Below are 72,089 nucleotides of genomic sequence, written 5' to 3' on the forward strand. Positions count from 1 at the left end.
CCCAGAGGAGCTGGTAATTTGTGTGTTCATTTTTGTTGAATAGCAGGAACATTTGAATTTCCTTTCTAATCTCTTCCATGACCCACTCATGATTCAGCAGTGTGTTGTTCAGCCTCCATGTGATACCGGACTTTCTTTGGTGGCTTTTGGTGTTGAGTTCTAATTTTATTCCCTTGTGGTCAGAGAGAATGCAAGGTATAACTTCAATGTTTCTGAATTTAGACAAGTTTGCTTTGTGGCCTAAAATGTGGTCTATTTTAGAAAACATTCCATGTGCTGCTGAGAAGAACGTGTATTCTGATGCTGCTGGGTGAAATGTTCGGTAAATGTCTGTTGTCTAGTTGATCTTTGCAGCTGTTTAGATCTGTGGTTTCTGTGTTGAGTTTTTGCCGAGTTGATCTATCTAGTGGGGAGAGTGGTGTGTTAAAATCCCCAACAATTAATGTCTTTGGATCTATATGGGATTTGAGGGAAAGTAGTGTTTCTTTGATAAATTTGGGTGCTCCATTGTTTGGCGAATAGATAATTAGAATTGTAATATCCTCCTGAAGGAGAGATCCTTTAATTAGTATGTAGCGACTTTCTTTATCTCTTCTCACGAATTGTAATTTGAAGTCTATTTTTTCTGATATTAGGATTGCAACTCTCGCCTGTTTATGAGGGCTGTTTGCTTGGTAGATTTTGTTCCAGCCTTTAACATTGAAAATGTGTTTGTTTTTATGGGCAAGATGTGACTCCTGCAGGCAGCAGATAGAAGGGTCTTGTTTTTTAATCCAACTAGACAGTCTATGTCGCTTAATTGGAGAGTTCAGTCCGTTAACGTTAAGAGATAGGACTGAGAGGTATTTGGGAGTTCCTGCCATGTTATCCACCTTCTTGGGGGCTGCAAAAACTGGGTTCTTCCTAAGGTTCTTGGATTCTCATTTTGGGTGCAGTTTCTTGGCCTTTGTTGCGGTCTTGTTGGTTTTCTATGTGTAGGACATCGTTAAGAATCTTTTGTAGGGCTGGTTTGGTGGAGATGTATTGTTTCAATTTTTCTTTGCTATGGAAGGTTTTTATTTGGCCTTCAGTTATGAAGGAGAGTTTAGCTGGGTACAGTATTCTTGGTTGATAGTTGTTTGTTTTTAGGGCATGGCATAAGTCATTCCAGGTTCTTCTTGCTTTGATTGTCTCTGCTGAGAAATCTGAGGTAATTCTAATTGGTTTCACTTTATAGGTGATTAACTTTTTCTCCTTGACTGCTTTAAGGATCTTTTCCTTGGTCTGGGTTGATCCTGTGTGGATTATAATGTGATGGTGGGATGTCCTATTCTGGTCTGGTCTATTTGGGGTTCTAAAAGCTTCTTGTATCTGAATAGGCCTATCTTTTTGTATGTTTGGGAAGTTCTCTGCTAGGATCCTCTTAAACAAATTTCCTAGACCATTAACTTCTGTTTCTAGGTGATCCTCTATACCCATTATCCTTACATTGGGCCTTCTGATGGTGTCTTCCAGGTGTAGGATAGACCTATCATATTTCTTGGACTTGTCTTGGATGGTTGTATGTTCTTTCTCTATAATATCTAGGCTGTCTTCAATCCCTGAGATTTGATCTTCTGCATGGTCTAACCTGCTCTCAAGACTCTCTACTTTGTTTTTTATCTCTTTTCCTTCTAATTGGTCAGCTTTGATAGCTTCAAGTTCTTTGTTGAAGCACTGTTTTAGGTCTTGAATGAATTTCTTTACTTCCTTAATTTGGTTTTCAGTGTTTGTTCTCAAATCACTTAGTTGATTGGTTATGGTTTCTTTGGACTCCCATTCCTTCTGTTGGGTTCCATTCAGCATTCCCTTTGTGGTCTCCCTGACTTCCTTCAGCTCTTTGTTAATGGATTCCATGAATGCCTTTAGTGATCTTTGTGTATTCTCTACCTGGTTTCTCAATTCCTGAATTACTCTTTGATTAGCTTCCTCCCGTCTGTGGGATTCCTGCAGTTCTCTTTCTTCCCGTTCATGGGATTCCTGCAGTTCTCTTTGAGTGTTCTCAGCCTGTTCACACCATTCCTCCCTTTCTCTTTGAGTATTCTCAAGTTTCTCATGCAAATCCTTTATCAGTTTTTGAGTAGCTTCCTCACGCTTATCATATTCCTGTATAAACTTCTGGGATGCCTCCTCTCTCTCCCTATCACGCTCATACAGAGTCCTTTGTACATTGTCAAACTTCTCATTTATCATGTTTGCTAGTAGTGATTGTAGAGCTATTTGGGAACTCTGCTCTGGATTATTCTTTATCTGTTCTAATCCCTGATTATCAAGATTGGGAATTGAGATACCCGAATTTGCCATTTTTCTTGTGTTTTTCCGGCTTACTCTGCCCATTTTAGATGAAGATAGCACCAGTTTTGTGCTAGAACACTATCTTAAGGCAACCATCAACCAAAGTTTGTGTTTGTACAGTCAATAGTCTACAGATACAATCTATTTCAACAGATACATCTATTCAACATCAAACAACTATATGTTAAAGGACTTTGAACCGCAGAAAAGAATTTGGAAAACCAGAAATTATTAGGATTAAGGAGAGATGTGGGTAAAAAATAGGAATAGATTGGTGTGGGGAGGCACAGGGAGAGTTAACTATGTCCTAATCACAATGCAGGAAATGGGTTGTGTAGGATGCAAGTAGAGAGAGAGAGAAAAAGAAGAGACGGAAAGGGGAATGAAAAGAGACCAGAAAAAAAAATAGAAATGTAAAAGTTAATGTTATTATAGAGATTAAAAGACCGTCTATTTAGAGAGGAATGTGAATATGTTGAGAGAAAGGAAGGGACATAGAGGAGATGTGAAAAACTTTAAGGATGGGAAAGGGAGAAGAAAAGATCAGAAGTTCAGTAGAGCTTGACAAAAAACAAAAAGATAATTAAGAAAGAAAGAAAAAGAGAAAGAAGACAAGAAAAGAAAGGAAAACGTTCATTCACATATTCCTAAAATAAAAATTATAAGAGGAGAAAAAAAAAAGTTACTGGAAAACAATTATTTTTTCAGAAGAGGCAAAATTAAAGATTAATAAAAGTTTTAGAAGAGAAAAAAAATTTTTATATATATAAGGTAACAAAAAACAAAAAAAAAGAAAAGAAGAAGAAGAAAAAAAAAGAAAAAAAAGGCTTTTGATTTTTTTGGGGGGGGAGGGGTGGGAAGAATCCTGTATCTCCCTTTTGTCTGTAACCAGTCTCTTGTTGGAGTCTCTGGTCAGCTTGAGGTCCTGTGGCTTGATTGGTTTCTTAAGTCGATTTGTTGGAAGAGGCAGAAAAATGCTCTGCTTTACCCAAGATTTTGAGATCCCCCTCCCAGGTTAGTTTTCTGGGAGGGTGATCTGCTTTGAGAATCACAAAAGAGGGGGATGTGGTGATGAGGCTAGGTTCTGGGTAGAGTTGAGGCCTTTCAACAAACAATAGCTTTTCCCTGGGGCTGTTTTGTGATAAAGCTCACAGGGCCCAGCCTGGAGCAATTCTCAGGGTTTCTGTTTTTCAATTGATTGTGGTGGCTGCTAGAGGGAGGGGCAGCCTCTGGCTCTGGTTACCCAGTGAGGCAAGCCACTCCAATGGCTGGCGCCTGAGCTGGGTGACTTTTCCCTGGATGGAGCTGAGTCTGGCAGGTCACTTTGCCGTTAAGTTCTTGTGACCTGCTAAATGACTCGTTTTATTCCAAGGCCTGAGCTGGAGCTAGCAGCTCCTCTGAGCTTTGTCGGTATCCAAGATGGAGATCACCTGTGCTGGCGGAGTAGGGGTGGCCTTCCCTCCTCTGCTCCCTGAGAAGGAGTAAGGACGTCGGGCTTGTACTCATGCGGAGTCTTGGATCCTGGGTCGTCTCTGGTCTGCGAACTGCAGGATGAAGATGTCTGCTCCTTGTCGGTTCTTGTTGGTGTTGAGTAGAATCTGCTTGTCAGCTGCATCTGGCTCCTTCGTCCCGGACTCTCTGTGTCTCAGGTATGACCCCGCGGTGGTGGTCGCGGCCCCGACCCTGCAGCTGCAGAGGCAGCTGCTGGCAGGCGCTCAGATGTGTCTCCTTGGCTTCCCCTCTCTTGACTAACTCTCTGTCCTGTGATGGCACACTTGGTGTGATTCTCTGGCTTAGGACTGTTCACTGGAACTCTAAAACTGCTTTCTATGTGAGAGCTTGTTCAGATTCCAGCTTCTCCTCCGCCATCTTCCCGGAACTCCCGCAAACTTTCTCGTATCTCATCCTTCAATTTGTTCCATTGTCTATGTTTCACTTGCATTGGTCTTCCCATGTTTCCTTAGTTACTGTCTTTTCCCAGTACAAGGATGTATCTTCTTTATACTACTCCCCTGGTTAGAAAAATCAGTCCCATACCAATCTTCCCACCAACTTAAGTTCTATTTGTCTTTTGATGCTCAGATCAAGCACCGCTGCTTCTGGGTATGGAAGAAAATTCAGGCTAATGCTCTGGAGAATATTTCTCAGTTCTTACCACCTAAACTGGCAATACTTTTGGAAAAATTATTTACTGCTTTAGTCTCTTCATCTAGGAAATGGAGAATGCATTCTTTCTCCCTTACAAAATATCTGTGCTTATTTAAATAATTAATATTTAATTAGAGATTCAAGTATAACATATAAGGCAAAGAGAAGACAATGTTCCCGTGCTAATTACTATAAAAATATTACTAAAAATATTCTTTTAACATGCACTTAAACCTAACAGAGGAATAATTTTGTACATACTTATGTCTCCTGTCATACTAGAAATAAAATATTACCAAGGTAGCAACTATGTCCATTTTTCATTCTCCCAAATACTGAAAAAGGACATGACATATCCGAGGTATTCAATAAACACTGCTGAGTGAAGGGATGGATGGATAGTGAACCTGTCTGCCTTATATTTCTATACCTAACAAGCATTCACCTTGATTTACAATTTCATGTGTTGCTCAATCCCTGCCTTCCCTATCAACAACAGTCTTTCCGATGAATAAACATAGGACAGAAGGCCCTCTGATTTGCAGTTTCATGTTCTGTAGTTCAAGTAACCTAAAATCACTTGTGGTTCAGAAATATTAAATGGAAAGTTCTGGAAAGGATTCATCCATTTTTAAATTGCGTGTCATTCTCTGTAATGTGATGAAATGTCATGCTGTCCTGCTTCATTCCACCTGGTTCATGAATTAATCATTTAAAAAGTATTATCTTTGAAGAGTTGTACAAAAAGGTTTCAGTTCAACATGTCAGGTTCTGGGTACAATGCATCTCAGTTGTGTCACCCTTTCATCATCAACCCCCATCTCTCCCAAAGCCATCCGTTCCTTACATTTTCCTTACTTGCATTTTCACATTTGTACATTGAAAAGTATGACTGCATGTGCCTACTCTTTCAGTCTCCATTCGTCTTCCTCCCATTTATTTTAATCCTTCCCCACTCTACAACACAAGTTTCATCTATGTTGTATTAAACTTTTTTGTTGTTGTTCATGGGGCTTGAACCTAGGGTCTGGGCACTGACTCTGAACTTTATCGTTCAAGGCTAGTGCTCTACCACTTTGAGCCACAGCACCATTTCTAGTTTTCAGGGTATTAATTGGAGATAGGAGTCTCATAGACTTTCCTGACCAGACTGGCTTTGAACTGGGATCCTCAGATCCTTCAGCCTCTTGAATAACTAAGATTACAGGCCTGAACCTGTCATTGGGCTTTGTTAACATCTTAATTGTTCAAAGGAGTTAACCTTTGAAAATCTTTGTGTATACCATGCTTTAGTTAATATGTTTGCATATGTATGTATATATATAGCATAGCATAATATATGTACAAATAAAACATATACATACACATATAACATGTGTATGTGTGTGTGTGTGTATATATATATTAGATCCTTTACATAATGAGAAAACATGCATCTACTGTCCCTGAGCCTGACTTACTTCCCTTAACATCATTTTTTTCCAGGTTTATTGATTTCACTGCTCATAAGAGTACTATCATTCTCCCAAACTCATGAGGAAAATTATATTGCATAAATACCACTTTGAATTCATTTGACCACCGTTGAAAGTGTGGCTGTTTATATATGTTGACTATAATGAATAGTGGAGAATGAACAGGGTTGTGCAAGTATGTTTACTGAATTTGATTTATAAACTTTTTGATATATGCCGAAGAGTGATACCACTGCATCATAGGGTATTTTTTTTTAATTTTCATTTATTTTTATTGTGTAAATACTGTACAGAGGGGCAAGATAATGAGTACATTTCTTATCAAGCATTGTAGCCTTCTCCTTTGTTTACCCTTCCCATCCCTTCCCAGCCTCCCCCCCACCCCCCCACCCAATCCTCCCCCCCCCACCAAAGTTGTAAAGTTCTTTTTCGACATGACAACTTGTACTTCTCATTGTTGCAATGGGTCCACCTGTATTCTTATTTAAACGACTTGTTTTTCCCCTTCCCCTCCACAAATTATACCGACATCAAATACAGTGAAAGCAGAGGTTATACTGTGGGGGTGGGACATACAAAGCATCAAAGGAATAATCTTATAAATGTGTTAGAAACAAATGCATGAAAGAAAAAAAAAACATTTGAATACATATCTTAGGGTTCATTTCACCTAACATCACCTTATCTGACCTTTTCTGTGTTTAGTTATCGAGGAAACTCCAATATGCCTTCCACAGGAATGCAAAGGCACCAGTTTTCTAAATCATGCTTTTGTCTAATATATTTATACTATATATGCTGCTCATCTGCTACTCACCTATAAGCCTTCTTAGTTAGATTGACTAGCATGTCATCACAGCACACACAGCAGGCTGGTGCTACTTCACAATGTTATTCATCTCCCTTCATTTGATCAGGTGGACTTGTGCCATCTCAGTGTATCACAAAAGAAAAGTGAATAGAGTGTGATCAAATATTTTAGCACAGAGAGACCTGAGCCACGGAATTTTTATTTCAGTGTGTTGTTATAATTGTCTTATGTCATTAGTCATTGTTGTTCATTAATGACTGTGGCTAATGGATAAATTAAACTTTACTATAGTCATATACGAATAGGAAAACAATAGTGTTTCTGGGGTTTAGTCCTGTTTGTGGCTGCCAAAGTCCACTGTCATGTTGGAAATGCATCCTCTGTGGGTAACAGTGAATTGTTAGGACTGAAGATGGAGCTTGGTCATAGATCATTTCCTAGCATTCCTTAGGTTTTTGATTCAGTCTACAGCATTGTGAAAAATGAAATAAAATATGTAGAAGAATTACTATATCTCATAACCTCATATTTTCTCCATGACACCTTATTTTCCATTTCTACATGAAAACATTGCATTTCCCACTTTAGGCACACTAATTAAGGTGATTCATTCTCCTATTGACCCTCAAATGTTCTATGCATTTCATTGCTTCTTTGATGGCTATAGACCTGTTCACATTGACTATTTTTGCAGTGCCTCCTATATTAAAGCTCTGAACATATCAATCTTGTTAGTTTACATTTTTAAAGATGTCCAAAATTTATGTCATACACATAGGTATATGTGTAAGTATATGCATGTAACATGATTGTAACTGTGGTACTTTGTGGACAGATGACAGGTGATAAGAGAAAGAAGCTTTGGAGGAAAAATAGTGTCAAACTAAATGTAGTTTATATGAAGATTGCATAAGGAAATGTACTGATGGATAGTGAAACAAAGTGGATTTATCTGAATATATCGTAATTTCGCATTTGTGAAAATTATGGTGACACTCTTTTGTACAATTAATATACAATAAAAATGGAAAATATGTTGAAAGTAAAGCAAGCTCTCTCTGAGCATACACCAGCAAGTGAGGGTATGGAGAAGAAAAGGGGAAAGGAGGGTGAATATGGCCAAAGTACAATATAAGAAGGCATGCACAAAAAAGAACAATAGAATCTGTTAAAATGGGTCTAAAGAAAGGTAAAAGGAGGGGATAGTGCAAGATAGAAGTGTGAGTTTGATCAGTGTACATTTTATGAAAATGTCACAGTGAGATTGCCTTTCTACAACTAGTATGTTTTGATAACTTTGAAAAGCATAAAACATATACTATTTATGACAAATAAGGGAAACCATAAGACCTATGTTTCATTGAGCATAATTTCTCAATAGCTATATACATATGACCATATACGATGATGCTAAGCCAAATAAACTCCAAGACATTAACACATGAGGTTTGTCTTTGTTGTTGTTGTTAATGTACCATGTGATTTCTTTTTTCTTTTGTGTTTTTTCCCTATGGTTTTCCCCCTGATTTTGGTACCCCCAGTATTGAATATACATTTATCTGAATTAGGGAAGGGAAGGGAAGGGGAACAAAAAATCGTGAGATAAAGGACAAAGGGAGAATCAATGCAACAGTGATACTCACAAGACAGTATTTTGGAAATGACCTATACAACTTGGTGGGGGTCTTGGGGCAAAGGGAAAGTGGGAGAAAAATAATGGAGGGGGTAACAAGTTTGACAAGAAATTTACTCACTACCTTACTTATATAACTGTATCCCTTATGTACATCATCTTTACAACAAATTAAACTTTAAATTTAAAAGAAAGCAAAATAACATTTTTTGTTTACTGAATATTACACTTTGTTTCTTTAACTTTTGTATATTTGTTTTTGTTTATTAGGATAAGACAACTGAACATGAATCCTACCCTCTTAATGAATATTTAAGTATGCAATACAGAATTGTTGAGTAAAGAAAAATGGTACACTTATTAATCTCATATAAATGAAATTATATATTCAAAGCCTGGCAAATCCTACTTTTCCCTCTCTATTGGCCCCTTTAACTGCCTTCCTATTCTATACTTCTATGAACTGATCATATTTGAAAATTCATCAAAATGGAGGAAAGAAAATCTGAAAAAAGTGTCAATATGGCCAAAAGTTGAGGACACTCTACATAAAAGCCAGTCACAGAAGGACAACTACCATTCCACACTATTCCTGAAGGCTTTTGCTTGACTATTTATTCAACATAAGAATCTGGCTGAGTTCCTGGAACTGAAACCACATAAAGTGTAGCGGCTCCTTTAAAATGTGGTTCCAAAAAAATAATCAGCCTAATGGTGACCCATTTCTAGTCTCTAGAAAATCATCACAATGAATGTTTAAGAGTTTGTACTTGGTCATAGATTTTGATCTGTTCAAAGTTTGTCTTTTACAGACTCTACTGTAGAATTTTGCCTGGCAACATCACCTCTCTAATAAATCCAAGAAAAGTTTTTGGTTTTACATGTCTATACAGTGGAACTTAGGTTTGATATTAGCACTTTGGAAGATGTTGCAAGATGATCCAATTTTAATGTCAGTCTGAGCTATATAGGGAAATACTATCTCTAAACAATTGGGAAACAAACAACAAAACAAAAGCATACAAGGACAGAAAGAAAACATACTTTTCATGATAATATTGAATATAAAAGATTTCTTTATATTAGCATATTTCTATTCTGTTTTGAATTGGTAGTGTTTTCACTGTTTCTGATTTAATTGACTTTGCAGACTTTTAAATTCATAAGGCTTCTTTGGCATTCAAAGCATAGTTGTTCAATTTATTTTCACATTTTTATATGATACTTTTAATTTTTGTTATCTGGGCCTAATATCATTAAAGAAAATATGTCCATATTTTAATTTTGTGAATCATGAAACAGCACTGATTTTTACAGAATGTTCTTAGCATAAGTCATAATAATATTTATTTCAAGGGATCTTTATTGCATATAAATCTTATATAAAAGTAAAAATATAAAATCTTTGCAAGCAACATATAATTGCACAGATGGAAGAAGAGCATATATGGAGAAAGTGGTATTTTCATGTAATTATATTCATTAAAGCAACATAAGGAAAAAGATACATTTATATTCTGAATTTTGATTCCCTGAGTATAATTTTGTGTCTGCAGTACCATCAGACTTGACTACTCCACATGAATTTACACAAAAATGTGTGTTTATTGGAAACCTTAACGTTTTTAAAGTTTTATTTTTAATTTACACTGAAAGTCAATGAAAATATATTAAAATCTATTACTTAAATGATAACACATCAATTTTACTTTCATTCATATGATGATGTATTTCTTTGTTACAGCCATTATATTTCTGAAGAATGAAAAAATGAGATTACTGGCCAGGAACCAGTGGCTTATGCCAGTAATCTTAGCTGCCTTTAGGAGGGTGATGTCATAGATTAAACTCTCACAGGCAGAAAAGTCAAAAGCTTACAAAACTCCAATTAGTTTACAAAAGAAGCTAGATTGAAGACATGACTAAAGTGGTAGCATACTTACCAGCCACAAGGAAACAAGGCAATTCAGTGTGGGCCCAAGGACTGGTAATACAAAAAGTGAGAGAAAGAGAGAAAAAGAAAGGAAGGAAGAAAGGGAGAAAGGAAGGAAGGAAAGAAGAAGAGAAGGAAGGAAAAAAGGAAAGAAAAAGAAACCACAGAAGTAATTATATTTTTTTTACTTTTTGTTGTTATTTTAAATGTGATGTACAGAAAGGTAACACTATATACGTAGACGAAGAATACATTTCTTTTTGTACAATGTCCCTCACTCTCTCCTAGTTTTTCCCTCCTGTCTGTGCTCACAAGTTATATAGTTCATTTCAACCTAGTGTCTAATCAGTAACACTGCTGCATTTGTTGACCCATTGAACCCCCTTGCCTTCCAAAAGACAGATAAATGAACAAAAAGAAAAAAGGAAAAGAAAACGAGCAACAAAACAAAAACTTCATGTTTCAATTTTCTGGAGGTAATTTCAATACATAATATTTTATATGATTAGATGCACATAAGTACTTCACCTTTGTGTTCTTCTCCTAAAAATATCTTCGTTTGGTCTCAATGTGTGTGAATACACAAAGACCTGTATATTTATAATGTCCCATTGTGTGTGTGTGTGTGTGTGTGTGTGTGTGTGTGTGTGTGTGTGTTTGTAGGTCATGGGTCTTGAACTCTGGGCCTGGGTGCTGTCCCTGGCGCAATTCAGCTCAAGGCTAATGCTCTACCACTTGAGCCACAGCGCCAGTTACAGTTTTCTGTTGGTTAATTGGAGATAAGAGTCTCACAGACTTTCCTGCCTGGGAAAGTTTTGAACCTCGATACTCAGATCAGTCTCTTGAGTAGCTAGGATTACAAGTGTAAACCACTGGCATCCCGCTCCAGTGTATTTCTTTTAAGCATCCAGTGTGTTTGGTTATAGATTTATAGGTACATTCTATTTACCAAAAATGAGGGAGCCATAAAATCTATGTTTCTTTGGGTCTGGCTTACTTCACTTAATAAGTTTTTTTTTCTGTCTCTCCATTTCCCTATGAATAGTACAATGTCATTCTTTCTGATGAATGCATAAAATTCCATTGTGTATACACACCACATTGATCCATTTGTTCAGTGAGGGGCACCTGGGTTGATTTTATATATTGCCTATCGTTTTAAAAAAATGCTACAATGAACATTTTTGTGCTAGTAGCTTTAGTGAGGCCTGGTTTGTGGTCAATTAGATAAATGCCCAGGAGTGGAATTGTTGGATCATAGGGGGACTCTATATTTAGTCTTTTCAGGAATCTCCATACTGCTTTCCAGAGTTGGTGAACAATTTTACATTCCCATCAACAGTGTAGTAGCATTCCCTTTTGGCTACATCCATGCAAGTATTATTTATTCCTATTAAATTAAGAAATATAGTGAGCTTTTATTTGTCCTTTTAGTGCCTTAAAATATAACAAAAGACTAATTCATTATATTGAAGAAATCATATTTTGAGAGACTTTTTGCCACTAATAAAGAACACCAGAGAAAATGAGGTGTAAGCATCAATCATCAGGTAAAGAATGGGTAATACTGGTATATAACAAATAAAAATATGTGCCTACTGCTGAAAGATGGTTAGTAAAATGCTAGAGATGTTTGTCGGTAAGAAGCAGAGAAGGTAATTGTCTTAATATACCTAAATTTAAGAGCAAGATATTTGACTATCATGTACAAGAACAGTATAGGTATAAGAAACAGTATAGGAATAAGAAATGTAAAAATGCATAGTTTTTGAGATAAGAATGCAACTTGTGTGTTTTAAGAGAGTTTGTTCAGAGGATAAGTTTGGTAGATGTCAAATATGTTAATGTTCATGAAAGTAAAGTGCAATTGAATGAATAATAGACACATTTATGTCAGTGTAACTGTTGACCCCAATCGTTAAAGTGTCCTTTAAGTGCAATTAATGCTCCACCAATTTCAGAGCAAGAAAATTTCTTTGTTACTATCAATTCATTGCACAAGCTTTGCTCTCCATTAGAATTCTTTCTCAATACACCATGCCAACTGCATATTAAATGAATTTCTCTTTTGATGTCAAATCACAATTAAAGAATTAATCTTGTAATGCAAAAACCAAAGTGGAAAAAAATCGGTAATGAAATTAAAAAAGCAGACAAAAAATTCAGAATTGGTACTGCTCAAAATTATATGAATTACAAATACATATATGAAAATATGTTAAATCATCAGTCATGAAGACAATACAAATCAAAAGTACCCTGACATTTCATCTCGCCTCATCTGAATGCCTTTCCACACATAAACAAGCAAATAAGGCGGATAACAGCAAAGATGTGGAAACAAAGGGGCCCTCACACACTGTTTATAGAAATAGAAATGAGTAGATCTCTTGTAAGGACATGATGAATGTTCCTCAAAAACCATCCATATCCATATATATGGTTATATATGCTCTATGTTTGTCTTATCACGCAGATACTTTATATGTTCTGAATATAAGTCAAATTGATATTTGTCATATATCCAACATTGAAGGTGATCAGAAACTTACATTCTTTAAGCATGTATAACAAATTCTTTGTTTATGAACACTTGGCCTCTCAGAATATTAAATCAAGGAAAGGAAAACAGTTTTTGTCTTTTTGTGTGGCTGTTTTGCTTTTGCTTTTCTTTTTTTTTATGTACTGTTTGCAGTTATTTCTTTTGTCTTTGGTTTTGTTTCTCCTCTGGTTAATTCCCTGTGGTCACTTTTTTATTGCAATACCCTTTGTCTTGTATTTAGGTTTATCTGATTTGGAGATGGGAAGGGGAGTCACAGAAAAGTGGGACAAAGGGTAAACCAATGCATCAGTGATATGCATTAGACACTATGTTGGAAATGAACTTTACAACTTAGTGGGGAGGGGTTTGATGGAGGCTGAATGCAGAAGAAAACCATGGAAGGGGTAACACTGCTAGAAAGTAATGTACTCATTACCTGACTTGTGTAACTGTAACCCTTCTGTGCATCACCTTTACAATAACATTTTTTAAAAAGGAATGTGAAACTTTATTTAAAAAAATCCCATGGGGCAAGAAGCTGTTGTGCTAATTTATTTTTTATTGTGAAAATACTGTACAGAGGGGTTAAAATTACATGGGCAAGATAATGAGTACATTTCTCATCAAGCATTGTAGCCTCCTCCTTTGTTTCCCCTTCCCATCCCTTCCCTTCCCCCCCCCCCACCAAAGTTGTAAAGTTCATTTTCGACATAACAACTTGTACATCTCATTGTTGCAATGGGTCCACCTGTATCCCTATTTAAATTATTTGTTTTTTTTACCCTCTTGTTTTATCCAGTTTTAGAATCTGGCAAATACCATGAGAAAGACAAAGGAAAAGAAAAAAGTTCCTTGATTCATAAGTGAACATGGATGTTCTGCACTATTCTTTCCCTCATAGCACCTTCCTAAAACCTAAATTAGAACCTGGATCCTTAGGTTTTTGGAGATTGCCAGACATTCCCAGGGAAAAGTTTACGAGAGACTAGCAGTTTGTGTACACATATTTCTAACTGATTTTTTACAGTTTTCTATAGATTGTTTATGATCTATATCCCAAAATGTAACAAAAATTGCCATGTACTTTTTTTCCAACTTGTCCAGTCCTAATGAGACAGAACACGTTCATGCATTAGTTACATTCTGTGAGTTGAATACTTTAAAATAGACAGCAAGGAAGACAGACAGCATGGGCCCAAAGTGAATCAGTACTTAAAGGTTAAGGAAAGCTAGCCACACTGGATACACTGCATGTGATCCAGAAGTATCACTGTTAGCCAAATGCAATCACCTAAAATGCAGCCTTTCCATGGTTTTTAAACTTGGAGGTCTCATGAAAAACTGGGCAAATGCTTACAGGACCTCCTTCTTCTAGGATAGAAAGGAAGATAGCCCTTATTATCCAAGGCAGTTTCTCCCTACTGAAGATGTGAAAATTCCTATGGGGGAGGGGAGGAGGGAAGCAAAACCCAGGTTTGTTTTCAAACACTTTCTTCTTACATTAGAATTTGTATTCCTTGAACATTTTGCACTTGATCTTAAAAACTACAAGCAAGAAAGGGAGAAAGCATGGATCAACATATGGCCACTCCGAATCCACAGAGAGCTCAAGCAAATTTTACTCCTAGCTTAGTAGACTTAACTCTTCAGCTACCTCATCCTGGATGCTAGGGCTTTGCATCACTGTGAGTGCTGTGCAAATACTTTTGCTGCTTTCTGAACAGCAGCAGTAGAACGTTGATTCCAAGTAAGCAGGACAACATCCTTGTGATAGGGTGAATTCTCTGTGTGTGATAAGGACCAAAGAACAAACAAGGATTGTCAGTATCCAGCACAAAGCAAGTAATCATCAACTGAAATCTTTTTCATTGTGAAGGGCTCTCTGTTGTCATCAGATTTGGTCTCTTATTAATTGACTTTTATTTTCTTTGGGTAGTTATATAGAGGATTTGCCATCAACAGAGCTGTTTATGAATACAGTGCTTTTGGATCAAATTACCTCAGTGTATAACAGGTTGCTCAACCTTTTCAACATTACTACTACTCACTCCTCTCACCCCACACCTCTCTCACTTTTCTTAATTTTTAGGTTATATATTGAATTTTATGCCAGTGATACAAGGCAATTTATGCATGCAATGCAGTTTGATCTGTGTCATCCCTTCAACATCTTCATTTCCCCTTCCACCCACCCCTCTTATTTTTCTCAGTTCTGTGGCATATAGAGTGCACTCATTCTGCTTCCCACCCACCCTATATTTCTCCTTATTTTAATTACCAGCAACCCATGGATAGCCTAGGAAGAGACAATCGTGGCTTTAAAATACAACAAATTCTAAACTGTTATACTACCACAACCTTAGACAAGTTAGTTGTTAATTTTTTGTCCTTTTTAAGGGCTTTACTAGATGCATTGTACCAGATATTCTACCCCAAACCATAATTTCTGTGGTCTACTGTCACTGAGATCTTTTACCCCCTGGAAATCATTCACTTTAATATTTTATGATTTAGCTGGTAATAAAGTCCAAAGATGCGAAAATTTTGTAGGTTCTTTGACTTTTTCTTGTATGTCTCAGTATCAAAATCAAAATCAGAATTCCTTATCAAAATTTTAAACTTTTATAGTTTCTTATAGAAAACAACTGTTTTTCTTTTTCAATCATTAAATAATTCCCAATATTTAGTGTGAGATTTTCTAAACATTAACACCTCTTAGAATCTTGGATTATACATAATCTTATCATTGCTGATTAAAATATATATTTAGATATTTTATGAAATTCACATTGTTTAAGATTAAATAGATCTTGAAATATTGAAGTTTTACCACTTTTGTGTAAAATTTTAAGCCTGCATTTCATTTATCATTTCAGAATACTCTTTAATAGAAGGATTTGAAATATTTTGTTGTATAAATTTCATTTTATATACAAGATACCCATAATTTCCAGCAGATCATAATACTTGATATATCAAAAATTTAAAATGACAAGACAGACAGCACCTTGAGAAAAGTATTAATTAAGACATGGGAATTTAATTTGATAGCCTAGCATTATAACTCTGTGGGGATTGAGAAAAATCTATTCCTTGATGGAATATTTGCTATTCCACCAGCATATTTAAGAACAACCAATAATTCCTTTTGAAAATGTTTTTTTCTGAAATAGGTAATTTCTTTGTTCCATATATATTTTTATTGTAAAAATACTGTACATAGGGGTTACAGTTACATGAATAGGGTAATGAGTATATTTCCTATCAAGTATTTTTACCTCCTCCTTTTTGTCCCCTATCATCCCTTCCCTCCCCACCTCCCCAATGAAACAGGTAATTTCTAACTGCTATCACATTTACAATCAAAAATTAGGGTTCAAGATGGTTCATTTTCATAAGAAATGTGCTTAATTTTCAGAATTACATAACACATGATAATATATGAATCATCCAATATTTAAGGAACATTTCATTTTCTAATAAAATGGAGTTTTCCAAATGTCTGGGACCTTTCAAATGACCTCAGTGTATAACATAGTCCACTCTCAATTAATTCATTCCCTTTATACAACTTCACTTGACTCCTGTACTCATTAGACATGGGGGTGGAGATCTGTTGCCCTGACTCCTTAGTCTAGACATTCTGCAATAGAACATTATGCCTTCTCACTCCCAAATCATGACAGAAGCAATCACAAGCTGTCTTCCTGAGGTTAATCCCTTCCCTTTAATGCAATTAGGAATTGAATATGCTTTCCAGAGACAGAACACTGCATGAAAAGAAGCTCGTTTTGGACATTACAACTTGTACTTCTCATTGTTACAACAGGTCCACCTGTATCCTTAAACAACTGTATTTTCCCCATCTCCTCCACAAGTTATACTGACATCAAATATAGTGAAAGCAGGGGTTATACTGTGGGGGAGGGACATACAAAGCAACAAAGAGATAATCTTATAAATGCGTTAGAAACACATGCATGTAAGAAAAAAACATTAAAATACATATCTAAGGGTTCATTTTCCTGACATCACATTATCTGAGCTTTTCCGCTTGACTCATACATATACTAGATATTACAAATAAGGGAAACCATGGGACCTATGTTTCTTTGGGCCTGGCTTACTTCACTTAATTACAACATCTGTGGGGGGGGGGGAAGGAGAAGGATTGGGATTGGTGGGGAGGGGGGAGGCTGGGAAGGGATGTGAAGGGTAAACAAAGGAGGAGTCTGCAATGCTTGATAAGAAATGTACGCATTATCCTGCCCATGTAATTGTAACCCCTCTGTACAGTATGTTCACAAATAAAATAAAATAAAATTAAAAAAAAGTTTCATGTTATTTAGAGATTACAACCAGAAAGAACATAAATATGATCTAGCATTTGTCAGTCTGCCCTTCTATAAATATTCAGTATTAAAAGTTATCTTCTGGCCGGGTATGGTGATGTCTCATACCTTTAATCCTAGCTACTTACAGGGTAGTAATGGGGGAGAATAATGGTTCAAAGCTAGCCCTAGCAAAAAATGTTCAAGATCCTACCTAACGCAATAATCTTTGTATAGGTTGTCATCCTAGCTCTCTTAATGACATAAATAGGAGAATCAAATTCCAGGTCAGTTCCAGGCAAAAATCCAGCACCCTACTCAAAACAATAACCAAATCAAGAAGGGCTAGGAGTGGAGCTTAAGTGGTAGTGAATTTGCTTAACAAGAATAAATCCTTGAGCTTGTATTGTTTAAAACCCTAAATTGTCTGTGTAAAAAAAATTCAGTTTCTTGGATTCTTTTCAGGCTTTTTGTTCATTCTGTGATTTTCTTTTAATTCAATGGCCATTTTCAGTTATGGCATATATCCTGATTATCTTATTTCTATAAGAGTCCCAGTGTCAGGCCTTCACTCTTAATACAGCCACAGTACAATAAGGGTATAAGAAGGCACACAGAAGCATAGTTTGACAATGAATTTGATCTTTATACTTCACTATAATGGAGATAAAGAAGAGACAAGACAAAACACGTAAAAGAATGAGATAGGCTATGAGAAAATTAAAACTTATTATTGTGATACCTGTTTATCTCAAGTAATTTACTGTACTTTTTTTTTGTAAGTGAGGCATTGAGAGAGATAGATAATACTTTATGCACAGGGATGTAGAGTTCCTGCTGTGCCTGTAAACTGATCAGAACTGAATTATTAGTTCTAAAATAGATATGTTCCAGCATGAAATATTTAAAGTGTTTTCTTGGAAATTAATATGCATTTAACTTAGAGATGGAGTTTTAAAAGACTGAGGTGGCCAAAATAAAAATCTCTCTTATTAGGCATTATGCCTCATTTGTCCATCCCAACATAAAATATAATGTAAACTTACACTCATCTCATTTAATATAACCTATGGAATAATCTTCATGGAGATTAAACCACTACTATGATAGATCTTATTTCTTTAAAAAATGAACAAAAATTATCTTAATTTTTTGCATGACACAACAATCTATGATATTCTGGATGAATCATTTTAAACAGTACAGTTTCCATGAACTTACTTACACTAGAAATGTAAATAAAACTAGATGTGGAAAAGTTGCAAATTTACCAACTTAAGTTGGTAAGAAATTAAGTTCCTTTTAAAGAGTCTTAGGGCTCAAAAAAACAACTATCCACTGCCAAGACTATGGACATGCATTTTAAAAGCTATATTAATGATAAATGAAACAGTACTAGGTAAAGTAAGTTTTGACTCCTACTTTTCTGGTAACTCTATTGGACTTTCAAACATGCTTAGTATTCTATTTCCTACACTTTAAAGAATGAGAGTTTGGAATCTTACTTGCTGAATCTTTGATTAAGTCAATCAACAGAGTATGATCAAAATTTCAATAGAATTATAAATTTCTGTAGCTTTATGTAATGCTTATTTAATGGAAACTAGGAAGGTAAGTTTATCAGCATATATATTTTTCTGCAACAAATGATCATAGGAACATTAGAATACTGAGTCTTCTTATTGCTTTTTATATATTTGACAATTTACTATTTCAGTTTTGCATTAAAACAATAGATAAAATGACTTTATTTAATACTTAAATACTTAGATGAAGCTATGAGGTGGACCCAAATGTAATTTACATTTATCATGAGGAGATGAAGGCTGCATTGAAATATTAAATAAATATAGGTCATCGTGTTACTAACTGGCAGAATGCCATTGAAATATGTACACAATTATTATATTGTTATCTACTTGAATACAAGCATGTTTCTTTGAAGAGGGTTTCTTGAAGGATCAAATAAGAAATATGAAATCTCATCTGTAAATGTTGAAGACTAGAAAACTGAAAAGAAATTTCAGTATAAAATAAAGGACCATTTTGTAAAACATTAGGAATATACAATAAAGATATATTTATTATTTCTAGTAGATACTATAAATTACATATAGAGAAGATACAAATAATACTAGTTAAAATATTTAAAGTCTGCTCTTATTAGTTTCATATTTGGTGGTTATAATTGTGAAGAAAAGGTATTATTGTTTCTGTTAGTCTAATAAACAACTATCAAAAAACCGTATCGTCGATGTTGATGATATGTCAGTGTGAAATACCATTTTGTGGAAAATAATTGACCCCATATAATTTGACTCTTTTACTGAAAAGCAAGCACCCTACTACTTTAGCCATAACTCAAACTAATTTCCTCTTGAAGAAATAAGTTAATTTTAAATTTACCCATCTGAAAATTAAGGAATGAAAATTTCTTATAAAGATAATACCCCTTACCACGCGCCCATGGCTCAAGCCTGTAATCCTAGCTATTCAGGAGGCCGAGATCTGAGGATAATGGTTCAAAGCCAGCCCTGGCAGGAAAGACCACGAGACTCCTATCTCCAATAAACCAATAGAAAACTGGAAGTGGTGCTGTGGCTCAAGTGGTAGAGCGCTCACCTTGAGCTCTTCAGATCTTCAGCTGAGGGAGAGTGCCCAGGCCCAGAGTTCAAGCCTCACAACTGACCAAAATAATAATAATACCCCATAAAATATACTTATGTATTTATTCTTCAATTTTTCCCACCAAGCCTGAGACTTGAATTCTGGGCATAGACTCTGTCCCTGAGATTGTTTTGTTCAAGGCCAGAACTCTACCACTTGAGCCACAATGCCACTTGGGTCTTTTCCTATGGACTTTATTGAAGATATCTCATGGACTTTCCTGCCTGAGCTGGCTTTTAACTGTGATCCTGAGATCACAGCCTCTTGAGTAGCTAGGATTACAGGTATGAGTATATCCTTCAATGTTTTAATTATTTTTATGATGTAGGAGACAATATTGATTTGCCATTAATTTGCTATTATTTATTTTTGTTGGTCATGGGGCTTGAAGTCTGGGCCTGGGCCCTGTCTCTCAGCTCTTTAGCTCAAGGTGAACATATTACCACTTGAGCCACAGTGCAACTTCCAGTTTTTTGAGTGGTTTATTGAAGAAAAATATCTCTCTCGTACATTCCTAACCCCAATCCTCAGATTTAAAAGACTGAGGTGACCAAAAGAAAAATCTCTCTTATTAGGCTTTGGACCGCGATCCTCCCACGGATCTCAGCCTCCTGAGTAGCTAGAATTATAGGCATGAGCCACTGGCGCCTGGCATATGAAATTTTAAAGGGAAAACTACTTTATTCAGCCTTAAGTACCAATAACAAGTTCACAAGTTCACAGTCAAAAGGAATGTAATCTCTCTATAACAATTAGAATGCTATAGGTTTTTGATAAAATATTTTAAAACATTACAATATTAAGATGATGCCTTAGAGGTTAATACAATCATTAGGGTACTAATAATGATAAGGATACTATCCTTACATGCTCAGGTAGAAACTCATTATTTATATGATAAAAACAAAATAAACAATTACAGATATCAGTGTTTTTCATTAAATATATTTTTATTATAAAGATAATGTACAGAGAGGTTACTGTTACATGAGTACATTTCCTATGGAGCATTGTTACCCCCTCCTTTGTTTTTCCCCTACATCCCTTCTCTCCCCATCTCCTCAACTCCTTCCCACCCCTGAAGTTGTAAACATAATTTTCAACATAAAATCTTGTACATTTAATTGGTACAATGGGTCAACCTGTACCTTATTTCAGCATTTTGTTAGTTCCCTTACCTTCCCCAAATTAGAAAAATAAATACAAGATTCAGGGTATAGGAACAAATACAGTGTAAACAGGGCTTATACCATGGAAGAAGAGCATACAAAAGAAACAAAAAAATCGCATAGTACATTATAAGTACATTAAAAACAACAGCAAGAAAGATAAAACCTCTTTTGTCCCTATCTTGAGGTTCATTCATCATGTTTCTTTGGGCCTGGCTTACTTCAGTTAATGTAATTTTTTCCAAGTCTTTCCATTTCCTAACATAGAGGGGGGGAAGTCATTCTTTCTGATGGAGGCATGGAATTCTAGTGTGTGTGTGTGTGTGTGTGTGTGTGTGTGTGTGTGTGTGTGTGTGTGTGTGTATAACCACATTTTCTTGATATATTCATCTATTGAGGGGCATTGGGTTCCATATCTTAGCTATGGTGAAAAATGCTGCGATAAACATAGTTGTGCTGGTAGCTTTAGTATGGCCTTGATTGTGATCGTTTGGGTAAATGCCCAAAGTGGGATTGCTGGGTCATAAGGTAGCTCTATGTGTAGTGCTTTGAGGAACCTCCATACTGCTTTCCAGAGTTGTTAAACAAGTTTACACTCCCACCAACAAAGCATTAGGGTTCACTTTTTGCCAGGTCCCCTCCATCATCTATTGTTAGATTTCTTGATTATAGTCATTCTAACTGGAGTGAGGTGGAATCTCAATGTTGTTTTGATTTACATTTCTTTTATGGCTAGAGAAGTTGAACATTTCTTCATGTGCCTATTGGTCATTCTTACTTCCTCTTCTGAGAAGTTTTCTTTAAGTCTTTAGTGCACTTATTGATCAGGCAGTTGTTTCTTTGAGGATTTGTTTTTGGAGGGATCAATGGTCTAAGAAAATCAAACAAGGAGTCAGCAGAATTTTGCTGTGTCCCAACAAAGGTAATTTTGTGTTCATTTTTGTTAAATATCATGAACATTTGAATTTCCTTACTAATCTCTTCCCTGACCCACTGGTGGTTCAATAGTATGCTGCTCATCCCCGATGTGTAACAGGATTTTCTTTGGTGGCTTTTGCTGTTGAATTCTAATTTTATTCCCTTGTGGATTGAGAGATTCAGGGCATAATTTCAATGTTTCTGAATTTGGACAAATTTCTTTGTGACCTAAAATGTGGTCTGTTTTGGAGAATGTTCTATGGGCTTTTCGAAAAACATGTATTCTCATGCTGCTGGGTGAAATATTCGGTAGATGTCTGTTAAGTCTAGTTAGTCTATACAGTTGTTTAGATCTGCAATTTCTCTGTTGTGTTTTTGCCAGGTTGATCTATCCAGCAGGATAGTGGTGTGTTAAAGTCCCCAACAACCAATGTCTTTGGATCTTTGTGAGATCCACTATTTGGTGAATATTTAGAATTGTATTATCTTCCTGAAGGAGAGATCCCTTAACTAGTATGAAATGACCTTCTTCATCTCTTCTTGCTAATTTTAATTTGAAGTCTGTCTTATCTGATATTAGGATTTTAACTCCCATCTGCTTATGGGGGCCATTTGCTTGGCAGATTTTATCACAGACTTACTTTCAGAATATGTTTCTGTTTTTGGGCAAGATGTGTCTTTTGAAGGTAGCAGATAGAAAGATCTTGCTTTTGGATCCAACTAGACAATCCATGTCACTTAATTGGAGAGTTAAGTCGATATTATTGAGAGTTATGTCTGAGAGGTGTTTGGTAGTTCCTGCCATGTTATCCACCGTCTTGGGGCTGTGCCAACAGGGTTCTTCCTATGATTCTTGGATTGTGTTTGGGGGCTTTTTCTTGGCCTTTATCGTGTTCTTGTTGGTTGTCTACGTGTAGGACATCTTTAAGTATCTTTTGTAGGGCTGGTTTGGCGGGGAAATATATTGTTTAAATTTTTCTTTGTTGTGGAAGGATTTTATTTGTCCTTTCATTATGAATGAGAGTTTAGCTGGGTACATTATTCTTGGTTGATAGTTGTTTGTCTTTAAGGTGTGGCATACATCATTCCAGATTCTTCTTACTTTCATTGTCTCTGCTGAGAAATTTGTAGTTATTCTGATTGTTTCCCTTTATAGGTGATTGATCTTTTCTCCCTGACAGCTTTAAGGATCCTTTCCTTGATCTCAATTCATCCAGTGCAGATAATGTGATAATGGGATGTCCTATTCTGGCCTTGTCTATTGGTGGTTCTAAAGGATACTTGTATCTGAATGCTCCTATCTTTTTGCATATTTGGGAAGTTCTCTGTTAGGATCCTGATAAATTTCCTAGACCTTTCACTTATGTCTCTTTGTAGAGCTTCCTCTACACCCATTAGCCTTAAATTAGGCCATCTGATGGTGTCTTCTAAATTTTGAATAGATCTATCATACTTTTTGGATTTGTCTTGAATATTTCTCTGTTCTTTTCCTATTATGTCTAGGCTGCCTTCAATCCCAGAGATTCTATCTGCTGCATGGTCTAACCTACTGTCACTTCCTTCTACTTAGTTTTTTATTTCCTTTCCTTCTAATTGGTCTTTGATGGCTTTGATGGTTTCAAATTCTTTGTTGGAGCTTTGTTTTAGATCTTGTATGGACTTCTTTACTTCCTTAATTTGGTTTTCAGTGCTCATTCTCAAATCCCTTAGTTGATTGGTTATGGTTTCATTGGACTCCTTTTCCTTCTGTTGGGATTCATTCAGCATTCCCTTTGTGGCCTCTTTGGATTCCTCCAGCTTTGTGTTTGTGGATTCCATTAATGCCTCTATTAATCTTTGTTTATTCTCATCCCGCTCACACAATTCCTCAATTAATCTTTGATTAGTCTCCTTATGTTCACCAAATTCCTGTATTAATCTTTGGTTAGCCTCATCAAGCATGGGAACGCATTTGCATTTTCCTATCATGTTCACATAGAGTCCTTTGAAGGCTTTCAATCTTTTCATTCAGCACGTTTACCAGTAGTGTTTGTAGAGCATTTTGGGAAATCTCCTCTGCATTATATATTAACTGCTCTGTTGCCTGATTATCATGAGTGGGAGTTGAGATACCTGGATTTGTCATTTCTCTTGTGTTTCTCTGGCTTGTTCTGCCCATTTGGGTCTGAAAACAAAACCAATTCCACTCTAGAACACTATTTAAAGGCAAGCATCGATCAGAGCCCTGTCACAGATTGTTTGACACAGTCAAAATGAATACAGATACAATGTCGTTCAACAGATACAATCTAGTTCAATAACAAACAACTAGGTATCAATCATCTAAGAACATCAAAGAAGGAATCTGGAGACCAGAAATTAATATATTTAGGGAGAACTGTGAGGAGAATATAAGATTAGAGGATTATGGCGAGGGAAATGGAGAGAGGGAATATAACCAAGACCTAAATGCAGAGAGAAGAAAAGGATAGAAGTAAAGGAGAAGAGAGATAAGAAAAAGGAAAAAAATATTAAAAATAAAACACTTAAAAATTATGAGTATAAAGAAATTATACTAAATTAAAGGAGTTAAGGCTGAGAGATTGTGAACTGAGTAATCGATATCTGAATAAAGAATACACACAATGAATGATAAGTTCTAATAATCAAAGATTAGTATATATCTGAGGATGAACAGAAGAACAATTAAGTAAATTAAAAAACAAAAACAAAAAACAAAAGAGCAGAAGGGAAAAGAGTAAAAAGATATTTTTAAAAAACCTATGATAAAAGTGATGAAAAATAGGAGACAGTTTATTTTTTTAATTAGGTAGATAAAAGAGTTCTTAGATTTTTTTTCGGGGGGTTGGGTGAGAGGAATCTTGTGTCTCCTCTGTGTCTGTAACCAGCCTCTTGGTGGAGTCTCTTGTTTGCTTTTTGTGTTTGGTTTTCTTATGGCTTGACTGGTTTCTTAAATCAGTTTGTTTGAGCAAGCAGAATGAAGTTTTGCCTTACCAGGGACTTCATGACCCTCTTCCCAATCTAGTTAGGGGCTGAGAAGTTGACTCAATGGTACAGTGAGTGCTTGTCTTGCACGGATGAGGCCCTGGGTTCGATTCCTCAGCACCTCATAAGCAAAACTATCTGGAAGTGGTGCTATGGCTCAAGTGGTAGTGCACTAACCTTGAGCTGAAAAGCTGAGGGATAGCACCCAGGCCCAGAGTTCAGACCCCATGACTGAAAAAAAAAATGAGAATGGCTCCAGGCTGGCCTGTGTGAGTGTTTCAGGAGCTAGCCCCTGAGGGTAAAGTTACTGATTGCTGACAGACCTCAACCCTACCCACAACCTAGCCCCATCACAGCAACTCCAAGCTAGAAGAAACAGCATCTCCCTCTTTTGTGAAACTCAAAGCAAATCACCCTCGTTCTTATTTGGCCACCTCTTTTTTAAACACCTAACATAAATGGTGCTGGGAGTTGACTGCCCCTCCTCATCTCACAAGGTAGGCTAGCGCCTCCCCCACCCCACCGACCCAGGCAGGTGGAGCCAGACCTGTCAGAGACTCTCTGCTTGGCTACCGAATAAGAGTGCCCAGGGTGGCTGGCTCCCAACAACCAGACCATCACAATGGCAGATTCCAGGGTATTTTTCTACATAGCCGGTAAGTTAACATCTTTTCTCTTGAATACGGGAGTGACTTATTCGGTGCTATCTCAATATACAGGCAAGACTGTTCCCTCCCAGATCTCGATGGTGGGTGTGCATGGCCTACCTACCTGTCCCCCAACTATGGGGCCACTACATGTAAAATAGAAGACGTTCCCTTTTCACACTCCTTCCTAATCCTACCTGACTGTCCTACCACACTCCTAGGGAGAGACTTGCTCTCTAAATTTCAAGTCTCCCTCTCATTCCATATCCCCAAACAGCCTACACCTCTTCAACTTCATCCTTAGATGAACCTCCACCTGTATCCTCCCAACAAGATCCTTTCCCTTTACCTCCAGATCTTATCAAATCTCTTATCTGGGATATTTCCACTGCTATTATGGCTAGACACAATACTTTGTCCTCATTAAACTTAAAGACCCTACCCATTTCCCTAGCACTTCCCAATACCCCATTTCCCTTAGACACAGGCAAGGTTTAAAACATCGTCTGTTGCCTTCTTAAACGAAGACTTCTCAGACCCACTAATTTCCCCTTTAATACCCCTTTCCTGCCAGTAGTTAAACCTAATGGGACTTATCTCCTAGTCCAGGACCTGTACATTATTAATGCTGCAGTCCTTCCCATTCATCCTGTTGTGCTTAAACCATATACTCTCCTTTCACAGATACTTCCTGGTACCACCCACTTCTCAGAGCTGGACCTCAAGGATGCATTCTCCACAATCCCCTTGCATCCCAACTGCCAAGACTTCTTTGTTTTTACTTGGGTGGACCGGAACATGTCAAGGACACAATAGCTGACCTGGACAGTTCTCCCTCTGCTTGGCTACCGAATAAGAGTGCCCAGGGTGGCTGGCTCCCAACAACCAGACCATCACAATGGCAGAGTCCAGGGTATTTTTCTACATAGCCGGTAAGTTAACATCTTTTCTCTTGAATACGGGAGTGACTTATTCAGTGCTATCTCAATATACAGGCAAGACTGTTCCCTCCCAATATACAGGCAAGACTGTTCCTGGACAGTCCCAATTTTTTTGGACAGGCTTTAGCAAAGGATCTCCTTTCTCTTCAGATGTCTCCTAGTGTCATTCTCCAGTATGTTGATGATCTTTTGCTTTGCAGCCCTTGCTTTGATTTAGCTTGCCAACATACAGCTGACCTCCTCAACTTCTTGTTGACAAAAGGATATAGAGTCTCCCCTTCATGGCCCAGATTACAAAGCCAGAGGTAACATACTTGGGTTTGTTCATAACTCCTACAGAGAGAATTACTCTTGATAGAAAAGCCAACATTAAGTCTCACTCTGTCCCACAGACCAATGAGGACATTCTGTCTTTCCTTGGACTTGCGAGCTTCCTTCATAGTTGAATATCTTGGCCAAACCTCTTTATGAGGCAATCAAATGTTCCTTAACAGAGCTGCCAGCCCCCACAAACCCATTGTCACCCCATTTAAAGTTCTGAAGCAAGTGCTTCTTCAGGCTCCAGCAATAGCTCTACCAAACCTTAACGAACCCTTTATACTCTATGTCATTGAGATGTGGGGAATTGGCCTTGGGGTTCTTGGACAAATGTTAGGCCCTTATTTTAGACCTGTGACCTCCCTCTCAAAGCAACTAGACCCAAAGGTAAAAGGCTGGCAGACTGTCTTCAAGCTCTGGCAGCAGCAGCAGCCACCATAGCACAGGAGAGCACAAAACTCACTTTTGGCCATCCCAGTACTGCTCAATCTCCCCACAGACTAAAGGACGTTTTGGCTCATAAATCCCTGTCTTCCCTTTCCCCTTCCCACCTACAGATGTTTCATGTTACTTTTATTCAAAACCCTGACTTTTCACTGGAAAGCTGCCCCCCTCTAAATCCAGCCACCTTGCTTCCATCCAATTCTAACCCCTTCCCATTTCTTTACTGAGACCTTGGAGGAATTCACATGCCATTTTACAGGTATCTTGGAAACTACTCTTCCTGACCCAGAAGACAGCTGGTACATCGATGGCTGTTCCGCATGTATCTTTTCAGGAAGCTGAGTTGTGGGCTATGCCATCATTAATAACTATACCATTCTTTTTTTTTTTTTTTGAAAACATACTGTACAGAGGGGTTACAATTACATGGGCAGGATAATGCATACATTTCTTACCAAGCATTGCAGCCTCCTCCTTTGTTTACACTTCACCTCCCTTCCCAGCCTCCCCCCTCCCCCCCAGCCAATAATACCCCCATCCCCCCCACACACCGACATTGTAAAGCTGGTTTTGACATGACATTTTGTACTTCTCATTGTTGCAACAGGTCCACCTAAATCCTTAAACGACTTGTTTGTCCCCATCTCCTCCACATGTTATACTGACATCAAATATAGTGAAAGCGGGGGTTACACTGTGGGGGAGGGACATACAAAGCAACAAAGAAATAATCTTATAAATGCGTTAGAAACACATGCATGAAAGAAACGAAAACATTAAAATATATATTTAAGGGTTCATTTTCCTAACATCACATTATCTGACTTTTTCCGCTTGACTCATACCTATACTAGATATTGCAAATAAGGGAAACCATGGGACCTATGTTTCCTTGGGCCTGGCTTACTTCACTTAATATAATTTTTTCCAAACCTTTCCATTTCCTAACAAATGGGGAAATGTCATTCTTTCTGATGGAGGCATAGAATTCCATTGTGTATATATACCACATTTTCATGATCCATTCATCTACTGAGGGGCATCTTGATTGGTTCCATATCTTAGCTATGGTAAATAATGCTGCAATAAACATAGTTGTGCTGGTAGCTTTAGTGTGGTCCTGTTTGTAAACATTTGGGTAAATGCCCAAAAGTGGGATTGCTGGATCATAGGGGAGATCTATGTGAAGTCTTTTGAGGAACCTCCATACTGCTTTCCAAAGTGGTTGAACAAGTTTACATTCCCACCAACAATGAAGTAAGGTTCCTTTCTGTCCACATCCCCTCCAGCATCTGTTGTTTTAGAGTTCTTGATTTTTGCTGTTCTAACTGGAGTGAGGTGATATCTCAATGTTGTTTTGATTTGCATTTCTTTTATGGCTAGGGATGTTGAACATTTCTTCATGTATCGATTGGCCATCCTTCTTTCTTCTTCAGAGAAGCTTCTCTTTAAGTCTTTCGCCCACTTATTTATTGGGCAGTTGTTTCTTTGAGGATTTGTTGTTGGGTGGTTTAATTTTTTGAGTTCCAAGTATATTTTAGATATGAGACCCTTGTCCATTGTATGGCTAGTAAAGATCTTCTCCCAATCGGTGGGCTTTCTATTGATCTTGCTAGCTATGTCATTTGCCCTGCAGAAGCTCTGCAACCTTTTGCAATCCCATTTGTCCAACCTTTCTTTGATTTGTGTTTCCGGGTCTCTATTCAGAAAATTTTGGTCTGAGCCAAGGAGACCTAGGGTTTCTCCTATTCCATCCTGTAATGTTTTCAGAGTGTCTGCTTTGAGTTCAAGGTCTTTGATCCATTTGGAGTTGATTCTGGTGCAGGGTGATATATAAGGATTTAGCTTTAGTTTTCTTCATGTAGTTAACCAATTTTGCCAGCATCATTTACTGAAGAGGTTGTCTTTCTTCCATTCTATTGTTTTAGCTTCCTTATCAAAGATTAGATGGCTATAGGTCTGTTGGTTCATTTCTGGGTTTCAATTCTATTCCATTGGTCCTGAGGTCTGTTCTTATGCCAATACCAAGCTGTTTTGATTACTATGGCTTTATAGTAGAGTTTGAAATTTGGTATTGATATTCCTCCAGCAGTGTTCTTTCCGTTGAGGAGCGTTTTTGCTATTCGGGGTCTTTTATTGTTCCATATGAATTTTTGGATTGCCTCTTCTATTTCCTTGAAAAATGAGGGTGGAATTTTGATAGATATCGCGTTGAATTTGTGGATAGCCTTGGGAAGTATTGTCATTTTCACGATGTTAATCTTGCCAATCCAGGAGCATGGGAGGTTTTGCCATTTTTTAAGTTCTGTGTTGATTTCCTTTTTCAAGATTTTAAAGTTTTCATCATAGAGGTCCTTCACTTCTTTAGTGAAGTTAATTCCTAGCTATTTTATTTTTTGTGGGGCTATTACAAATGGAGTTGCTTTCCTAATTTCAGCCACACTTTTCTCATTGTTGGCATATAGAAAAGCCATTGATTTTTGGGGGTTAATTTTATAACCTGCTACTTTGCCAAAGTTTTGAATCAGCTTGAGTAATTTGGGAGTGGAGTCTATGGGATTCTTTAAATACAAGATCATGTCGTCTGCAAAGAGGGAGAGTTTTATTTCTTCTTTCCCTATTTGGATCCCCTTTATGTCTGCATCTTGTCTTATTGCTGTAGCTAGGCATTCTAATACTAGATTGAAGAGAAGTGGAGAGAGTGGGCATCCTTGTCTTGTTCCTGAGTTAAGAGGAAATGGCTTTAGTTTTTCACCATTGAGTATAATGCTGGCTGTAGGTTTGTCATATACAGCCTTTATTGTATTGAGGAATGTTCCATGGATTCCTAATTTTTCCAAACCTTCATCATGAAAGGGTGTTGGATCTTGTTGAATGCTTTTTCTGCATCTATTGAGATAACCTAGTGGTTCTTATTCTTGCTCCTGTTGATGTGATGAATAATATTAATTGATTTGCATACATTGAACCAGCTTTGCATCCCTGAAATGAATCCTGTTTGATCATGTTGTATGATTTTTTGGATGAATTGTTGAAGTCGATTGGCCAAAATTTTGTTGAGAAGTTTTGCATCAATGTTCATCAAAGAAATGGGTCTATACTTCTCTTTCTTTGATGAGTCCCTGCCTGGTTTTTGGATGAGGGTTATGATGGCTTCATAGAATGTGTTGGGTAGTGAGCTTTCTCTTTCAATTTCATTGAAGAGTTGGAGGAGTATTGGTGTGAGCTCTGTTTTGAAGGCTTTGTAAAATTCCGCTGTAAAACCATCTGGTCCTGGACTTTTCTTAGCTGGGAGGTCTCTTATTGCTGTTTCCATTTCAATGCTTGATATGGGCCTGTTAAGCTGGTTTAACCCATCTTGGTTTAGTTTTGGCATGTCAATATTTGCTAGGAAAAGGTCCATTTCTGTCAAGTTCTCAAACTTATTAGCATAAAGTTTTGAGAAGTATTCCCTTATAGTGTTCTGAATCTTGGTTGTTTCCGTGGTGATGTTTCCATTCTCATCTCTGAGTTTATTAATATGGGTGTGTTCTACCCAAATTAATAAACTCAGAGATGAGAATGGAAACATCACCACGGAAACAACCAAGATTCAGAACATTATAAGGGAATACTTCTCAAAACTTTATGCTAATAAGTTTGAGAACTTGACAGAAATGGACCTTTTCCTAGCAAATATTGACATGCCAAAACTAAACCAAGATGAGTTAAACCAGCTTAACAGGCCCATATCAAGCATTGAAATAGAAACAGCAATAAGAGACCTCCCAGCTAAGAAAAGTCCAGGACCAGATGGTTTTACAGCGGAATTTTACAAGGCCTTCAAAGCAGAGCTCACACCAATACTCCTCCAACTCTTCAATGAAATTGAAAGAGAAAGCTCACTACCAAACACATTCTATGAAGCCATCATAACCCTCATCCCAAAACCAGGCAGGGACTCATCAAAGAAAGAAAACTATAGACCCATTTCTTTGATGAACATTGATGCAAAACTTCTCAACAAAATTTTGGCCAATCGACTTCAACAATTCATCCAAAAAATCATACACCATGATCAAACAGGATTCATTTCAGGGATGCAAAGCTGGTTCAATATACGCAAATCAATTAATATTATTCATCACATCAACAGGAGCAAGAATAAGAACCACATGGTTATCTCAATAGATGCAGAAAAAGCATTTGACAAGATCCAACACCCCTTTATGATGAAGGTTCTGGAAAAATTAGGAATCCATGGAACATTCCTCAATACAATAAAGGCTGTATATGACAAACCTACAGCCAGCATTATACTCAATGGTGAAAAACTAAAGCCATTTCCTCTTAACTCAGGAACAAGACAAGGATGCCCACTCTCTCCACTTCTCTTCAATCTAGTATTAGAATGCCTAGCTACAGCAATAAGGCAAGATGCAGACATAAAGGGGATCCAAATAGGGAAAGAAGAAATAAAACTTTCCCTGTTTGCAGATGACATGATCTTGTATTTAAAGAATCCCATAGACTCCACTCCCAAATTACTCAAGCTGATTCAAAACTTTGGCAAAGTAGCAGGTTATAAAATTAACCCCCAAAAATCAATGGCTTTTCTATATGCCAACAATGAGAAAAGTGTGGCTGAAATTAGGAAAGCAACTCCATTTGTAATAGCCCCACAAAAAATAAAATACCTAGGAATTAACTTAACCAAAGAAGTGAAGGACCTCTATGATGAAAACTTTAAAATCTTGAAAAAGGAAATCAACACAGAACTTAAAAAATGGCAAAACCTCCCATGCTCCTGGATTGGCAAGATTAACATCGTGAAAATGGCAATACTTCCCAAGGCTATCTACAAATTCAACGCGATACCTATCAAAATTCCACCCTCATTCTTCAAGGAAATAGAGGAGGCAATCCAAAAATTCATATGGAACAATAAAAGACCCCGAATAGCAAAAACGCTCCTCAACGGAAAGAACACTGCTGGAGGAATATCAATACCAAATTTCAAACTCTACTATAAAGCCATAGTAATCAAAACAGCTTGGTATTGGCATAAGAACAGACCTCAGGACCAATGGAATAGAATTGAAAACCCAGAAATGAACCTACAGACCTATAGCCATCTAATCTTCGATAAGGAAGCTAAAACAATAGAATGGAAGAAAGACAGCCTCTTCAGTAAATGGTGCTGGCAAAATTGGTTAACTACATGTAGAAAACTAAAGCTAGATCCTTCTATATCACCCTGCACCAGAATCAACTCCAAATGGATCAAAGACCTTGAACTCAAAGCAGACACTCTGAAAACATTACAGGATGGAATAGGAGAAACCCTAGGTCTCCTTGGCTCAGGTCGAAATTTTCTGAATAGAGACCCGGAAGCACAACAAATCAAAGAAAGGTTGGACAAATGGGATTGCATAAGATTGCAGAGCTTCTGCAGGGCAAATGACATAGCTGGCAAGATCAATAGAAAGCCCACCGATTGGGAGAAGATCTTTACTAGCCATACAACGGACAAAGGTCTCATATCAAAAATATACTTGGAACTCAAAAAATTAAACCACCCAACAACAAATCCTCAAAGAAACAACTGCCCAATAAATAAGTGGGCGAAAGACTTAAAGAGAAGCTTCTCTGAAGAAGAAAGAAGGATGGCCAATAGACACATGAAGAAATGTTCAACATCCCTAGCCATAAAAGAAATGCAAATCAAAACAACATTGAGATATCACCTCACTCCAGTTAGAACAGCAAAAATCAAGAACTCTAATAACAACAGATGCTGGAGGGGATGTGGACAGAAAGGAACCTTACTTCATTGTTGGTGGGAATGTAAACTTGTTCAACCACTTTGGAAAGCAGTATGGAGGTTCCTCAAAAGACTTCACATAGATCTCCCCTATGATCCAGCAATCCCACTTTTGGGCATTTACCCAAATGTTTACAAACAAGACCACACTAAAGCTACCAGCACAACTATGTTTATTGCAGCATTATTTACCATAGCTAAGATATGGAACCAACCCAGATGCCCCTCAGTAGATGAATGGATCAAGAAAATGTGGTATATATACACAATGGAATTCTATGCCTCCATCAGAAAGAATGACATTTCCCCATTTGTTAGGAAATGGAAAGGTTTGGAAAAAATTATATTAAGTGAAGTAAGCCAGGCCCAAAGAAGCATAGGTCCCATGGTTTCCCTTATTTGCAATATCTAGTATAGGTATGAGTCAAGCGGAAAAGGCCAGATAATGTGATGTTAGGAAAATGAACCCTTAAATATGTATTTTAATGTTTTCGTTTCTTTCATGCATGTATTTCTAATGCATTTATAAGATTATTCCTTTATTGCTTTGTATGTCCCTCCCCCACAGTGTAACCCCCGCTTTCACTATATTTGATATCAGTATATCATGTGGAGGAGATGGGGACAAACAAATCGTTTAAGGATTCAGGTGGACCTGTTGCAACAATGAGAAGTACAAAATGTCATGTCAAAACCAGCTTTACAATTTCGGTGTGGGGGGGGGGAGGGGGGTATAATTGGGTGGGGGGAGGGGGGTAAAATTGGGTGGGGGGAGGGGGGAGGCAGGGAAGGGAAGTGAAGGGTAAACAAAGGAGGAGGCTGCAATGCTTGGTAAGAAATGTATGCATTATTCTGCCCATGTAATTGTAACCCCTCTGTACAGTATGTTCTCAAATAAAATAAAATACAATTTAAAAAAAAAAAAAAAAAAAAAAAAAAAAAATATGGGTGTGTTCTCTCCTTTTTCTGATAAGGTTTGCTAAGGGTCTGTCAATTTTGTTAAGTTTTTCGAAGAACCAACTCTTTGTTTTGTTGATTCTTACTATAGTTTTTTTGGATTCTAATTCATTTAATTCTGATTTAATTTGGATTATTTCTTTCCATCTACTGGATTGGGGTTTATCTTGCTGCTCTTTTTCAAGGAGGTTTAGATGTGTCATTAAATTGTTAGTTTCCGATCTCTCCAATTTGTTGATGTAGGAGCTCAGAGCTATAAACTTGCCTCTGAGTACTGCCTTTGCTGTGTCCCAGAGGAGCTGGTAATTTGTGTGTTCATTTTTGTTGAATAGCAGGAACATTTGAATTTCCTTTCTAATCTCTTCCATGACCCACTCATGATTCAGCAGTGTGTTGTTCAGCCTCCATGTGATACCGGACTTTCTTTGGTGGCTTTTGGTGTTGAGTTCTAATTTTATTCCCTTGTGGTCAGAGAGAATGCAAGGTATAACTTCAATGTTTCTGAATTTAGACAAGTTTGCTTTGTGACTTAAATGTGGTCTATTTTAGAAAACGTTCCATGTGCTGCTGAGAAGAATGTGTATTCTGATGCTGCTGGGTGAAATGTTCGGTAAATGTCTGTTAAGTCTAGTTGATCTATGCAGCTGTTTAGATCTGCGGTTTCTCTGTTGAGTTTTTGCCGAGTTGATCTATCTAGTGGGGAGAGTGGTGTGTTAAAATCCCCAACAATTAATGTCTTTGGATCTTTATGGGATTTGAGGGAAACTAGTGTTTCTTTGATAAATTTGGGTGCTCCATTGTTTGGCTTTGCGAATAGATATTTAGAATTGTAATATCCTCCTGAAGGAGAGATATTTAATTAGTATGTAGAGATCTTCTTTATCTCTTCTCACGAATTTTAATTTGAAGTCTATATTATCTGATATTAAGATTGCAACTCCCGCCTGTTTATGAGGGCCGTTTGCTTGGTAGATTTTGTTCCAGCCTTTAACTTTGAAAATGTGTTTGTTTTTATGGGCAAGATGTGACTCCTGCAGGCAGCAGATAGAAGGGTCTTGTTTTTTAATCCAACTAGACAGTCTATGTCACTTAATTGGAGAGTTCAGTCCATTAACGTTAAGAGATAGGAGTGGGAGGTATTTGGGAGTTCCTGCCATGTTATCCACCTTCTTGGGGGCTGCGAAATCTGGGTTCTTCCTAAGGTTCTTGGATTCTCATTTTGGGTGCAGTTTCTTGGCCTTTGTTGCGGTCTTGTTGGTTTTCTATGTGTAGGACATCTTTAAGAATCTTTTGTAGGGCTGGTTTGGTGGAGATATATTGTTTCAATTTTTCTTTGCTATGGAAGGTTTTTATTTGGCCTTCAGTTATGAAGGAGAGTTTAGCTGGGTCCAGTATTCTTGGTTGATAGTTGTTTGTTTTTAGGGCATGGCATATGTCATTCCAGGCTCTTCTTGCTTTGATTGTCTCTGCTGAGAAATCTGAGGTAATTCTAATTGGTTTCACTTTATAGGTGATTAACCTTTTCTCCTTGACAGCTTTAAGGATCTTTTCCTTGGTCTGAGTTGATCCTGTGTGAATTATAATGTGATGGTGGGATGTCCTATTCTGGTCTGGTCTATTTGGGGTTCTAAAAGCTTCTTGTATCTGAATAGGCCTATTTTTTTGTATGTTTGGGAAGTTCTCTGCTAGGATCCTCTTAAACAAATTTCCTAGACCATTAACTTCTGTTTCTAGGTGCTCCTCTACACCCATTATCCTTAGATTGGGCCTTCTGATGGTGTCTTCCAGGTGTAGGATAGACCTATCATATTTCTTGGACTTGTCTTGGATGGTTGTATGTTCTTTCTCTATAATATCTAGGCTGTCTTCAATCCCTGAGATTCGATCTTCTGCATGGTCTAACCTGCTGTCAAGACTCTCTACTTTGTTTTTTTATCTCTTTTCCTTCTAATTGGTCAGCTTTGATGGCTTCAAGTTCTTTGTTGAAGCACTGTTTTAGGTCTTGAATGAATTTCTTTACTTCCTTAATTTGGTGTTCAGTGTTTGTTCTCAAATTACTTAGTTGATTGGTTATGGTTTCTTTGGCCTGCCATTCCTTCTGTTGGGTTCCATTCAGCATTCCCTTTGTGGTCTCCCTGACTTCCTTCAGCTCTTTGTTAATGGATTCCATGAATGCCTTTAGTGATCTTTGTGTATTCTCTACCTGGTCTCTCAATTCCTCAATTAATCTTTGATTAGCTTCCTCCCATCTGTGGGATTCCTGCAGTTCTCTTTGAGTGTTCTCAGCCTGCTCACTCCATTCCTCCCTTTCTCTTTGAGTATTCTCAAGTTGTTCACACAAATCCTTATCAGTTTTTGAGTTGCTTCCTCACGCTTATGATGTTCCTGTATAAACTTCTGGGATGCCTCCTCTCTCTCTCTATCACGCTCATACAGAGTCCTTTGTACATTGTCAAACTTCTCATTTATCATGTTTGCTAGTAGTGTTTGTAGAGCTATTTGGTAACTCTGCTCTGGATTATTCTTTATCTGCTCTAATCCCTGATTATCAAGATTGGGAATTGAGATACCTGAATTTGCCATTTTGCTTGTGTTTTTCTGGCTTACTCTGCCCATTTTAGATGAAGATAGCACCAGTTTTGTGCTAGAACACTATCTTAAGGCAACCAAAGGTTGCATTTGTACAGTTAATAGTATACAGATACAATCTAGTTCAACAGATACATCTATTCAACATCAAACAACTGTATGTTAATGCTCTTCGAACCACAGAAAAGAATTTGGAAAACCAGAAATTGTTAGGATTAGGGAGAGATGTGGGTAAAAAATAGGAATAGATTGGTGTGGGGAGGCACAGGGAGAGTTAACTATGTCCTAATCACAATGCAGGAAATGGGTTGGGTAGCATGCAAAGAGAGAGAGAGAGAAAGGAAGAGACGGAAATGGGAATGAAAAGAGACCAGAAAAAAAATAGAAACGTAAAAATTAATGTTATTATAGAGATTAAAAGACCATCTATTTAGAGAGGAATGTGAATATGTTGAGAGAAATGGAGGGACATATAGGAGATGTGAAAAACTTTAAGGATGGGAAAGGGAGAAGAAAGATCAGAAGTTCAGTAGAGCTTGACAAAAAACAAAAAGATAATTAAGAAAGAAAGAAAAAGAGAAAGAAGACAAGAAAAGAAAGGAAAACACTCATTCACATATTCCTAAAATAAAAATTATAAGAGTAGAAAAAAAAGTTACTGGAAAACAATTATTTTTTCAGAAGAGGCAAAAATTAAATATTAATAAAAGTTTTAGAAGAGAAAAAAGTTTTTTATATATATAAGGTAACAAAAAACAAAAAACAAACAAAAAAAGAAAAGAAGAAGAAGAAGAAAAAAAAGTCCTTTGATTTTTTTTTGGGGGGGAGGGGTGGGAAGAATCCTGTATCTCCCTTTTGTCTGTAGCCAGTCTCTTGTTGGAGTCTCTGGTCAGCTTGAGGTCCTGTGGCTTGATTGGTTTCTTAAGTTGGTTTGTTGGAAGAGGCAGAAAAATGCTCTGCTTTACCCAAAATTTTGAGATCCCCCTCCCAGGTTAGTTTTCTGGGAGGGTGATCAGTTTTGAGAATCACAAAAGAGGGGGATGCAGTGATGAGGCTAGGTTCTGGGTAGAGTTGAGGCCTTTCAACAAACAGTAGCTTTTCCCTGGGGCTATTTTGTGATAAAACTCACAGGGCCCAGCCTGGAGCCATTCTCAGGGTTTCTGTTTTTCAATTGATTGTGGAGGCTGCTAGAGGGAGGGGCAGCCTCTGGCTCTGGTCACCCAGTGAGGAAAGCCACTCCAATGGCTGGCGCCTGAGCTGGGTGACTTTTCCCTGGATGGAGCTGAGTCTGGCAGGTCACTTCGCTGTTAAGTTCTTGTGACCTGCTAAATGACTCGTTTTATTCCAAGGCCTGAGCTGGAGCTAGCAGCTCCTCCAAGCTTTTTTGGTATCCAAGATGGAGGTCACCCGTGCTGGGGGGGGGAGGGGTGGCCTTCCCTCCTCTCCTCCCTGAGAAGGAGTGAGGAAGTCGGGCTTGTACTCACGCCGAGTCTTGGATCCTGGTTCGTCTCTGGTCTGCAAACTGCAGGATGAAGATGTTCGCTCCTTATCGGTTCTTGTTGGTGTTGAGTAGAATCTGCTTGTCCGCTGCGTCTGGCTCCTTCGTCCCGGACTCTCTGTGTCTCAGGTATGACCCCGAGGCGGTGTTCGCCACAGCGACCCTGCAGCCGCAGAGGCAGCTGCTGGCAGGCGCTCAGATGTGTCTCCTTGGCTTCCCCTCTCTTGTCTAACTCTCTGTTCTGTGATGGCACACTTGGTGTGATTCTCTGGCTTAGGACTGTTCACTGGAACTCTAAAACTGCTTTCTATGCAAGAGCTTGTTCAGATTCCAGCTTCTCCTCCGCCATCTTCCTGGAATTCCCCTCTAACTATACCATTCTTGAAAGCAGCCTTCTGACCTCTAGCACAGCCTCACAAAAAGCAGAACTTATAGCTTTAACCAGTTGGGAATTCAAAAGCAGACCAGGAGGCAAAGCTAGAGAAAAATCCAGGGACAACTTCCAGCTCCCTTTCTTCTGGTATTGCCTTCAATTCAATCCTCTTATACCTGAGGAAGTTAACCACCTGGGAGTCTCCCAGAAAACACAGGGGTGGTGGTCCCTAGATGGACAAGTTGTTCTTGAGAAACAATTAGACAGCTTTCTTTCCCAGGTTCACCAGTTGCCCCACATTGGATATAAACCTCTTAAACCTTCTTAAACCTTTAATCCATTGTCCTAGCCTAACTACCCTACTAAAGTCTATTACCCAAGCCTGCCCAAAATGTTCTCTTACCTACTCACAGGGTGGTTCCCGACCAGATGCGTTCCCCATACACCAAGCAAAGGGACATACCTGAGAGGAAGACTGGCAGATCGACTTCACTCACATGCCTTGATGCAAGCACCTGAAATACCTTCTAACTATGGTAGATAATTTTTCAGCATGGATTGAGGCCTCTCCTACATCAGAGACTGCTGACACTGTTGCCTCTGTCCTTATTAAAGAAATTATTCTTAGGTTTGGCTTACCCAGGTCACTTCAATCCAACAAGGGACCTGCTTTCATGTCCAAAGTGACCCAACAGGTGGCATCCTCTCTAAACATCCAGTGGAATCTTCACATTCCTTATAGACCTCAGTCTTCTGGAAAGGTTGAAAGAGCTTGTGCCCTCCTCAATACAAAACTTACTAAACTTTCTCTGGAGCTCCAGCAATCCTGGCCAGAACAGTTACCCCTGGCAGTTACACACTTATGTGCCTCTCCCAGCAGCCCTACTTTCCTCAACCCCTTTGAATTAATGTATGGAAGAGCTTTTCTCCTAGGTAATTTCCCTACTGAAAAAAACAAGACTCCACTAATAGACTACCTTTCTTTCCTAACCTTTCTTAGGCACATGTTATGCCAACATGCTGATCAGGGTCTCCCTCAAGCTCATCAAGGCCCCTTTTCCACTCCCCCAATTTTGCCTGGTGATGAAGTGTTTCTCACAACAATCCATCTGGTTTACATCAAGATTCAATTCTATATAAGAAAAAAATCACATAACTTTGGTGCATATAAATCCAATTTATTTTAATTAACAAATTGATAACCAGGTCCAGCCTTTTATCAATGAATGGAAAAATGTTTTTCTTGTTTATAGATGAATGAGTGTATACTTTGTATGTATGCCACATTTTCTATTTTTAAATTTCCTTAAATAATTGAACAAAAGAGTTGATAGTTAACAAACCACTTAATGAATACAAAATAGTCAATATTCTCACAATCTTTCCCCTATGACCCTTCTCTTACTCTTCTTCACTTTGTAAGTTATACATTGGATTCCTGATTATTCACACCCCTTTTCTCCTCTTCAATTCTCCACCAATTTCCCCATAACCCCGCTCCACCCCTCTCATGTACCCACTTCTTGCTGTTTTGCAAATCTAATTTTCAGTTTCCTGTAAGTCCTCTTTGTTTTTCAGTTAGTCCTCCTGTCTACTAGGATGAGAAGTACCATTTAACCCTAAGTTGAGTTGTGATTCTTTGCATTCAAGTGACCAAAACAAGCAGAGATAGCCTCATCAGGAATTGTGCAATTCCTCAAGTTGTGTCAGAGGTAAGGTCTCCAGCACATCTTCCTTACATTCAGTAACAAAATCTGCTCATTCATGGAACAAACATACATGGATTGCCTGAATTTTGTGAAATATCCTAGAGTTTTCAATCATTTTACTTTCTTTGAAATCTTCACATTCATCCCTGCTCACTGTGTAGATTAGTTTCCTCAGACAAGTTGACTGTTTTTGTGACTCACTAACACTGAGGCTCAGGAATATAACAAAACACTTTGGTGTACATTTTGCTTAACATTAACTTATCTGACCATTTCTGCTTGTCTCAGACATATCCTAGTTATTGCAAATAAGGGAAACCATAGAACCTATGTTTCTTTGGGACTGGCTTACTTCACTTAATATGACTTTTTCCAAGTCTTTCCATTTCCTTACAAATGGAGCAGTGTCATTCTCTCTGATGGAAGCCTAGAATTACACACACACACACACACACACACACACACACACACACACACACACACACACACACACACACTTTCTTGATCCTTTCATCTCCTGAGGGGAATCTGGTTAGGTTCTGCCATATCTTAGCTATGCTAAATAATGCTGTAATAAACATAGTTGTGCTGGTAGCTTTAATGTGTCCTTGTTTGTAGTCATTGCCCAGAAGTGAGATTGCTGTGTCATGGGGAACTCAAGTTGTTTTTTTTTTTTTCTTTTTTAAAAATTTTATTTTCTTGCAAAGATGCTGTGTTAGAGAAGGTACAGTTACATCAGTAAGGCAATGAGCACATTTCTTGCTGAGCAATGTTACCCCCTCCTTTGTTTTTCTCCTACTGTCCTCTCCCTCACCCACCTCCTCTACTTCATTTCCAACATAGTGTCTTGTGAGTATCATTGTTGCAATGGGCTATCCTGTGTCCTTGTTTCAGCATCTTTTATTCACCTTGCCCTCACCAAATTAGGTATTTTTTATCAGTAACACTTAAGATATTCCTCCTGCCTCACATGTACCTGGCAAATTGGAGATAAAGTCTTTTCTGCTCTGATTTTGAACCTCAGTCTTCGAGGTCTCACCCTCTTGAGTAGTAAGGATTATAGGTGTGAACCACAAGCATCCAGCTTAGATATTGAATGGTTGTTGAAGACTTTCTTTAGAGTGTTGCTTACTTCTTAATTGAGGTAAGTGTTTATTCTGATGCACAGAGATCTTTTTTAATGCAATGTGTTTGATTAATTTCATTTTTGTTTGTTTGCTGTTGGTACAAGAGTTTGAATTCCATGTTCTTTTGCTCATGGCTGGTGCTCTACTAAAGCCATTCATCCAGTCTGGCAGGTTGTTTTAGTAACTGAATTAGCAATGGGCTGTTTTATAGATCATTCATAAATATTGGAGTATTTCCTGTTTGAGTCTAATGATGCCAGTGTCATCAAAAGCTTTAATATCCTAAGCATTCTTTCTGTTTTCCTAATACAGAATGTTTCTTTTCACAGTGTTATCCTGTTTCATGTTCTTACTCCAAAATATGAAAATAAAATATCAATAATGCCTTCTCTCTTCCTCTACAGTAAACTTGGGATGAAGGTGTATTTGTCTCTGATATCTTCTTGCCTGATGCCTTTGGCTATTTCCTTAAAATTATATTTGATACTGTTATTTTACATGGAGAAGTCATTTAACAGTACCTCAGTTTGTCATAATAGAGTAGAATTTCAGTGTAATAAATTCAAAACTTCTCAAAAACAGCGTTTCATTTTAAAATGTTTTATTTTAACCATATGTAAATTAATGTATATTTGAAAAATCATGTAAATGCACTTAATTATTGAAATTAGGTGGCATCATAATTTCAGTTTAATAATTGTCTTCTAAACAGCCTGCTTCATTTAGTTAATTTGCTTATAATGTGTTCATTTTTTAATTTGATAAGAAGGTACAACCCAAGTTGTAACGAAGTGCTATCCAAGCACTCACTCCTTGAGTTTATCCATGAACTAAATCTAAGAATGCTATGCTATCTCATATTATGTTATCTATCTGTTCATGCATTCATAAATTATTTACTGTTTATCTATTTGTTTATTTGTTTACTGAAATTTAAACTCAAGGCCTCATGCTTATTAAGCAGGTGTTTTAGTACTTGTGCAATGTCCCCAGCTTTTCTTACTTTGGTTATATTTTCACTAGTAACTCATATTTTTTCCAGGAATTATGCAACTCAATCCAATTTAAGCCAGACAAGAATGTTCCAATACATCCTACTAGTTAAGCTGGATTGTCTCACAAATGGACTGAGACTCACCTCAAACCATGACCCTTTTGATTGCTGTCTCCAGGGTAGTTGCAATTACATGGATGAGCCACCTCACCAAACTCATCAAAACACCTGAAATGGTACTGAATTATAGTGATTATCTCTATTAGGAGGAAAACCAAATATATCTGAAATAATATAAATATTATTAATGCTATTTTATTTTGATTCATCTCTCATATCTCTGCTCTCTCTCTCTCTCTCTCTCTCTCTCTCTCTCTCTCTCTCTCTCTCTCTCTCTCTCTCTCTCTCTCTCTCTCTCTCTCTCTTTGGCAGTACTGGGATTTGGATGCAAAAACTCATGTTTATTTGGTAAGATTAGTACTATTTGAGCCACACCTCAGCCTTCTTTGATAAGCAGATCTCTCACTCTTGCTCTGGGGCTGGCCTTTAAACACAATCTCCATCTCTTAGATTACAGGTCTGTGCCACAAAATCTGGTACTTCCAATATTGTAATATTTTTACTACAATTAAGAACTTTAAAATGAATTTCCTATAGGCCATATTATGTAAAAATGAATGTACCCTGTTTTTTACTCTAGATTGAATCTTGGATCTATTTCTACTTCAAATAATATTTTTATAACCTTTGGTTTATGATTTCTTTCAAAGAGGCCCCATTCTTATTACCACCCAGATTTAGAAAGCTCCAGTTTATAAGGTCATTACTTCGATATTTTTCATCCTTCCCAGGATATATACTGTGAAAATTGGCTTATATTTTCACTCAAAAGAGGGATCAGATATGATTATAACAATATCTTTTCAAGAACACTATTTCTTTCGGTAAAATATTCTGTATTGACTCTATCATTGTTTAGTGAACATCATGTTTTAGACCTTAATATTTACAAATATTCATAATATTTAGGCCTTAATATTTACAAATAAGGAATCTATATCTGTTCTTATGTTTCAAATAATTCATTCTTAAAATAATTATATCAATTAGTGCTGTTTAAAGTTATAACTATGTTAGACACCTCCTTAAAGTTAACTATTAATATTTATCAGTTTTTCTGGATAATATTTATTTTTTGGTGGTATTCAGGACCTCACGTTTACTGTATAGGTGCTTTACCACTTTAATTGTGCCTACAGTCATTTTTGTTTTGATTATTCTTCAGATAACAACTTGCTTTTGCCTAAACCAGTCTTAGACTATGATTTCATACCTGTGATTCCCATGGCGCTAGTTTACAGACATAAAAAGGCATCATAAGCTTGTTTATCAAAATGAGAGCTTGCTAAATTTTTGGACAAAACTGACCTCAAGTTGAGCTCCTCCAGATGTCTGCCTCTGGAATAACTTAGAATTTTAAGTGTGAGCCACCATGCCTAGCTTGTATTTCTAAGTATTTTTTTAAGTAAAGTTCTCTTTTTTTATCTTTTTTTTAGCATATTCAGAAGCATATCTACACATCCCAATGTCCATATTTTCCTTTTTATTTCTGTTTAACTCTTTTTCCAAAGTATACATTCTTTCAATTATTTTCTTACTAATGAAAATTTAGGATATTATTATCTTTGTTTCATATTACGAAGACTTGATTAGAATTTCCTTACACATAATCTTGAACCTTTTTACACCTTAGAATGTTGTAGATATGTTTGCACGTACTTTGTTGTATTATCAAGAATTTTCAGCAAAATACACAGAGATGAACAATCAATTGTCCTGTAATGTTCTTTTCTAATACTTTGGTTTTCTCCTTTTCTGATCCTCATTAATCTTTTCTACTTTTTCATCTGTTTAAGAAAATACGGGCCCATTCCAAGATTAATAACTTTAATTTTCAATTATTTATTTCTTAGTGAAAATTTGATCATTAATCACTTACAATGCAGACTATCAAATTTGTTTTGATTTCCTCACATTTTTCTCTGAATAACTTGCTTTGTGTTTGAAATTTAAGCTACAATAACCACACTCTTTTATCTAGTTCCACAGGATTGCTCCTTCAGCAATCACTACTATCTGCCCTAATCCTTCCTTAAATCCAAACTTTTACCTGTTTTTCTTTTCTTTCTCATATAGTTTTTATATACTTTTTTCATATATACTTTTTGAAACAAAAGAACAACTCCACTATCTTTTTTTTTCATGAATAATTGCATGAGGGTATTTTGTTTAACATGTCATTGATAGATACAATGATCTTGATCTGAGTTATCCCTCTTTCTCCTCCTTCCTCCTTCCCTAATCCCCAACTCGTGTCTTGGAGTTTCCTTGTTCAATTTTCATACATGAACATATGTTATTATGGCTATATTCTCCTTCCTTCCTCTTCTTTTCTCCCTCTTTGTCTTTTGCTACTATCCACATACACAGTTCAAATATCTTTCAACTTTATAACAACTTTTTGTTATATTGCCTGTTAACACTGTCCAAAGTGATTTCACCTGGACACTTCACATCTGCAAATACCAAATTTTAATCATGTATACTTATATACATATACATGCATATCTGTTTATGTATGCATACAATCATATGCATGTTTGTCTAGCACCACATAGAAGAGAAAAATGTGACTTTTATTCCTCTGAGATTGTCTTATTTTATTTTATTATATAGGATATTTCCAGGTCATCTGTTTCCCTTCTGATGACAAAATTTCATTGGTCTTTATGACTGAATAATTTCCATATATATATATATGTACCACATTTTTTTAATCCAATGACCAATTGAACAACATATTGCCCATTTAACTTGGCTATTTGAATAGTGCTGCAATGAATATGGAAAAAACAAGTATATAACAAAAGTTCATTCTGACATAATTTTTCGTATTTACCTGAATTAGAGCAATAATTTTCATAGGGAGTCCTTTTTCTTCCCTTTCATTCCTCCACACAGAATATCCTTAAAGCAAAAGTTTTTTAAATCAGCTGTTTATCTAATCTTTTAATAACTCCCACTACAATTTAAAAAAGGCAAAAGCTTTCAAAGATCCCAGGAAATCCATTTTCCTCCAGTTGTGCTAGTGAGTAATATTTCTTCAATTTCTCACTTTGTACCAGCAGTATCAGGGTCTTCCTTGGTCCTCTAGTGCAAAGATTTTGCCCTTGATTGTCTCTTTATACACAGAAATACCAAATACCATCAGGAACTTATTTATTTAGATACTGCAATATTTATAAATAACATTATGAAATGAATTTTTGATACATAGTATTGTAAATTTTGCAAATGTACATCCCTTGTGAAGCAGGAACACAAACATCATTAATACACAAAATCACTTCATATATCTGCCTCATTTTTCTATTTTCAGTAATCTATTATTTTCAGTAATAAAATAGTAATGATTATTTTCAATAATCTGTTATCATATACCTTTTCTTTGAGGAGCACTTGTGGGTAAAGGCAGAATTATATAAGGTATAAACAGCATAAATTTTATCTACTACATGCATAGATTTTAGATGAAATACACAACCAAATAGCTTTCATCATCAAGATAAACCATGTTCAAATCATCTCAAAACTTTAGCCCTATTAACTCACACCCAATTTCTGACAGATATTTTTTAAAAAATCATGTACGATTTTTATTTTATTAGATGTCATATAAATGGGCTAATGCAGCATGCAGACAGTTTGTTTCTTGGTCCTTTCATTTACACATTTTATTGGAATTCATTGATGTCCTTTCATATATCTATATTTTATTTTATAATGGGATAAATTTTCATGTAAATGTGTCAGGATATCTATATTTTATTTTATAATGGGATGAATTTTCATGAAAATATGTCAGGATATATTTATTTACATGCTCATTGATAATTATTTGCCAGCTTCTGATCTCTCAAAGGCCAGCCTCTAGGTTTATAAGAAGTAACATTTTAGGGGCTGGGAAGGTGGCTCAGTGATAGAGTGCTTGCCTTGCATGCATGAGGCCTTGGGTTTGATTCCTCAGCACTACATAAGCAAAAAGAAAAGAGCCGGAATTGGCACTGTGGCTCAAGTGGTAGAGCGCTAGCCTTGAGCTGAAGAGCTGAGGGACAGTGCCCAGGCCCAGAGTTCAGACCCCCAACCAGACATCCCCCCAAAAAAAGAAATAAAATTTTATTAGTTTATAAGTCTCCAACTCTACATTTATTACAGAAGCCTGCATAGATTAAGGCATAGTAACCTTAATAAAAAAAACAGCCTTGCTCCAAAAAAATTTTTTTAATATTATGTGGAAATAAATGAGCAGAGATAGAAATTAGCACATTTAACAACATAGAAATGCACTGGCATTGTTACATAACAAAAAGAAACAAATAAAACATCTCAATGAAAGATTATAGAAACACACAAGCACATGTACACATGTGCATGCATGTGCACACAAACACTTACACTCACTCGTCTAAGGCTCATCTATTCCATTAACTATAAATACATGGCAATGAAGACATTACTGACAAGCTTAATTTGGAAATTGTGTTCTATGGTCTTAATGAAGAAACTAAGTAAAAGCCTGCATGATGAAAGGAAATAAAGAAAGATTTCTGAGGAAGAAATAAATAGCTCTGACCACAGCACAATGTTCTGAGGACTGACAGGAATTAACTACAAAGAAAACAAGCAAAGGTAAACAATGCACTTACAGTGGCTTTTTCTCCATCGTGAATCTGAAATGGCTGTTCCTGGGAGTGAATAGAAGAAAGTCTGGCAGGTAGTCTTTATTTTATAATGGTATTTACATTCCCAGTATTCGTCATTCACCCCAGGCTAGATAAATATCATGAATATATTGCCTCAAAAATGGCAGTTGATACTTTGCCATAAAAGTAATAAAATACTTGAAGCTAGCTAAAATTTGGGAGTTATTGGAATGCAGGTGGCAGTGAGCTAGATAGAAAATATTTCTTACTGAAATGACTAAACTGCTTTCTAGTAGAGAGGGACAAAGAAGGAAAACACCCTTGCAATGATTCATGTAATTTTAGCATGAAGGCTCAAGGTTATGGAATCTGGAGAGTTCATACAAACTTACAGGGTGAAGTCAACATGAAAATGAGATATAAAAATTAGAATGCTTAAACTAAAGAATGAGAAGATTGGGGTATTCAGACTAAACTGTGTGTCTCATGCTTGCGAGGCAAATGACCTATTATTAAGACTCTGACCCATTTTTGCTCAGTATTGATTGATTGATTGCTCAATTGATGATTGGTTGATTTTGTACTTGTTCTAGGGCTTGAACATAGGCCTTGGGCACTTTCCCTGAAATTTTTTGCAAAAGGGTAGTGTTCTACAACTTGAACCATAGCTATACTTCTAGCTTTTTGGTAGTTAACTGGAGATAAGCTGGCTTCGAACCACAAGCCTGAGATCTCAGCCTCATGTGTAAGTAGAATTACAGGCAACAGGCATCTGGAGCGCTGATTTTGTTGTTGTTGTTGTTGTTGTTGTTGTTCATGGGCTTGAACTCTGGACCTGAGTTCTGTCCCTCAGCTTTTCAGCTCAAGGCTAGCACTCTACCACTTGAGCTACAGCACCACTTTCAGTTTTCTGGTGGTTTATTGGAGATAAGAGTTTCACTGACTTTCCTGCCTGGGCTGGCCTTGAACGGTGATCCTCAGATCTCAGCCTCCTGAGTAGCTAGGATTACAGGTATGAGCCACCAGAGCCAGGCTTGTGCTGATTATTTTTGAGGTAGGGTCTCACTTTCTTCCAGAGCATAGACCTAGCATAGAGGTACAATGATCAGTATTTCAGGCTTCCTGTTGTCGCTGAGATAACAGACACATACCACAATGCTCAATCTCTTTAATTAAAATGGAGTGTCATAGACTTTTCTACTGAGGAGTCTAAAAGAGAAATCTCTGCTGTCAACATTTCAAGTATCTGGGAAACTGCTAATTTGATGTACCAGCTGTAGGTTAAGAAGTGGTTTCATCACCTGTAATCCTAGCTACTAAGGAGGCTGAGATCTGAGGATCACAATTCAAAGCCAGCCTGGGCAGGAAAGTCTGTGAGACTCTTATCTCCAATAAATCACCAGAAAACCAGAAATGGCTCTGTGGTCAAGTAATAGAACACTAGCCTAGTGGCAGTGCCCAGGCCCAGAGTTCAAGCCCCACAACCGACAAAAAAAAAGTGTTTTTATGAACTTTTCTGCTTGGGCTGGCCTTGCACCATGAGTATCTAGCTTTCAAAATCCCAAGTAGCTAATATCACAACCATAAATCACATGAGGCCATCTATAGTTAATTAATTTTAATAACTCACATAAATTAAAAGCCAACTCTGGACAAAATGATCATACCATTATTCCTTATATTTCTTCTTCCTTTACCCTCCAAAACTAATGAGCAGGTTATTGGAAATATCACTTGCATATCAATATATTCCTCATTATTCAAGCCTTCAATACAATGCTTTCACAAAAATTTCTAGTGATAATATTAAGGTAGTTTTCATCCTGTTCTCAAACATGGTATTCCTTATTGATTACAGTATGCATTCAAATTCCCAAGTATTCATTGATTTTTCAATAATAATATTCCAGTTTAAATTTCCAGTTTTGAAATTCACCTGCCCACATGTCCAGCTCCCTTAATCTTTATTAGTTCTACAGAAGAACTGCTTTATATTCTGTGAAATTACTATTCACAAATAAAATTTCAAGCACTACTAACCTTAATCAGAATGCTTTTATTTATTTGCTTTACTAGAAATAACTATTAACTCAAATGTCACCTCCCCAGTTAACTTTCTGATACCTAAACTACCACTCCAAAATCTAGTTTAAAAACCTCTCCAATTAGCCTAAATTCTTGAAGAGGTAGGCACAGGAGTTGAGCAAAGCCCAGAATTTCCACTGTTTATTTATGTTGAATAACAAGATATAATCCTAACATTTTTACTATTTCAATATAATAAATTACAAGAGAGGACATATTCTGTTCAAATTTAATGTGAAAAAAATACAAATTGTAACTTCTTGAGCAGACAATTTAGTTCTGTGTATGCACAAGACCCTGAGCTGAATTCTCATGTACATTTATGTACATATGGATAACACACATTGTGTATATTTGTGTGGAAAAAAGGAAATGATAATGATTCTGGCTTGGATATCAATGCTACTTATGGTACACTTTGAGGGGGCTATATCACAACTTCTATAATTTTATCACAAAAAAAACCTGCATAAGAAAAAATAACATCTAACTATATTAACTCTTCCTTCTTTTAGAAAATAACATCTCAAATACTATAAACCATTCTGAATAAGAGCAAGAAATCTTAATGTTCACAGGAAAGTTTGAATAGAGTAAAAGCAGGTAGAATAAAATATGCAAGTTTTGCTTGCTCAAATAATCAGTTCAGATTTTGTAATCTATTGATGCTGCCATATTAACATGACTATAAGAAAATATAATATGACTATAATGATAAAAATTGCTATTATACCTATTTTGTTGCTTTTGTACTTGTTTTCTTTGATCCTATTATAATTACTACTACCAATAATATTAATTTCAAATATTATTTTTATTATTATTACTATCACTATCAGACTAATAGAGATAACTAAACCTACTGGCTGACTTCATTTTGCAACTCCACACTTCACACAGGTATTTCTAAAATTCTAAGTAACAAATAGCTCTAGAGTTACAACTCTGCTTCAAAAGTTTTCTTTGATTGTCCCCTATCATAAGTCGTTGCAAGTTTTGCAATATTTTCAAAGAAAGAAAAATCTTTGAATCTACTTTAAAGGAAATGCTTATTCTTAAAGAATCCAGGCCTTAGCAATAGGCAATTTTTGAAGTAATAAGCCAGCTCCAAAATTAGTATGGGCTTATGTTGTTGAAAAAGAGAAAAGAGGTAAATAAAAACTTTACAGAAGTTTTGCCTTTCATCCAAGATAGTGAATGGAAAGTTAGTGGAAAAGTTTTTCAAAATAGAAAGCTCATATTGGTCAAAGCAAACACAGATACTCTCAAGAATTGTTTACATCTCTGCACAATGTTTGGATGGGTACAGGTTGGAAAAACCTATTTGGTTTCTATTGATGTTTCTTCATTGATATAAGTGAAGACAATTTGAAAGGACTGCAGGATATTACTTTCTTTCTCCAATTTATTGATCCAAGAACATTACATGATGGAGAGTCTTCGTTTATATAAAAAATAAATGAAAATGAAGTTGTACAGAAATGCTAACATTTCAAAAATTGTTTCCTCCCTTTATCCCACACCTCTTAAATTATATAAAGGAAATGATGTGATTGGATCATAATTTTCAGGCACAAGTCCCAAAATATTACCGTTATCTCAAATAGAATAAAAAACACATGCACTATTAAAGTAGTAAACAGAAAATGAGATACTATTCAAGATAACATGACCTTTTGGAATTCTTCATTGATATTTAATGTATTTATACATTATTAAGCTGGAAAAACAAATCATGTGTTATTTATTTCAACAAACATTTATATGTAGTTTACTTTTACCTTTGCAAACTAAATGTTCATTCCTATAGGTGACTAATAATGTCTATTATTTCCCTAAGAAAGCATTATATGTAATAATAGGTAGGGAAAGGAAACTAATGTTAGGACTATGTAATAGACTAAGCTTATATTTTTCCTTATGAATCAAAGTAATTATACTTTACTTTTATAACTGTCAAAGTACTTGTCATGTGGATGAAATTTTTTATGGTAGAACACCAATTTTTTTCTATCACCATTACAATAACCTGTTATTGTTCTCTTCAACCTTTAATAGTAATTCCTCCTTTTCACAGGGCAACAATGAATTTGAATCTCTGCAACTGTATACAGATCAGAAACTCACACATATTTTTCCTATGCCTACATACTTACTGTGTAATTTCTAAATTTAGTACAAAGGTTATAAACAAGTAATAACTATGGAATTAAAGCTGTATTTGGTAATGACTATTATTTTAAAATGCAGAAAATGTTGTATACATTTCTAGTTTTTGGAACTCAGGAAACTGAATCTTTGGAAAACGCAGATAAGGGGAGATTAATGTACACAAACAGAATCCTTCAGTCAAATGAAACTGTCTCATTAAACCAATAGGTATTGGACAATTACTAAACGTAACAGTCTTTGGATACAAACTAAACAAGGAATTATTATCCATTAGAGAGTCAAAATCTAACAGGGACATAGACTTCTATCTGAATTTCAAACCATAATGTCATGAAAATAGATTAAAAAATAGAGAGGAGGTGAAAAGTGAACCCTTCAATGACTTGTACATATTTATGTGAGATTTTATGACCAAGATGTATTTGAACTTTATAGTATATTTTTAGACTAATAGGAAACAATTATAAACATTATTGCTTACAAAGTGAAGTTAACAAATCTGATTTGATCTTCATGCCACTTTTATCAATTTTCATTGATTGTTGAACATTTGGGTAGATATTTTTGGTTCATATATAAGGCTAAGCATTAGAACTGTGGTTATAAATTTGAATTGTTTCACTTAACATATAGAAGTTTATAACGGTTTTCAGGAGAGCTGGGCCAATGGGGAAAAGCCATGTTAATTGAATATGGAGGTGTACACAGCCAGGGGTTTCCTACCTTCAGTGCTGGCCCTGTGATCTTAACATCCTGTGCAGTGCATACCACCTGGATAACCACTCTGTCAGTCCCATAAGGTGTGCACACAGAGTTCTGTGACACAAGCTTTCATCCTCTCTTCTATTTTTATGCTATATCTTCCCCTGAATATGTCTCTGACCCACTCTGCTCCCTCTCCTTGTATCTAGTCTCTGCTTCTATGCAATTGGAACTACTTTATTTCTAATTTTATTTTATTGATTCATTGATTTGGTCAGTCCTGTGACTTGAACTCAGGGCTCAGGCACCATCCCTGAGCCTCTCTGTGCTCAAGGGTAGCACTCTACCACATGAGCCACAGTGTCACTTCCAGTTTTTTTCTGAGTAGTTTACTGGAGATAAGACTCTTAAGTACTTTCCTGTGTGGGCTGGCTTCAAACGCGATCCTCACTCAGCTTCCTGATTACAGGTGTGAGCCACTGGCACCTGGCTTAAATTTTACCTTTTTTATTTTTTGTCTTTAAAACATCCTATCAAGTGTCTCACACTTGTAATCCCATCTCTTAATAAGTCTGAGATCTCAAGAATGTGATTCAGAATCAACCAGGGCCTACCAATCCAGAATCCTGACTCCAATTAACAAGCAAAACCATCCAAGTGAAGGCCTACTTCCAGTGTTAGAACAACAGCTTTGAGCAGAAATATCAAACAAGAGTAGAAGGCCAAGCCAGGTGCTGGTGTCTCACACCTGCAATCATAGCTACTCAGGAGCCTGAGAGCTGAGGATCTCGGTTCAAAACCTGCTTGTGCAAGAAAGTCTGTGAAGTTCTTATCTCCAGTCAATCATCAGAAAAATCAAACCCAGTGCTCTGGCTCAAAGTGTTTGTGGGCTGGACTTGAGCAAAAGAGCTTAAGGACAGGGCCCAACTTCAAGCCCCACAACTGCTAAAAAAAAAAAAAAAAAAAAAAGTACAAGGCCATTAACCTCATTATCAAGACTGATAAAAATATGTAAGAAGTAAAAATTAAACTTTCAATAATACCATAGGTATTAAACAAATCCTAAGGCAGTGTTTTGTCAATGTGGTGATTACTGCCAACAAGAAATGTAGTGTGCATATTTATATACTACCTCTAACACTCATAACCAAATACTAACAAAAAAATCTAGTAAACTTCCATAATTTATCAGTAGTTTTTATCCAAGAATTGTGTATATAATTATCAGTTTGCATATAAGATTGCTATACAGATTAAATGAGAAAATGAATTTAAAATGATTAGCAAAAAGACAATATTATCTTAATTATTATTAATTTTCAATCATTAATATTTTCCTATTTGATAATATAAACATTACCAGTATACAAATTCTTATTACTCCTGGAGCCCATACTTGGGTGTGTGTTATTGAAAATATTTTAATTGAAAAATCAAATAAGTTATTGAAAATCAATAATATGTCATTTTTTTCAGTTACTTGGAGACATATTCAAAAGTCTAAAAAGTTTTAGTCCATCAGTGAGTGTATTCTCACCTGTATTTAACAAGGTAACACTCTTGTTTCCTGTTTCAGTTTTGTAATGTAAACTACTATACATTTTATACTGGATCATATGTCATATTTATGTAATGGTTCCAAACATAGTGCTAAACTGCTACACATTCAAATTGGGCCACTTAGTAAATGTTTATGTTAATGAACTTTGATTACAAAAGAGTTCTAATATTGATAATATTGAGTATTGAGTTCAATGTTTTTTGGGGGGGTTTTTTGGTCAGTCATGGGATCTGAACTCTGGGTCTGGTCATTGTCCCTCAGCTCTTCAGCTCAAGGTCAATGCCCTACCACTTGAGCCACAACACCACTTCCAGCTTTTTCTGCTTATGTGGTGCTGAGGAACCGAACGCAGGGCCTCATGCATGCGAGGTAAGCACTCTACCACTGAGCCATCTTCCCAGCCAATATATATATTCAGAAAAAGAAATTAAGAATTCATGAATCTCTGTATGAAGTGACTCCATCCAACAGTACTTGTCGTGAATGGTTAAGCTATAGAGAAGACTAAAAAGCTGCTATATTTGTGAATTATTAAAAAATGTGCTAGAGACAGTATCAATGAAATATCTGAAGCCCCCAAATAAATGCAATAATATAACCCAGTCAGGAAAATGCCAGGCTTTCCTGCCTAATGTCCCTGATGTCATCCTTGATAACCACAAAAAAGAAAAAAAAATTAAACCTTTAAGCATTGTCTACAGAGCTGGAGACTTTAGGAAGAATGTTTTAATGATTATTAATGTGAGAGAAAAAAGAATTCAATGGGAGAACTGGCTTTTAATGTTGATGAGACTAGATGCTTTTATAAAGAAATTGCCAGAAGAACCTATATAACACAAAAGGCATTTTGTTGAAGAAAATGTGATCAGAAGATTGCAGGAAACTTCCCTGCACTTCTCATAGCTTCAGGAGTTCAATGTTTGCCCTCTTCATTCTTCTGTTGACTTTATAGAACATGAATACCATGAGTAAAAAACTGATTACATCCTGAAGTCATATCAGCTCTCCTGAGAGAAAGAAGCAGGAATTCTTCCATTACCATGTCAATGCATGTAAGAAAGTTATTGTTAAATTAAAATGTTCTATTTTTATGATTGGCTTCAAACTTGATATAATTACATTAATTTTATTTCTGTGTAAGTTATGTAACTAAGAGTAAGGCTACATTACTACAGGAAAATGCCTAAGATTTTGTTTACAGGACTCTAGTTGATAAGTATGAAGTTCTGTACCTCTGGTACTTACGGTAAACACAAAGACTTCAACTACTTCAAGTTTAAACTCATGTTTGCACTGTTCCTCTCAGAAGAAAGAGGGAACATTTGCTAGGAATATTTTCTTAACATTTCTATCATTTCACTGACAAATCTCTCACTCCCCATTTTTGAAAAATCACATATTCAGAAGAAAACATGTGAAAATACATTTGAAAACAAAATTTTGTATGTGCTAGTGTAATTGCATTTGTGTCTAGAACTAACGCCCTATATGCTAACCAGTTTCCAATTTAAGATTGAACTACCTTTTGAATCCATATGAGAGCTTAGTAGTCAAACCATACATGTGTAAAATAAATCAAGTTTACTTTAAGTTGCACTATGACTATCTCTTTTTTTTTTAATTTTATTTGTGAACATACTGTACAGAGGGGTTACAATTACATGGGCAGGATAATGCGTACTTTTCTTACCAAGCATTGCAGCCTCCTCCTTTTGTTTACCCTTCACATCCCTTCCCAGCCTCCCCCCTCCCCCCCAATCCCAATCCTTCTCCTTCCCCCACTTCCCCCTCCCCCCCCCACCGACGTTGTAAAGCTCATTTTGGATATGACAACTTGTACTTCTCATTGTTGCAACAGGTCCACCTGTATCCTTAAACAACTGTTTTTTCCCCATCTCCTCCACAAGTTATACTGACATCAAATATAGTGAAAGCAGGGGTTATACTGTGGGGGAGGGACATACAAAGCAACAAAGAGATAATCTTATAAATGCGTTAGAAACACATGCATGAAAGAAAAAACATTAAAATACATATCTAAGGGTTCATTTTCCTGACATCACATTATCTGACCTTTTCCGCTTGACTCATACATATACTAGATATTGCAAATAAGGGAAACCATGGGACCTATGTTTCTTTGGGCCTGGCTTACTTCACTTAAGATAATTTTTTCCAAGCTTTTCCATTTCCTAACAAATGGGGCAATGTCATTCTTTCTGATGGAGGCATAGAATTCCATTGTGTATATATACCACATTTTCTTGATCCATTCATCTACTGAGGGACATCTGGGTTGGTTCCATATCTTAGCTATGGTAAATAATGCTGCCATAAACATTGTTGTGCTGGTAGCTTTAGTGTGGTCTTGTTTGTAGACATTTGGGTAAATGCCCAAAAGTGGGATTGCTGGGTCATAGGGGAGTTCTATGTGAAGTCTTTTGAGGAACCTCCATACTGCTTTCCAAAGTGGTTGAACAATTTGACATTCCCACCAACAATGAAGTAAGATTCCTTTCTGTCCACATCCCCTCCAGCAACTGTTGTTGTTAGAGTTCTTGATTTATGCCGTTCTAACTGGGGTGAGGTGATATCTCAATGTTGTTTTGATTTGCATTTCTTTTATGGTTAGGGATGTTGAACATTTCTTCATGTGTCTATTGGCCATCCTTCTTTCTTCTTCAGAGAAGTTTCTCTTTAAGACTTTTGCCCACTTATTTATTGGGCAGTTGTTTCTTTGAGGATTTGTTTTTGGGTGGTTTAATTTTTTGAGTTCCAAGTATATTTTAGATATGAGACCCTTGTCCGTTGTATGGCTAGTAAAGATCTTCTCCCAATCCGTGGGCTTTCTATTGATCTTGCTAGCTATGTGCACTATGACTATTTCTTATGATTTATCATATCTGAATTACCTTTCCTTTTCAGTGTGTCATTGGTCTCTTCATCATAGGGAATATATTTTGTTTAATGAAGATGTTAGTCAATGAGTCAATCTAACCACAATCTCTTTCCATATTTTTCTGAGTGGTTCAATTTTTCCTCACATGGTTCCTTTAGCATTTGGGGTGTCACTCTAATCCATAGTCAAAAATCCCAAAATAATATGTGCTGCAATAAAAAATACTCTGAACTGTACATCCACATGCTATGTCATATAATGACAACTTCCATTGGCTATAGATTTGTGTGTTTGGATATAACTACTCACATCTACAAAAAGTGTGATATTTACATAAGTCTTTTTGAGTATATTTTGAGTCAGAATTCTTATATGTGTAATGGATGAAAAAAAATTGTGGAGTCAAGAAATAAATTACCTTGTTATAAGATTAAAACTTCGAGCCAGGGCAGTGCTATACTCCTGTATTCATGTCTATACTCCTAGTTAGGAGGCTGAGTCTCAGCTATTGAAAGCCAGCTGAGACAGAAAACACATCAGATTTATTCTGCCAAATAAATAGCAAAAAGCCAGTCTGGGTGAATGGTTCAGTGATAGAGTTCAGTTGTTCAAGCCAGCTGAGCAAATGAATGAAAAGCCATGAATCATTTTCCATCACTGGAAAATAAATAAATATATAGATTCATTATTTAACTAATTTTAAAGGAAATGAAACATCAATTTTAAGCAATTTTGGACTGTTAGTGAGCAAGAAAGTTTCAAAAGATGCTGAATAATAGTATGATCATGAAAACTCTGGCTGGGAGAAAATGAAGAGGCAGGATATTTTTATGTGAACTATAGGAAGAGAATTCCAAACTAAAGTATTATCAACTTATTGGGATAATGTAATCATATGCAATACTTTACCTTTTTCTTTCACTTAGAGCTCTTATCTTCCTAGCAAATTCTTACAACCAAAACTTCCCTAAAATAGCATACATATTGGCTTTGTTTGATATTCCCAAATTCCTAGCTTTTTCTAGTGTGTCCTTACTGTGATTATGTTTGGAGGGCAAAGTTAATGTAGTGACTCAAGGTTTATGTGAACTTTGGGTTGTAATAGAGTCAACTATAGGTTAACTATTCTACTTTTAGAAGTATACCTTGAGTAATTTTATAAAACATTGCGTTCTATTGGCTGTACCTATCACAACAATTGCTCTAAAAATTCCTTTTGTAAAAGAAAACCACTATTTTAAACCAATTTTATTTTATTAAATAAAAATTAGAGATGCTTGAAGAATGTCCTTTTTCAGGTTTAGATTTATTTGTAGCCTATTTGACAGACCTGAACATAAAATAACAGAGAGAATACTATAAGGAAGCATTCTCAAGATCAGTAGTGTAATTTTGAATACATTCTTATATGTTTATAACAGGTAGATTACTTGTAATCCATTTTCCTAAAGAACAGCATGTACTTCTCAACAGATTGAAATGAAAAAAAACATTCTTTATTGCTATTATTCACTTGTACATAAACATCTATAAATTAAGCTGCAGTTGAGTTTTAGGTAAACCTCAACTTGGGTACAATGAGCTGAACTAAGCAGAGCCCCACATATGATAAGCTAATTCTCTTCCTTATAGTCTATTTACATTTTCTTTTTACTTTACCATCTGTTGAGTATAGTTACAGGGAGACCCCTACCAGTCCAGCTTTAGAAAAAAAACAGCTGAATTTTTAAGCAGTTATCACTTTCCTGAAAATCAGAAAATAAACTATTGCAAATCCTAATTCAAGATAACTTTAAGTGAACCAAGTTAGTGTTCAAGTGATGTCTATGTTCTGACAGAGGTAGATGTGTCAATTATCATTGGGTACATTTGAGATTATTTACACCATGTTATTTTTTAAATGAGTCTTTTTTTCCCTCCCATATCATCCCTAGATGTAGTTCTACATGTATAATCAGCTAAATCTTGGGCATATTTGTTACATATAGGCTGACAGAAAATAACACAAACTACAAAATGGATGTTGGTCTGGTCCCAAATTACAAAGCTAAAAGGAAAAAATGTATTTTGGCTGTAAGAGAAATGTGTCCCTGAGTGAATTAGAACATACTAAATGATATCTAGAGAAAATGACAGGTTCTTAAGCTGATATTATGGGATAATACTGTCAGAAAGTTGTACTCTACTTTTTAAAATTTTATTATAAAAATGTGTCTACCACTTGAGGTTTAAATGTGTGATATACAGTATACTAAACTTGCATGTATATATTTATAAGTTTAAAGAAATATGTTTACAATTTTGTTCTGAGTTTTCTCATTATGTTAAACTTGCTGATTCCAGTAAAATTGAATTAATATCACTCTCCCTCCATTTAGGAATAGAAACCATTTCACAATCTGATCTTATTATACTTCGCTATACCCTAATTGATCCTATTCCCTTAGATGAGATTAGGGTGCCACTGGAGCTTCAAAGGAGATTGCTACAATTTACTGTCTGCTTAGAATTTCATCTTGAAAGACTTTTCCTTAGCCGAAGAAACTGAGAGAGCTTTTCTTGGCAAACTGATAAACAGATTTCTTTTTTTCTAAATATTCCAGGAATATGATACATTAGAACGGTATGATGATTTATGGAATTTGAAGAGTAAATTTGAAACAACTTTTAACTTGATCATAATAAAAGGATTTTGTTTCCATTTGTATTTCAATTGTGATTATTTTTCTTTAAAAAATAATTTTGTTGTCAAGGTGATGTACAGAAGTGTTACAGTTACATAGGTAAGGTAGCCAGTATATTTCTCTTCAAACTTGCTACCCCAGCCTTCATTTTTTCTTCCACCTTCCCTCCCTGACACCCCTCCAAGTTGTACAGATCATTTCCAACATGTTGTCTTATGAGTGTCAATGTTGCATTGTTTCATCCTTTGGATTTTGTCTCACCATTTTGTTATTCGCCTTCCCTTCCCTAATTCATGTAAACATATATACAATACCCAGAGTACCAAATTCAAATACAGGGGGAAAACCACAAAATAAAAATGAAATCACATTGGGCTGGGCAGGTGGCTCAGTGGTAGAGTGCTTGCTTTACATGCATGAGGCCCTGGCTTTGATTCCTCAGCACTACATAAGCAAAAAGAAAAAAAGCCAGAAGTGGCACTATGGCTCTAGTGGTAGAGCGCTAGCCTTGAGCTGAAGAGCTGAGGAACAGCGCCCAGGCCCAGAGTTCAGGCCCCATGACTGGAACCACTCCAGCCCCCCGAAAAAAAAATGAAATCACATAGTACATTGAGAACTACAATAAAAAAGAAAAACCTCTTGTGTCCCTGTCTTTAAGTTCATTTCACTTAGCATCAACTTATATAGTCATATGTCCATAGCTATAGAGCTATTATGATCCTCTGCTAGGACAATCCTAGACATGCGTACTATTTACTACAAATGAGGGAAACCATGGGTTCTATATTTCTTTGTGTCCGGCTTACTTCACTTAATATGATTTTTTTCCAAGTCTTTCCATTTCCTTAGGAATGGGGCGATGTCATTCTTCTGATGGAAGCATAGAATTCCATTGTGTGTACATTTTCTTGATCCATTCATCTACTGAGGGGCATCTGGTTCCATATGAAAATGGCAATACTGCCAAAGGCTATCTCCAAATTCAATGTAATACTCATCAATATCCAACACCATTCTTTAATGAAATAGAGGAAGCAATCAATTGTGATTTTTTTTTTTTTTTTTTTTTGCAGCCGTGGGGCTTGAACTCTGGGCCTAGGCGCTGTCCCTGAGCTCTTCAGCTCAAGGCTAGCGCTCTACCATTGGAGCCACAGCACCACATCCAGTTGTCTGGTGGTCAATTAGAGATAAGAGTCTCACAGATTTTCCTTCCTGGTCTGGCCTTGGAACCTTGATCCTCAGATCTCAGAATTACAGGCGTGAGCCACTGGTGCCTGGCTCAATTGTGATTTTTAAGTAGAAATAAACTACTCTAGCTTTTGGGAAATTCATATGCAGCCATTTTTATCTTACCAGAACCATCCCCATTAACGTAAGAGGAAGATCCTGTTAGCCTCTGATTCTTCTCCTTCCCCAGACTGCCAGGTTTCCAATGTTATCAAGCCATACAGAATAACCTTTTTAATCAAAAGGAATAAAATGACTTCTGAATCACTTCCAGTTATTAAAAAAGTGATATGGATAGCAGAGGAAACAAAATACCACATCAAGTAAAATACTATGCTTAGGAAGTTCTTCATCTAAGAAAGAATTTTACTTTAAATAAAAGTCAAGTTCTTTATTTTCTGGGTTTTATATCACAGATTTCCATAGTACATGGAACTGTGAAGAAATAAGAAAGTCTTTTCACTGACTCTGCCAGGTTTTTTTTCTTTTTCCAAGACAAAACTGTATTATTTTTCCTACTATAAAACCTGAACCAAAAGAGCTGTAATAGAATATTTGAAGTTTTATAACAGAGGTGAAACTTCAGAGCTATTTTCAATCAGAGAGAAAAGCTTAGCTATTTAATAAAGTAATCTCTTCCATGCCTTTGTCTAGTAGCTAAATACGGTATGTTAAGGTAATTATTTCTTGTGTGATGCTATGTATCACAAAAAAAACTGCATTTGACTAAATTTCACAACTAAAATCGTTTTGATTTTTGATGTATCTCTGTCTTGTTACTCATTGTTTTATAATGATTTGTGTTAATTATTTTATAAATATCTAAATGTTTAATATCAGAAAGAAATTTAAACAGAGTACCTACATTGGATAATTATCATCCTGAAATAAATATTGGCATATATATATCCATATTGTCTTTATAAACATTAATGTATGTGGACCTACTACTGTTTCTATATATGGAAAATGTTAGATATAAGACTGACTCTCCTGTGAGAAATATCAAGGAGTAATCTGAAGTTAGCGTTTGGAACTGCTTTGGTAAGCATGTATCTCCTGGAAATCAGTATTTTCAATAATTTCATAAAACATGTAGAAAAAATGTATTATTTCATTATGTTGTGTTGGCAGTTTCTCAATTAAGAAATTATTTTTCTCTCTTTCTTTTTGTTCATTTGTTTGTATTTTACACCTGCCCTGGGGCTTGAACTCAGAGTCTGGGCACTCTCTTTAAGCTTTTGTGCTCAAGGCTAGTGTTTATCACTTACTTTCTTTGGGTTAATAAGATATAAGACTATCAAGGGTGCTTGTGTACAGAACAGCGTCAAACCAATATCCTCAGATCTCAGCCTCCTGAGTAATAGCCATTCATAACTAGAAATAAACTAGTCTGTAAAAAAATTAAGTACATAAATTTTTTAGTACACAATGGGATAATAGCAAAGATGGTTACTCCCCTACACAATATGGATTAAACTAAAGTTATATTTGATGATTGAGAATAACTTTTCCAAAGACCATATACCGAAAAGGACTTATAAATGACCAGCAATAGACACAAAAATGTGTTCATTGCCACCAGTCATTAGGGAAATTGAACTCAGAGCCTTAGTGAAATCTTTTCTCACACCTGTCAGGTTATTATTAGCCTGAAAAAGTTAATACAAAATTAGTGAGAACATGGTAAAAAGTAAACCTTTATACAGTATTGGTAAGAATGAAAATTGTTGTAACTATTGTGGAAAACACTGTCGAAACTTAAAAATAAATTAAGTAAAACTACTTTATGGTCCAGGGTTTCTACTTCTTTTCTTATTTCATGCTATGCTATAGAACAAAATAAAACTACTGTGTGAAAGACACCTGTCCACTCATATTCAGGTGATCATTGGTCAAGGTAAGAAAGCATGCATATCAAGGATGTTTGAGTAAAGAAAATGAGGTATCTACATACAATGGAATATTATTCCCATTAAAAAGGAAGGACATCTTGATTATTTGATATAACAAGTTTGAGCCTGATTTTTTTGTATTCTATGAAATGATCTGGAGACAGAATGGCAAATACTATGGGATGTCATTTATATATGGGATTAAAGAGCAAAGCTCATAAAATAATTAATGACTGGAGTCAACCTAGAATCTTTTTTACTAATTAATAGATAAAAATTAGCTGAATAAGCTACTATTTAGCATATTTACTGCTGTCAAAAAATCCATAGTTTAGGGGCTGGGAAGGTGGTTCAGTGGTAGAGTGCTTACCTTGCATGCATGAGGCCCTGAGTTCAATTCCTCAGCAGAACATAAGCAGAAAAAGCTGGAAGTGGCACTGTGGCTCAAGTGGTAGAGCACTAGCTTTGAGCTGAAGAGCTGAGGGACAGGGCCTAGGCTCAGCGTTCAGGCCCCCCCCATAATTCAAAGCAACATTCTCAAAGACTACAATGAAGATAGAGAAATGGCCTGCAAATACATGAACAGGTATGTCAGACAGATAAGGTATAGGGGGTTATTGGGAAATGAGTCAAAATAGTCAGTTTCAATTACATAAAATGCATTAAAACCTAGTGATCTATATATTCCATTATTAATGTCCTATTACATATATGTATTAAATGAGAAAAACAATTGATCTTAGAATATTATAAATAAAATATTTTATAACTTCTCAAATATACTTTGAAATAATCTTAAAGGTATGGAAAACAATATAGATAATGAAAGAGTATAAACTATGGACACACATATATTTTTGTAGAAAAAAACAAAATTTACAATGTGATTAACATTTGGTTTTTAATGAAACTTAAACAGCATTTCCAAGTGTTCATTAAATGCAAAGCACTGTGCAAAGATTTTACACTTACCAGTTAGATTAGGATAATAATTGCATGTCAAGTTGATAAGCTCTTGAATAATGAGAGTGATGAAGAGGATAGAAAAAATCAAATTGTAAGAATAATAAGGTCACATACATTCAAATGAGAAACTAGCAGGAACTATGAGAGAGAAAACGTATTTTGAAATTTCCAAAAATTTTAAATAGTAAATTGTTTTCTGCTTTTTAAAAATAAAGTTTGTTATTGCAAATAAGGGAAACCATGGGATCTATGTTTCCTAAGGTCAGATAAGGTGATGTTAGGAAAATGAACCCTAAGATATGCATTTAAATGTTTTTTTCTTTCATGCATTTGTTTCTAATGCAATTATAAGATTATTTCTTTGTTGCTTTGTATGTCCCTCCCCTACAGTAAAACCCCTGCTTTCACTGTATTTGATGTTGGTATAATTTGTGGAGGGGAAGGGGAAAAACAAGTCGTTTAAATAAGGATACAGGTGGACCCGTTGCAACAATGAGAAGTACAAGTTGTCATGTCGAAAATGAACTTTACAATTTTGGTGGGAGGTGGGGGGAGGATTGGGTATGGGGGCGGGGGGAGGCTGGGAAGGGATGGGAAGGGTAAACAAAGGAGGAGGCTACAATGCTTGATAAGAAATGTACTCACTATCTTGCCCATGTAATTGTAACCCCTCCTTACAGTATTTTCACAATAAACAAAATAAAGTTTGTTATTCATGTTTATAATTATTTTCTTAAAACCTAATGTAAAGCCAGTAAGTTTGGTATTTGTCAAAATGTTTATCATGTCATTATTCTTACATAAATACTAAACTGTAAAAATAGAAGCCATATACATGAATATGTGTGCACATATATGTGTGTATATGCACATTATCATTGCTTATACAAATATTAAATAGAATAATAATATATAGAAGCCTGATAATAAACAGAATGCATTTGCCTTTATTATGAAAAGTGTGCTAATGTTTATCTTCCTTTCAGCTCTACTTTTATCTTTTTGCTGGTTAATTAGAGATAATAATGCCATGATCTTTTCTGCCCAGGTGCCTTCATACCACAATCCTCAGCTCTCAGCCTCATGAGTAGCTAGGATTATGGGCATGAGCCATCCATTCCTGGCTTGGCTCTAGAATATTTAAAAATATTAAAGTAGGAAGGATTACACACACTTAATTCCAGCTACTCTTTACATGGAAGTGGAGGTTGGAGGATCTTATTATTGAGAATTTATCTCAAAATAAAGTGATCAAAAATAAAAAGTTCTTGGACTTTAGCTTAAATTACAGAATGCTTACCTAGAAAGTATAGGGCTCATTGTGTGTGTATGTGTGTGTGTGTGTGTGTGTGTGTGTGTGTGTGTGTGTGTGTAATTTTATATATAAATATATAGTTTTAGCTATATTTACAGAGAATATTTTTATTTACTTACTTTCAGTAAATAAGTAAATTTTATTTACTTATTTTTATTTACTTATTTTCATCCTGTTTATAGTTTTCTATATACAATGCACTTTCTTGGTTCAATAAATGTATTCATAATATTTCATTCTTTGTACAATTTTTAACATGAATATTAACCAAACAGCAAAAGCTAAACTAGTGCTGTCAAAGATCTTTAAAAAAGAAACATTTTAATACTATTGGTAGGAATATAATTTTTATAAACATTATGGAACATAGTAGGTCTCAAAAAACTTAAAACTAATATTTCAGTAATTCCACCCAGTTTGGGTATATATATATATATATATATATTAAAGAAATATGTGCAAAGAATAGATATTTGTGCTAGGTATTGGTGTCTCACATCTATAATCCTAGTTACTGAGGAGATTGATATCTGAGGATAACTGTTCAAAGGCAGCTGAAGCAAAATAATTTGAAAGAATCTTTCTCCAATTAACCAGGAAAAAAAGGGACTAGAGATGTAGTTCAAATAGCATAGTTCCAGACATGAGTATAAAAGCCAAGAAATACTGTGATAGTGTGGTGATTCCTGAATTCAAGCCCTAATAAAAGCAAATACACACACACACATATATACATATATATACACACACATATATGTGTGTGTATGTGTGTATGTGTATATATATATTCATGTAGATGATACATATGGATAGATATATATTGATAAGTAGATAATATATCTGAACCCCAATGTTCATTCCAGTATTATTCACAATTAAGAAGGTATATAAGAACCATTATGAATCTATTCTACATATAAATGAATAAGTCAATAATGAATAAATCCATGAACATAATAGATTATACAGAATTTAAGAAAATGAAAGTATTGCCATTCTCAATAAAATAGATGAACCTGGAACACATTATGAGAAGTAAATAATCCTGGTAAGGAAATAAAATTAATGGAAATAGTAAGAGGAATAAAAATGTAAAGGAGAAACCATAATGTTAGAGTAGTGGTTACCAAAATTAAGCAGGAGGGGGAAAATGAGAATTAGATCATAGGTACATGCATGCATTTGTGTCGAATAAACAAGACTGGAGATTAATCGTGCAGTAATGAGGTTTATAATTAATGAACTTATTGAGTATGATATTTAATTATAATTTCATTATGTATATGCTTATCAAAACAAAATGTTATCTTTTTAAAATATACATAATTAACAAAAAGATATATTAACTTCCTCAGTTCAATATTGGTATAGGACCATTTATGATGTGTGATTAAGTTAGAATTATTAATAAAAGTCATCACTATAGGTTGTACAGTTATGCAAACTATTATTACAGGGCACTAGGATTCTCCAAATAGTATTCTCATTTAGCATTTTATTTTTACTGAACTCATCGGCAAAGGCTCATTTCTAATACTGAATGGCTCCAAATGAAGTCTACTTGCACCAACAAAATATATTTGCTGAATTTCCATGCTGATTAAGCATACTCTACTCAAGTTACATTGTGAAAACGTTTTAGCTCATCATTATGGAACATGTATTATTTAATGGGAGTGCTGTTTTTCTTTCGGATACTCAGGCAGTTTGGTAGCTTTACATAAGGAAACATTCAATATCATAACCATTGAGAATGTGTTCAAGAAAATCACACATGTGATGGTGAGAAAGCTCATATTAGCACAATATCACCCACTTTTCTGTTATTAATTTCTCAGGTATATTTTGAATTAATATACAATCTCCCTTCTAGCTCATATGGTGTTACTTCAGGAGGGGGAGATATAAAACTTTTAGGAAATAAGGTGGTTGTTGGTGGTCTTGCCTAAAGTTTAAACCTGGTCTTCAATCCTTCTTCATTCTCTGACACTAATATGCCACATCCTGCCACAAGCTCACACCGCCATGACATTCTTCCCAAGTGCTTAGGACCAAGAACCATGGAATGAATAAGTTGAATCAGTGATCCAAAATATATACCTTCTTTATGCACCTTTCTCAGATATTTTGGAAACAGAGACACAAATATAACAAAATACTGATAGCTGTGGGTTGAAACTTTGCTAGGATAACACCATTCTTCCTTGACATAACACAGTCTACCTTTTTAACTCTTAAAATATCTATAAAGCTGTAATTTGAACAAAAACAGTATTTCCAGACTCCATATTGCATTCTTAGAAACTGGCTTAGTTCTTGAGTATCATTTTTCCAAACATATATCTAAGAAAGGTAAATAGACTTTTCTGTGAGTTTATATTAGAGATTTGCAAGGATGTGCATGATATATGTTTCAAGTTATATTGCATCTAATGAGCTGTAGAATATTAAGTTAAGACCTATGGAAGATAATCACTGGAGTTTTAAGCTTTTGCAGCTTAGGGAAAATATTTAAAATGGAAGTGGTTATTCCTATCTTTTATAACAAACTGTGTAAAGAACCAACGGAATGAATAGTTTCTTATAATAGAAATTTTATGCCAGTGTGACTCCACTGAAGGAATCACACTGCAGGAGAAAGTAAAAAGAAATCTGTGCCTAAATAAATAGCACTTTTCTTTATAGGTTTGCATAATTAGATCAACTACCACAAGGGGAAAATGACTTTGCAAGGTATTCAATTTTGATAATAAGACAGCCAAAAATGTAGTAAGTTGCCCTAGATACATACGTGGTAATATTATTGCTTAGTAATTCCTAATTAATTCTTAGTTATTCTCTTTCCTGAAGTGGAAATCTTAAAGAAACACATATTGCAAGTATAAGATATGACATAATATGATCAGTGTTATTTCCATTGTAAAAATCATTCTCTCTCCAAGCTTTAGATTCATCATTTGTTATCAATAGATATTTGGGGGCTAAGATGTAACTCGGTGACAAAACACTTGCCTAACAAGTGCAATATCCTGAGCTCATTCCCCACTACCAGGAAAGGAAAGACAAAAAAAAATATTCAGTTAAAAAAAATTAGAAAAGATTTGGAAGTCAGAGTAAAAATCAGTGGCATATAGCTAGCACTTGAAATCTCTGGATTGCATTCCCAGAACACACACACACACACACACACACACACACACACACACACACACACACAATCACACAGCTCTCTCCTCTCTCCTCGTTCTCTGTCCTCCCTTCTCTCTTCTCTTCTCTCTCCTCGCTCTCTACCTCATTCTTCTATCTATCTGTATCTTGTCAGACAAATACCGTTTTCTTATTTCAATGATAATTTAGAGGTGTCTTGAATAATTTAAAACTAGCAAGTGTAACTAAAATATTATTCATATTTTCCAAACACACACTGTTCAAGCATATCCAAGTCTCTTTTGTGATCGTTTTGCAAATAATGGAGATAATGAGAAACAGAATATTTTCAAATTTTGTTTTTTTAATTAGTTGGTTTTTTGGGGGATCTGGTCGTGGGGCCTGAACTCTGGGTCTGGGCGCTGTCCCTCAGCTCTTCAGCTCAAGGCTAGCGCTCTACCACTTGAGCCACAGCGCCACTTCCAGCTTTTTCCTTTTTGGTTATGTGGTGCTGAGGAATCGAACCCAGTGCCTCATGCATTCAAAGCAAGCACTCTACCACTGAGCCACCTTCCCAGCCCCTTAGTTTTTTTCTTCTGAAAATACTGTGCAAAGGGGTTGCAGTTACATGAGCAAGGTAATGAGTACATTTCTTATCCACCATTGTTGCTTCCTCCTTTGTTTATCCCCTACCATCTCTTCCCGCCCACCTCCTCAGCTACACTCCCACCACCTAAATTGTAAAGTTCGTTTTCGATATAGTGTCTTGTACATCTCATTGTTGCAATAGGTCAAACTGTATCCCTATTTAAACAATTTGTTTTTCCCTTCCCCTCCTCAAATTATACCAACATCAAATGCAGTGAAAACAAGGGTTATACCGTAGGGGAGGGACATACAAAGAAACAAAAATTATCACGTTAGAAACAATAATAAAAAAGAAAAAACCCTATTTTGGGGTTCATTTCGTTTGACATCACCTATCTGACTTTTTCTGCTTGTCCCATCATCAACTAAGGGGCATCTGGGTTGGTTCTATATCTTAGCTATGGTAAATAATGCTGCAATAAACATAGTTGTGCTGGTAGCTTTAGTAAGGTCTTGTTTGTGATCATTTGGATAAATGCTCAAAAGTGGGATTGCTGAGTCATAGGGGAGATCTATGTGGAGTCTTTGAGGAAAATCCATACTACTTTGCAAAGTGGTTCAACAAGTTTTCACTCCCAGGAACAATGCAGTAGGGTTTCCTTCTGGCCACATCCCCTCCAACACCTGTTGTTATTAGATTTCTTGATTATAGCCATTCTAACTGGGGTGAGGTAGAATCTCAATGTTGTTTTGATTTTCATTTCTTTTATGGCTAGAAAGGTTAAGCATTTCTTCATGTGTCTATTGCATTCTTATTTCCTCTTCAGAAAAGTTTCTCTTTAAGTCTTTTTTCTTAATAGTTGCAGAAAGGAGTATCAATTCAACATGTCAGTTTATGAGTATAATACATCTTAATCAATACAACCACTTTCATCATTCTCTTCCATCCCTCCCAACCCTACCATCACCTTTATTTACCTAATTCCATTTTCACATATGAGCATTAAGTATTATGAGAAAAAATTAAATCTACCAAATCACATATAAAATATATATGAATAGACTCATATATGTATATATGCATCTCTCTGTTCCACAGCTAAATTCATATTATTTTACTAGGTATATATGCAGGATAATTAAATTATATTGTACCAATTAATATTGTTTTATATTCATGGAGAAATTTGTAATATTGATATAATATTTGGTTCTAGAAAGCTGTACTCAATAATCAATTCTGAAAACTTTATCTATGACGAAATACTCACGTATCTACTAAGTGAAAATCACACACATGCATTCCTATTCATATACATTCAGAGTTTTCTATTTTTTATATCCACAGAACAATAATAATCTTTGGATTAATATAATTTTCTATGTTCAGAGATATAATAGTTAGGCTCCTAATTTAGTTTCTGATCCTTTTGTAAGACTTGACATTTCCCTTTCCCACAGAGAAAATCATCCATCCAGCACTGAAGTGATATAGAATTGGACTAAAGTCATGGCTTCTTGATTTTAAATTATTGCATTGTACACATTTATTTTTAAAAGGATATCCAGTAAGGTGTGTTCAGATAAATAAATGAAAGCAGCTTTCATATGCAAATATTTTGATCAACAAATAATAGTCTAGACTAATATTATTTTTAAAAATATATAGTTTTATCATTAAGATATTGTACAGAGGGGTTACCATTTTATAAGCCTTCATTAGTATATTTTATTTTAGACAATGTTACTTCTTCCTTGGCTTTCCCCTATTTTTCCTCCCATTCCTGCCCCCAAGTACATAGCTCATTTTTCAGAGTGTCTACTGAATTCCATGACTGCATTTGTAAAGCTCTTTCTATTGTATCCTATCATGGTATGTGGTCTTATTTAACACATTTTACTTTGTTGGAAAAGATATCTTACTACAATATTCTCAACTAAATCTTTGCAAAATGAATTGGACACACATAACATTTCCATTATATTATTAGATAATATAAATACTACCCAACAGTTAGATTTTAGGCAATAAAAGTATTAAGCATTTACTTCTTTTTTAAAATTTAATTTTATTGTCAATGTGATGTTCAGAGGGGTTACAGTTGCATATATAATGAGTCCATTTTTAAAATTTAAATATATGTTTCTATTGTAAAGATACTGTACAGGGGGGTTACATTTACATGAGCAAGGTAATGAGTCCATTGTCTGTTGAGCATTGTTACCCCCTCCTTTGTTTTTCCCCTACAATCCCTTTCCTGCCCACCTCCCCAACTCATCCCTCCCCCCCAAAAAAGTTGTAAAGTTCATTTTCAACATACTGTCTTGTAGATATCATTGTTACAATGGGTCATCCTATATCCTTATTTAAGCATTTTGTTATTTCCCTTCCCCTCCCCAAATTAGAAAAATGTGAATACAAGATGCAGGACACCGGAATAAAATATAGTGACAACAGGTGTTGTACCATGGGGGAAGAACATACAAAGAAACAAAAAAAAATCACATAATACGTTATAAGTACATTAAAAAGAACAATAAGAAATATAAAACTCTCTTGTGTCCCTATCTTGGGGTTCATTTCGCTTAGCATAAGGTCATATGGTCATATGTACATAGCTTTTGACCTCTTCTGCTTGTCCTAGACATGTGCTAGTTATTGCAAATAAGGGAAACCATAGCACCTATGTTTCTTTGGGTCTGGCTTATTTCACATAATTTAATTTTTCCCAAGTCATTCCATTTCCTAACCAATGGGGTGGTGTCATTCTTTCTGATGAAAGCACAGAATACATTCATACATACATACATATGCATATATATGTATATATATATATGTGTATATATCACATTTTCTTGATCCATTCATTTACTGAGGGGTTGGCCTATATCTTAGCTATGGTGAATAATGCTGCTATAAACATAGTTGTGCTGGTAGCTTATTTGTTATTGTTGTTGTTGTTATTATTATTATTATTATTAGCTCGGTCATGGGGCTTGAACTCTGGGCCTGAGTGCTGTCCCTCAGCTCTTCAGCTCAAGAAGAGCACTTGAGCCACAGCACCACTTCCAGTTTTGTAGTGGTTTATTGGTGATGAGTCTCATGGACTTCCCTGTCTGGTCTAGCTTTGAACCATGATCCTCAGATCTCAGCTTCCTAAGTAGCTAGGATTACAGGTGTGTGCCACTGGCACCCGGGTGTGCTGGTAGCTTTAGTATGGCATTGTTTGTGATTGTTTGGGTAAATGCCTAAAGGTGGAACTGCAGGGCTTGTACCTGGCAAAGGACATACCAAGCAAGATCAATAGAAAGTCCAGGGATTGGGAGATATCTTCACTAACTATACAAAGGACAATGTCTCACATCTAAAATATACTTAGAACTCAAAAAATTAAATCTCCCAACAACAAATCCTCAAAGAAACAACCGCCAGATTAATAAGTGGGATAAAGACTTGAAGAGAGACTTCTCTGAAGAGGAAATAAGACTGGCCAAAACACATGGAGAAATGCTCAACTTCTCTAGCCATAAAAGAAATGCAAATCAAAACAACATTGAGATTCTACCTCACCCCAGTTAGAAGGTCTATAATCAAGAAATCTAATAACAACAGATGTTAGAGGGGATGTGCCAAAAGAAAACCCTACTTCATTGTTTGCCGAATGAAAACTTGTTCAATCACTTTGGAAAGCAGTATGGAGGTTCTTCAAAAGACTACACACAGGTATCCCCTATGACACAGCAATCCCACTTATAGGCA

This window comes from Dipodomys merriami, unplaced genomic scaffold, assembly GCF_024711535.1.
Source record: "Dipodomys merriami isolate MVZ:Mamm:240054 unplaced genomic scaffold, mDipMer1.0.p SCAF_1, whole genome shotgun sequence".
In the NCBI taxonomy this organism is placed as follows: domain Eukaryota; kingdom Metazoa; phylum Chordata; class Mammalia; order Rodentia; family Heteromyidae; genus Dipodomys; species Dipodomys merriami.